This window comes from Urocitellus parryii, chromosome X (assembly GCF_045843805.1).
Source record: "Urocitellus parryii isolate mUroPar1 chromosome X, mUroPar1.hap1, whole genome shotgun sequence".
NCBI classification, from domain to species: Eukaryota; Metazoa; Chordata; class Mammalia; order Rodentia; family Sciuridae; genus Urocitellus; species Urocitellus parryii.
Genome location: NC_135547.1, coordinates 44,993,993 through 45,066,081, shown reverse-complemented (window position 1 = coordinate 45,066,081; position 72,089 = coordinate 44,993,993). Strand labels below are relative to the sequence as shown.

At 37.8% G+C, this 72,089-nt stretch overlaps 1 protein-coding gene and 1 long non-coding RNA gene across 4 annotated transcripts; one reads left to right on the top strand and one right to left on the bottom strand.

Annotated features, from left to right (window-relative positions):
* Window positions 1-27,671: 27,671 nt before the first annotated feature.
* On the bottom strand, window positions 27,672-50,028 carry LOC113192704 (uncharacterized). Its single transcript, XR_003302050.1, has 5 exons — window positions 49,983-50,028; window positions 49,119-49,240; window positions 32,173-32,313; window positions 31,015-31,117; window positions 27,672-27,933 (listed from the first exon to the last, which is right to left on the bottom strand). It is a non-coding gene; the product is annotated as an uncharacterized LOC113192704 (long non-coding RNA).
* Window positions 50,029-68,064: 18,036 nt separating this feature from the next.
* LOC113192692 (uncharacterized) lies at window positions 68,065-70,382 on the top strand. Of its 3 annotated transcripts, none has more exons than XM_026402881.2 (3): window positions 68,065-68,146; window positions 68,708-68,779; window positions 69,146-70,382. In XM_026402881.2, exon 3 carries the CDS (start codon window positions 69,173-69,175, stop codon window positions 69,749-69,751), a length of 579 nt encoding a protein of 192 aa, XP_026258666.1. In that variant the 5' UTR covers window positions 68,065-68,146; window positions 68,708-68,779; window positions 69,146-69,172; the 3' UTR covers window positions 69,752-70,382. The 3 variants fall into 3 exon arrangements, with proteins under 3 accessions (XP_026258666.1, XP_026258664.1, XP_026258663.1); XM_026402879.1 differs by having other exon boundaries at window positions 68,101-68,187; window positions 69,151-70,382; XM_026402878.1 differs by having other exon boundaries at window positions 68,101-68,187.
* The last annotated feature ends 1,707 nt before the right edge of the window (window positions 70,383-72,089 follow it).

Sequence of the window (72,089 nt, the reverse complement as noted above, 5' to 3'; positions counted from 1 at the left end):
TAAGAATTTATACAGAGTATATCATCATTTTGTTGAAGATGTCTTCCTCAGTGTCATTTTAATAGGTGGTCATGTCTTTGCTATGCAGGTTTTGTCATTGCTAATATCTTTTAAAATTTTATTGGTGCAATATAATTGTACATAATGTTGGGACTCATTGTGATATATTGAAACATGCATATAACATAATTTGGTGAATTTCATTTCCCAGGCATAATTTTTTATTTAAAAATTGTTTTTAGTTATAGATGGACACAATATCTTTGTTTTATTTGCTTTTTATGTGGTACTAGAATCGAACCCAGTGCTTTGCATGTGCTAGGTGAGCACTCTACGATTGAGCCACAACCCCAGCCCTCCCAGTCATAAATTTTTTTAATATCTTTATTTATTTATTTTTTATGTGGTGCTGAGGATCGAACCCAGTGCTTCATACCTTCACATGTACGAGGCAGGCGCTTTACCACTGAACTACAGTCCCAGCCCCCAGTTATAATTTTTAAGGCATCAAACATATCAATCTTTGTACTTATTGCTCCTGGATTTGACTCATATTAAGGAACGTTGCCTCCTCTCATCAATTATACAGGAGTTCACTCACATTTTTTCCTAATAATTAAATATATTTTTCAGATTTAATTCAAAACTATTTGGATCTTACCCGACTGTAAAATGAAACAAAAAGGTCTTTTTTATTGTTTTAGCCATATGATTTTCTAGCTAACACATTACCACTTCTTAAATCATCCATTATATCTCTAATGATTTTAAATGCTGCCTTAGTCACATTATAAATTTCTAAATATGTCTATATCTGATTAGTCTATTCTGTTTCATTGATCTTTCTCTCAATTCATGCTCCATTAAAGTAAATGTAATTTTTCCGTCATGTACACCTTTTGCTTGGGCATAGAAAGAGAATGAACTTTCTGTCTGGAAGCCATAGGATTCCCTTTTCCACTCGGGATTTGAAAAATCTGTTAGATTGGCCACAGCCCCATCCTCTCACTTTTCATGTCTGCATGTTCAAGTTGCAGTTCAGCATTCTGCCATGAGGTGTCACCAACATGTCAACATATAGAATGTCTGAAGATGTTTATGTAATGAGCAAAAAATACAGTACCTTCTTTAAGATGCAGTTTATGAACTTAAGTAGAGAATAAGTTTATTTGACAGAAAAACTGGTAGGTGTAAAAGAAAACTGTAAGAATTTAAGCTTTGGAGCATCCATACAGTAAAACAGCAAGGCAGCCTTAGGGCACCTTGGCTGTCAGCAGCAGGCACCAGGCATTCCAGGGCAGGTAGGAACAGGTAACAGAGGATGGGGCACCACATTGGGGTCTGTGAAGATGTTTCCATAGTGTCTAGGAGAGGGGATGACTGAGAGCAGGTGAGAGAAGGTCAGAGAAGCCTGTATGGGATGTGGTAACAGAGGGTTTTCCCCTCTGCTGTCTGAGGGACCCCTCTACTGTATGGACTCCTCAACTAGGGAATGAAGGAAGGAAGGAACAGATAAATCAGTGAACATGATGTAGATTTATGGTCAATAGAAAATGGAACTATTTTAACATACATGTGAATTTTCTGGGCATAACTGCTGTAAGAATAAACAAAGCATCCCAAGACATTTATCATCTCTTGATAAATGCAGGATTTCGCCATTATGTACTAGTAAGTCAAGGATAACCCCATAGTATACTGATCCATCATGTAGAGAAAGGGTAGTGCTTTTTTCTAAGGTTAGTTTTTCTAAGTATGTTTGGACATCAAGATAATTAGAGCCAGGTTCTGTGGCATGCACCGTAATCCGTTTCTTAAGGAGGCTGAGCAAGAAGATCACCAAGTTTGAGGACAACTTGGCAACATAACAAGAGGAGACTCTGTCTCAACATAAAATAAAAATTTTAAAAGGGCTGGGGAAGTAGTTCAGTAGTAAAAGGCTCATGTGCAAGGCCCTAGATTTAATCACCAGTAACACACACACATACACATACACACACACACACACACACACACACACAAACATCAGCTGGAGAGAATTCTGTAGTCACTTTATTAATCTTTTAAAATATTTTTGTTATAGAAGGACACAATACCTTTATTTATTTTTATGTAGTGCTGAGGATCGAACCCAGTGCCTCACATGTGCTAGCACTCTACCACTGAGTTACAACCCCAGTCCTATTAATCTTTTTTTAAAAACACATACAAACTATGAAATTATCTAATTTGTATAACTTTTACTTGTAAGTATTTATAAAAATGGCTCCCAGTCACTGAACTATTACCGTGAACCTAGCATCATTCTATGGGTTCTCATTTATTTTGTCAATTATCAAAGCATTGTTCCATCAGGAACAAGACAATAATGCCTATTTTTGCCACTTCTACTAAACATAGTATTAGAAGTTCATATTCAAAATATAGAAAACAGCAGGGCTCCAACTTCCGGAGTGGGAATAAGGTGACTTGGGTCTGGGATCCCTTCGTTTCCCAACATCCCAGGGAGGCTCAGCCCCCACCATGGAGTACCCACACCCTCCGATAAATTCAAACACCTGGAAGCTGGGCTCTGCTCTCCAACAAGAGCAAGTTGGTCTCCTTGGAATGCTGTCAATGTCACCATAATGAAGTCAGGTTTCTAAGGCAACCACTAGGTCAGCCTGTTACATCAAACTGGAATTGTTTCTTCTTGGCTTTTTGTCTTCTTGCTTTTCACTAAGGGGGAAAAAATGCCTTCACTCTTCAGGCAACCACCTGAGAAAGCACACTAATTAGAGGGACTAGGCTTGGGCTTAGGCAATTTTGAGAACTTTGCCCAATTTGGTGGTACAAATCATGTATCTATTGTCAGGAATTGTGTTTGCTTTAAAAGTGACACTAGGTGAGTGGTACCAGCACACAAGATAACTGGGAATAGCTCTAGGGCTCTTGGAGATGAGCTAGCCCTCTGTAGGTGAGCATGTAAAATATTCCATTCTAAGCAGTTAGCCATCTGGTAGAAAGTAAGAGACAGTCCATAATTACTCAACTATGATCTAGGAACACCTAAAAAAGGTCATTTGGGGAATCTCAAGATATTTCAGGGAGGCAGGACTAGAATGATATAGTTCTTTAGTATGCAGAAACCTAGACAAGTTACCCATACATAGGTTGATCCTGAGGAATTCTTAATCTCCATCCCTGATAGTCTTCAATGTGAAAAACCGCCCACAAAAAAAAAAAAAAAACACATTTGATGCTTCAAACCTGAGATATGTGACCAAAGACTAAGATCATCATATGAACTTTATTCCTATAAAGGTGACATTGGAGAATGTGACTTAGTTTACTTGCACCTGAGCTTCCTACCAATGATCCCCAGAACTGGGTAGATTTATCCAACCAGCAGTGCTATATTGGGGCACTAACAAAGGCCAAGGACTGCAATGCATATTTATCAGTTGTCTATGGAAGGAGTCCTGTCTGTGTGTGCCTAACAAAAGTAACTTGCCAAGGGCTATCCCTGAAGCAGGAGAGTATTTCAGGACAACACTTCTTAAGGTGAATAAATGTCCCTTGTTATTATTGCACATTTATCATACAACCAGAAGATTCAGGACTGTTACGATGCCTATTATCCCCAATCTGTTCTATAGATTCAATATAAACTCAATTAAAAACTCTATCCCTGAATTTGAAACAAATTGATAGACTAATTCTAAAATTCATGTGGAAATTCAAAGGTCATTTGAAAAAAAAAAAAGAGGACAAATGCTCCTGATTTCAAGACTTACTATAAACCAATGGCAATCAAGACAGTATGCTCTTGGCATCAATACAGAAGAGTAGATCAAAAGAAAAGAAAAAGGAATTCAGAAGCCCATCCTCATGTATGTATAAGGACAACTATTTGACAAAGATACAAAGGCATCTCAGTTGATAAAGGATGCTCTTTTCAAAAATAATACTGGAGGGGTGGGGTTGTGGCTCAGCAGTAGAGCGCTCACCTAGCACGTGTAAGGCCCTATGTTTGATCCTCAGCACCACATTAAAATAAATAAATAAAATAAAGGTATTGTTTCCAACTGCAACTAAAAATTTTTTTAAAAAATAATGCTAGAAATTTTGGATATTTGCCTGACAAAAGTTAACTCTAATCCATATATTGCATCACATATAAAGGTAACTCTGGATTACAGATGTAAATATAAAACTAAAACTTTTAGCAGAAGACTCAGGAGAAAATCCTTTTGCTTTTTGTCTAAGATATCATAAATGAGATATCAGAAACACAATCCATAAGTGAACAAATTGATAAACTAAACTTTCTCAAATTAAAAAAATGTTTGCTCTTCCAAAGACACTGTTGAAAAAATGAAAAGAGAAACAACTGACCTGCAGAAAATGTTTTCAATTTGTATATCTTATAAAGATATTTCTAGACCATAGAAAATCTTTCTAAAGTGAATGAAATAGACACTGTAATAAATATATGGGCAAATATTCGAAATGACATTTTCAAAAGAAGATATACATGTGTCAATTAAGCATATAAACAGTAACAATCATTAGTAATTAATGAAATGTTAATGTAAACTACAATGAGATAACACTACTCTATTCTTATAAAGCTAACCTCATGACCCCATCTAAACCTAATTACCTCTTAAAGGTCACACATCCAAATAATATCACACTGGGCAGTAGGGCTTCAACATATCAATTCAGGGATAGGGATAAATTCATTCAGTCTGTGTAGTATCCTATTTTGGGGAAAGTTTAATAACTCTAAATTGGCATATTAATTTTCAAAATATTTATTATAATCTTAAATTTGTAGATGAATCTATTAAGAATTTTTCTTTTAGTGTATATAAAATGGATATTTAGATGTTTCACAAAAGAACTGTTTCCCATACACAAGTTTTCCTCTAGTAGACAGTATGCACTGAATACTCTGGAAAGTAATTCCCAAATCTCCATAAATAATGCTGCTGTTTCATATATTCATGTCTATGATAATTTTGAAAGCTAAAACAAATATGTAAGCTCAATAAAAAAGCCAGATCAAAAAGTGCATGCCATCTGAATCCATTTATATAAATGTATAAGAAATCAAAACTAAACTATTAACAAAAGATAAGTAGTTTCCTGGAGACAGAGCACAGCAAGGAGAGAAGGTTCAGGAAATGTGATGTTGGATGAATATAATCAAAGTAGTACTTAAAAGCATCTGATCATTTGAAAGATGTAACTGGGTATCCCTATTTGCCTATAATAGGGCAAATATACAAGTAATTGTTATCTTACAACTTTTCAATTCTTATAAAAGTGACATTTTATGCTAACTCTTGGAACATTTCTGGCTTAAAAATAACCATTAGACAATAAATAAAACCATAGTTACTCCAGAAGAATTCATATTAAAATTACAAATTGCTAGAAGGGAACAAGTTATACGATATTTAAATTCAACATATTTCCATACCCATGTGAGAGGTATACATAAAAGCAGAGAGCAAATAAAACAGATAACCTGGATCAGAGGGTATAGTATGATTAGATAGAGCACATGCTTAGAATGCATGAGGCCTGGGTTCAATCCATGGCACCAAAAAATAAATAAAATAGATGGCATACAAAAAGACAGTGAAGTTCTATAATGTATTTATGTATGTATAAACAATAGAACAGATTTGAACACAAATGACCAAATATATTGTTTTGTTTTGTTTTGTTTTCAAATATATTGATATATATATATATCCATAAAAATGTAAATGGATATAATTTAATAATTAAAAGTAAACGACTTTCAGATTACCTATTGAAGTAAAATTTAAAAGAATTGCTTTTCAAGACATATACCTAAAACAAAGGCAATTAAATGCCACATTAAGCTGAACACAGTAGCCATCATATGTAATTTCAGGGACATAGGAGACTGAGGCATGGGGGTCACAAATTCAAAGCCAACCTTGTCATTTATAAAGGCAATGGCAGAGGAAATTGGCATGAAGGCATTCACCACATTATAGGGCACCAATTCACCATGTATATGTATGTAAACCAATAAATGAATGAGAGATATCCTGGGGTGTGGGGACAAGTGCATGGAGTACTGCATACATGGCATACGTTAAGGGCGTCTGAGTGACAGGCCGACTCTCCTCTTGCTAGGCGTGTGAGCTTATCCCGTAGGCACAGCCCTGGGTGTGAGGCCATGTGTTGTAGTCCCTGTGCTTGCTCCACAGCCCACTCCTCAATTGGTTGCTGCAAGGACAGTTAGCAGAGATTGCACTGGTGGTTGTCTGTAATCTGCTTATCTACTACTTGAGAATATATACATGGTAACTATGCAATAAAATCAGACCTGCTTCCTGCTTAGACTCTGGAGGTCTTAATTAGCAACTCCACAGCCACACTCTCCTCTACCCTGTTCTGTGGACCTCCTCGCTCGATGAGAGAGACCCCACTTACTGGGGTATGGGGTATACATGTTTCTCATAGTCTAGATAGTAAGGATTTAAATATCACCTCCTAGGATACTTGGTTACTTTGGCTCAATGCGCTTATCTTTCCACTTACAAAACAACACACCACAGAGGGTCCAATCCATTATCTCAGAGCCCTGTCTATTCTCCTGGGAGTCCCCCACTCTCCATTCCAATCAGGCTGGGCTCCCTCCATCCTTTTCCACACACTCCTATAAGACCTGATTATGGCCTGAGACTCAACTACTCACTGAGGAGTATCTAAGACCACCAGTGAGACATTCCCCTCAGCTTTAACAAGGTTGTGCTGCAGAGGTCACCTTAAGTCACAAGGACCTGGACCTAGACCAGTGATTACTGTGACCTCTCCACTTCCTGAGCTATTTGATGGCGATTCCCTATTCTTTCTATCATGCTAGGTCTGTCTCTATTAAAGGCATAAAGGTCACACTATGGAAAGAAGGTTACTATGGCAACTGAAATATGAATATTGGTTTTCCAAACGAGTAATGCCTCTGTTTATTCCCTTATATTCTTGCTTTTCACTAAGAGAAAAAACTTTCACCCTTCAAACTATCAAATGAGAAATCATACTAATTAGAGGAATGAGGGGACAAGTTATAGGATATTTAAATTCAACTGAATATAATTGACAACTACAGAATACGTCATCCAATGACAGCTGAATACACATTCTCAAGCTCACTTGGAGGAGTCACCAAATAAAGACCACACTCTTTGCCATAAAACACTCCTTAACATATTAGATAGTAGCAATGGTTGTACAACACAGTTTATATCCTAAACCCCACATAATTGCACAATTTAAAATGGTTAAAAGGGTGAATTTTATATTATATAAATTTTATCTCCATAAAAACTTGTGAAAAAGAAGGAAGAGGCAATAGTAGGCAGCCAGGCTGGGAAATCTCTGAGCAGAATTTCCCTCCCTGGGATAAGAATGAAAACAAAGTCAAAGAAGACTGGGTAAATCTTGTAGTATTGTGAAGGGTTTAAGCTGAAAAGAGTTATTTGTGATTAGAAAATTATGGCTATGGGATCAAAAATGTAGGTGTTAATGTTTATTAACAGAAGCATGCCTTCATTTAAATGGCTGATAGCGGCCCTGAGGAGGAATATCTAGACTATCAGTCACCCACGTATATGGAGGAAGGCAGGGTCCATCAACTAGTGGTATCTGAACTTGAGCTGTATCTTGAAGATTAGTCTAGAAGTGTCTTCACAGAGCCAGTGGCAACCCACTAATGGGTTATAAAATCAATTTATTAGGTCATTTTCATTATTTTTAAAGTAAACTAAAAATAGGCTAAAGATGAATGGAATAAATATATACTGTAGCACAAGTAGTCAGGAATTGTTCATTGGTTTCAGTTATAAATATGCATGTTTGTATTAAATTAAAATATAAAATATATTTTGTGTGAATTCTAGTAAAAATATTTTGAAAAACACCAGTCTATATAAGTAAAATGTTCTGCTGCACTTTACTAACATTATTTTGGTATAAAACAATCTATTAACATCTTCAGTAAATAGGGAAAAAAGATTATACATTTATTAGCTCATGCATATGCAAGATACTACATCTAAAGACATGTTACCTGCCTGGGGGTGATGGCACATGCATTTCATACCAGCGGCTCAGAAGGCTGAGGCAGGAAGACTGCCTAGTTCAAAGGAAGCCTCAGTAATTTAACAAAGCCCTACACAACTTACAATGATCATCTCAAAATAAAAAGCTAAGGGCTGGGTTGTAGCTCAGTGGTAGAATGCTTGCCTAGCACATGTGAGGCACTGGGTTTGATCCTCAGCACCACATAAAAATAAATAATTAATTAAAATAAAAGTGTAAAAATAAAAAGCAAAAAGGGATGCGGATGTAGCTCAGAAGTTAAGTACCCTTGGAGTCAATTCACAGTACCAAAAAAAAAAAAAATGATACATTACATGAAATGACTATAAAACAAGTTACTGAAATTTAAAATATTCATTTGATTATTACTTTTCAACAAAATCTGTGTTTGGAGTTAAATATGTATGTATGAAACAAAAAGTCTAGGACCTAACCCATCTCTAAGGTTTGGTTTTTTATCATCCTCAAAGCCGAAAAGCTTGCTTTACAAATGGAAAAAAAAATTAATATTTCTACTGTCCCTTGGCTTAGTGGTTACAGCTGTTATAACAGAATACCATACATTGGGTGGGCTTAAACAAAAATAAAGTCTTAAACCTGAAAGTGAATATGTAGTTTTTTCTTCTTTGGAGTATATTAAATGGATATTTGTTGACTCACAAAAGAATTAGTAAACTTCATATTTCCCAAACACAAGTTTGCTTATAGCAGATAATATATATATTAAGTACTTGAGAGTTTCCTAAGTGTTCAGAAATTAGTCATTTGTTCATATATTTATGTCTAAAATGATAATACAAACAATAAAATTAAATTTAAAAATTATGCTGAATGAAACAAGCAAGACCTTCTCCTATCCATCCCAAGAGACAATCTGTATGATTCCATATATAGAAAACTATAGGAAAAAAAAACTAATTTATTGACAGTAGATCAGTGGATGCCTGGGAACAGGCATGGTAAGGGAAGGGTGGGTGGGGAACAAAGAACTAAAAATATGATGTCCTGGGAATGTAGTACTAATAATATTTAACAGTATCTGGTTAATATAAAGGACCTTTTGGATTATCACTAAAAGAAAGCAAATATATAGGTTAATTAACATTTTAACATTTTAAATTCTTGTAAGTGACTTATTGATATAGCACTTGGAAAATTCCTGGTTTTAAAAAAATTTCACTCTATAATAAAACTGTGGTTACAAGGGAAGAATCCATGTTAAAATCTCAAATTGCTAAGGAAGACTCTCTAAGCAACTGCCACTTCAACACTGATCTAAAGAGATACTTGGGAGCCACTGCTTATTATACTCCATGCAGAGAAAATATCTGTATATTTACTACAAGTTCATGAAAGATCAACCTTCTTTAAGCATGACAAATCATTGTTTTCAGACTAAGAGAAACTTTCTAGATGGGCCTCAATGGTTACTACAAAGTGCAGAGGTGATAGAAGGAAAATCCACTTATTAATAATGAGATAAAAGTAGTCTCTCTACTTTCAGACTAAATTATGAACCTCATGTACACTCTTCCACCATGTACTCTGGTCCTGATCTAAGAATTACTTGAGCCAGGCATTATATTTTACCAGCATGGAAGTGTCAGGGGTTTCCTGAGTACTGCTTCAGCAGCCATCATAACCCACATCCAGAGAAACTGTCTTCTTGAGACACTTGATATGAGCTTAGTTACCAGATGAAGAGCTATCCAGAATTCAGGAATTATTATGCTTTATGGTGTAAATATTTGCCAGGCACCACACTAGCACTGGTCAATGACCAATGGCACTGGTACATTTGGGTAGGGATCATAAAAAATAGAAAATGAATTTTTCACCTAGGCTTTTTTCTTCTTCTTTCCTCATTTATCACCTTATAAAAATAAAATTAAAGGCTGGGGTTTTGGCTCAGTGGTAGAGCACTTTCCTAGCATGTGTTGGGCACTGGGTTCAATTCTCAACACCACATATAAGTAAATGAAGTCCCTTGACAACTAAAAAAATATTTAAAAAAAATAAAATTGAAAAGGAATAAAAAGGGCCTAAATTGATACAGACATTTATTATTTTTTTTTAATTTTTTGGTACTGGGTATTGAACTCAGGGGCATTCAATCATTGAGCTGCATCCCCAGGCCTATTTTGTATTTTATTTAGAGAAAGGGTCTACTGAGTTGCTTAGTGCCTCATTTTTGCTGAGGCTGGCTTTGAACTTGACATCTTCCTACCTCAGCCTCCTGAGCCACTGGGATTACAGGCATGCACCACCACACATGGCTGATATAGGCATTTATGATCCCACAAAAAGCACAGAGCTATGGGATTCTCCCATGTATCATCATTGAAGAACCCATTAATTCTGTTGCTGAGCATTCTTGCCCCCATTTTACAGAGAAGCTTGGCTGCAGACGGCAATTCCGTGTCTTATCCACCTGAACCCCTTCACATGGAAAGTAGGTCCAGGACACCCGGAGCAGGACATCACACTGTCTGAGGATAAGAGGGTCCCCCATCTCTCTCCTCTCAAGTCAGCAAAGCTATGAGTCCCAGATCAGGAATGAGACAACTTGCGTCTGGGATCCCTTCATCTCCCCACACCCCAGAGAGGCTCAGCCCTCACCACAAGGGCACCCATACCCTCCATTAAGTCCAAACACCCAGAGGTGGTAGGCTGCTTTCCAATTAGAGCAAGTTGGTTGTGTCTCCTTTGGAATGTTGTCACAGTAGCAACCACAATGCACCAAATGTTCCTATTCTAGGAAAAAGCCTTCCATGCAGACATTCCCTTCTGTCCCCTTGTCTCTCTCTTCAGTTAAAATGCCTTCACCCTTCAGGGAACCCAAAACAATATACTAATGAGAGAATCTAGGCAGGAATACAGGAAATTGTGAGCATTCCTCCCAGGTTATTGGAGCAAAGTATGTATTGTATTGGCTTTAAAAATGACCTCAAAGAAGTATCATCAGGGGCTGGGGCTGGGGCTCAGCGGAAGAGAGCTGGCCTAGCATGTGCAAGGCACTGGGTTTGATCCTTAGCACTATATTCAAATAAAATAAAGGCATTCTGTCCATGTACAACTACAATTTAAAAAAAAAAAGAAGTATCATCAGTACACAGAGACCCAAGGATGGATGTCTCCTAGGGGCTCTTGGAGTTGAGCTAGCTTTCTAAGGGGAACATGAAAAACTCATATACCATGTTATGCAGTTAGTCATCTGAGACAGAAAACTTAGACTTGTATAATGGTACAAAGTCACACTGTAAAATACATTTTGTGAATTCTAACCACCCCTTAAAATCTGAGAAAAGGAGTCTACAGTAGCTAGCAAAAGATTCTCCTGGATGCCATTACCTTGGGATAAAAAATGATCTATTTGTTAAATGCTTCAGCAAGTAGGATAGAAATTTACATTGTTAGTAAATAAGAATGAAGAAATTATATCTGAAGACTAGTGTATATGGAATACCTGTTTTTAATTACTGAAATAAAAATATTCATGTGATTACTATTTACTTATTCACTTTCTTTCTCATTATTGACATTAAATATGTAGGTACAAAAAAAATACCTAGGACCCAAGCCATTACTGTGGTTTGGTTTTTATCATTATCAAAGCCCAAAAGCTTGCTTTACAATAGGGAAAAATATTACTATGTCATCATCCCTTGGTTTAGTCAGGGCTGCTATCACAGAATACCATAACTGGTTGTTTTAAAGAACAAACATTTATTTTAATAGTTCTGGAGGCTGGATAGTTGGAGTTCAAGGTGGACGCAGTATTTTTATCTAGCAAAGGCCCTCTTCCTAGTCTGCATATACTGTCTTCTGTGGCATCCTCACATGGCTGAGTGACAGATATTTCACATCTCTGTTCTTATAAGGCTACCCTCATGACCTCATGTAAACCTAATTATCTCGTAAAAAGTTTATACATACAAATAATATCCAACTCTGCAGTAGGGCTTCAACATATTAATTCAGAGGGTGGAGACAAATTTATTCCCTCCATATAGTATCCTTTTGGGGGGGAAGTTTAATAACTCCAAATTGTTTTATTCATTTGTAAAATATTTATTATTATCTTAAATTTTAATATAAACTTATTAAGTGCTTTTCCTTCAGTGTATATAAAATGGATATTTAGGTGTTTGACAAAAGAACTGGTAATCCCCTGTTTCCCTGTTTCCCATACACAAGTCTTCCTCTAGTGGATAGTACATACTGAATACTCAAGAAATTCTTTCTCACATATTCAGAAATAATGCTTCTGCTGATTCATATATTCATGGCTAAGATAATTTTAAAAAACTAAAACAAATATATAAGCTGAATAAAATAATCCAGATCAAAAAAGTAAAAGCAATCTGATTCCATTCATGTGGAAGTATAAAAATCAAAACTAATCTGTTAACAAAATATTAAGTGGTTGCTGGGGATAGAGCATGGTAAGGAGGGAATGTTCTGAAAATGTGATGTTCTGGGAATATAATTATAGTAGTACTTAAGAGCACCTGATCATTTGAAATGTTACTGGGTTTCACTATGACAGGACAAATACACAAGTAATTATTATTTAAATGTTTTTAAAATTCTTAAAAGTGACATTTTAAGCTAATACTTAGAACATTTCTGACTTAAAAATAATCATTAGACAATAGTTAAAACTGTAGCTACTTGGGAAGCATTCATGTTACAATCTCAAATTGCTAGAAAGAGCTTCCTTGTAATCAATTACATATTTCCACACCCATATGAGAGATATATGAGATTTGTTGATTATAATAGCCAGAAAATATATTTATATGTGTGTTAAACAGCGTGTACCTTAGGGAACTATTCATTACTTTCTGACAGAGAAAAGTATCACTAAGATGGGCCTCAGGGACTACTACAAAGTATCGTACCTGCTGAAGGCAAATTCTACCTGCTAAACCTCTTCAAGGATAAGATCAAAGTAGCTTCTCTACTTTCTGGCCATTCTGTGAACCTCATGTGTGCTAGTCCACCATATACTACTGTTCAAATCTATGAACTAACTTGAGCTAGGCATTATATCTTACCAGGGATGGAAGTGTCTGGGGTCTCCTGAGCACTGCTACCCTTCAGATCTGGAGTAGAAGCTTCAGCAGCCATCATGACCCACAACCTCAGAAACTATCTTCTTCAGACACCTGATATGAGCTCAATCACCAGATGAAGAGCTGTCCAGGAAGATACAGAATCCAGAAATTACTATGCTTTATTGGAATAATTATATCCGTGGAACCATGCTAGGCACAGAAGTGAGCATTAGTGATCCCACAATAACCACAGAGCAATGAGGCTTACATGTGTGTTATCACTAAAGGTCCCAGCAATCCTGTAGCTGAGCATTCTTGCTCCCGATTTACCCAGGGCAAACTGGGCTCAGAGAGCCATTCCCTGTATTATCCTTCTGCACCCCGCCTTTCTAGGTCTAGGGCACAAGTAGCAGGACATCACGCTGCCTGAGGCCAGGAATGTCTCTCATCCCGCTCCCCTCCAGCAGCTGGGGACCAAATCCCAGAGCGCGAACTAGGCAACTGGGGTGTGAGGTACCTTAGTCTTCCCACACCGCCCAGGGAGGGTCAGCCCCCACCGCCAGGAACCTACACCCTCTGCTGACCACTCCTGAAGGCGGGCCAGGTATTTTCTCAAGAAAGCATCTCCGTCTCCTTCAGAATGTCGTCACTGTCGCCACAATGACATCACATTTCTATGGCAACCACAGTGCGCAGAACCTGAGCAGGAAGGTCCTGCGCACCAGAAATCCTTCTGGACAGGCCTCCTCTTTATCCCCTCGCCCTTATCCAAAAGCAAAACACCTTCACTCTTCCGGTCGCCTCCTGAGAAACTGTAATAATTAGAGGAACTAGGCTCAGACTCAGTCTCAGGCAATGGGAAAAACTCTGTCCACTCTTTCAGAGGAGTTCAACTCCTTAAGGAGGTACAGGACACCCTGGTCCACTCTAAGTACAAATTTGAAAAAGGAATAAGAAGTGGCCTAAATTCATACAGACATTTAAGATCCCTCAATTATCACACAGGCCATCATGCTTCCTTTGGCCAAGAGAGTCCCACATCTCTCTCCCTCTCAAGTCAGCAGGGCTCCGAGTCCCAGAGCAGGAACGAGGCGACTTGGGTCTGGGATCCCTTTAAATCCCACACCCCAGGGAGGATCACCCACCACCGCAGGGCACCCACACCCTCCGCTGAGTCCAAACACCTGGAGCCAGGACGCTGCTCTGGAATCAGAGCAGTCTTCCTTCTGTTTCCTTGTCTTCCTTCCAGTCAGTCTTCCTTCTGTTCCCTTGTCCTTCCCTTCACAATTTAGGACTCCTGAGAAAACATAATAATGAGAGAATTTTGGAATTGTACTGGCTTTTAAAATTATCTTAGAAGAGTATCATTAGTACACACAAACAGGGATGGATGTCTCCTAGTGCTCTTGCAATTGAGCTAGCCTTCTGAGAGGAACATGTAAAACTCACATACCATCCTATGTAGTTTGCCATCTGTGGCAGAAACTCAGAGGCTGTCCATAGTCATGGGTCTAAATGAACTAGGGACACCAAAAATGACATTCAAGTTATATCTGGGATGCAGATCTATAATGATATATGCATTTATCGGGCAGAATCCTAGTCAAATCAACTGTTGAGAGCCACAGCCGAAGGGGCCCCAGCAAACTTCCAGCTGCCAGCAAACTTCCAGCTGCCAGCAAGCTGCGGCAATCAACCATACAATAGTTTATTCTGGGGAATTCTTATCCTCCATTCCTGATATTTTCTTCCACGTGGAGGAGCATCCATGACTAAAATACATCTAAACTCTGTACACACCCACTCCTGTTGTATGGCAAGAATGATTCACATGATGGCTGAGACTGTAAAGAGAAACAGGGAGCCCACAGTCCAGGCCATCCCTTTAAGTCTCTTGATGATAGGGACAGACAGATGTGTGTGCTTGGAACATGAGATTAAGAGACTAATTCTATAAAATGGGTCTAATGTGCTGACCCCCACATGCTTTATTTTCGCAGAAGCAATTTACCTGTAGCCCTGCCTGGCTTAAGTGGACAGGATATGTCACATTCCTTAGCAAACTACTTATTATCTGCAGAAGAAATGCAGGTCTGAAATGATGTCCATGAGAAGAATGCAAGCTAACCTGAAGTGGGGGGACTTCTGTGATCTTTATAACACCAGATTCTGGAACTCAGGGAGATAAGGTGAATCCAGTTGGAACCAGGCAGCATGGGCCAAAATGACCTCTTGTTGTCATGGCAGCAGAGACTTGAAAGTCTGATATTATTCCACTGTCAGTCAAAAGTCAAAAGGTGAACCTTGGTGGGACTCTCTGGAAACTTCTTTGGGATCCCTCAATAAAACTGGAGTGCAAGAGAGGCATGATATCCATTTATTAAGAGGACCTGCTCACTCCCTTATCCCCTTTCCCACCTATTCTAATAAACTGATGCCTGTTAATATGAGGGACATGTCTGAAATATTTCTGGCTTTTATGCAAGTATTGGGTTTAGTGGGGGGTCTTTGAACTGCCTTGCTTTCCCAGAGACCCCATCCCTGCAACATGGTTAGTAAGCAGCCCCTTTAAGAGCATGTTTCTGTTCTGCTCTTCAGGGGTGGCAGGCCCACAACTCTTCTCTTTCTGTGTCTGCCGACTCCCTAACTATTCCTATGGTGTTGCTTTTAAAGGCTCAGGTCTTTAAGGGGCCACTAAATACTCTCCTGTGTCAAGTCTGAGCCTTCCACCAACTGCCATGGTTTAACTGTGTCTTCTCATAGGTACGAGTCCTTGAGTTCTTAGGAGAGGATTGCTATAAAGGAGCAAGCCCAGCCCATGCAGCTCTCTCTGCTTCCTTGTTCCAGGTGTAATCTTGCTCCTGCACATGCTCCTGCCACTGCCATCTGCCATGGGACCTTCACCAGTTCTAATCTACTACAAGTGTTGTGCATTCAACTTCCAAAACTGTGAGCTAATTCACCTCTTTCTCCTTATAAGTGGCTTGTTTCTGGTGGCTGGGCTCAACTGGGCATTTTCTGCTACATGTGGTGTCTATCATCTAGTACTGCTGGCATCTGGAGGTTCCACTCATCTGTTACATCCAGAGAGCTCCCTGATGTGGATGATGGCTGGTCCTGGCATCTGCTTTGAATCCATCTAGGGCTACTGGTTGCATGGAGCACATTGGTTAGACAAAGAGCTCTCCCTATGGAGGGTTGCCTGATGAAAAAGAAGAAACACAGTTAAATATGAATTCTGGATAAAGAAGGAATAATTTTAGTGAATGTGGAATGAAATGTGATTTTATCTGAAATTCAAATTCAACTAGATATCTTTTATTTTTATGTGCTAAATCTGGCAACTATAGTGGATAAAGCCTGTGAATATGCAAGTTTATTAACCTTCTGAGAGCACTCTTGCAATCTGGCAGGACAGGGGAAAACAAGCAGATCGGATTGGCACAAAAATAAAAAGCTGGTAGCACTTTTTCTTGGTGGAATAAAGAGACAATGGATACACTATTGGTGGCAAATGGGTATATCAGTTCTCTAAGGCCCATATTGTTATGATGTCATTTATTAAATAGCCTTAAATAAAGAAGTATTAGCTTTACCAACAGGGGAGGATTGGGAAGGGCATGCCAATGTGATTGAGACCTGCCACTTGGTCAAGAGGATTTGCATGACGGGACTCAAGGAGCCATATGAGTTTCTAGCTCTAGAAAGAAAATAAGCTAGAGCTTAGGAGCAGATTTTTAACTGAGCCCAATGCTACACTCTTAGGGTATATAGATGCATTTAATCCTCGTGACAGGTAGCACCCTCTTTAGGGATGTGTGTGAATACAAAGAATATACTCCTAACAACAGAGGTAGATGACAAAGAGGTTGTTCATCTCTGGTAGAGGCCTACTACCCAGATTCAGGGAGAGAACCTGCCAGCCTGGGCACCTTGAGTTGCTGGTGGCAGGTCTGCAGCAAATGTGTCAGGAATCACATTGTAGAAGAGGTTAATCTCTGTTACCCCTGTGTTTGCTTTCCCCGCAGCAGACAACCAAGCATGGTGCCCCTTCCCTTTTCCTCAGTGGAGGTTTATGGCAGGGCTGGAGACAGAAGCTGTCTGAAGGCAATGTTTCTTCCACCCTTGAAAGAAACATGAACTTAAAGGAAATAATGAGCTACTGGTATGTGGTGGAGAGGGGTAGGGCCTCAGAAGACACAGATAAGGGAGAGAAAGGGGAAATTTCTCCCAGACAGGGATGAGTGGGGAGGTCTGAAGGTCTCTTCAGGAGTATGTACCTGAGCACTGCCCCATATCAACACTTGTGGTGATTCTGTGAATGGTCCATCTCAATCATGAGGCAGATTTTCCTGTCTGACTGAAGGGATGGCTGGATGTATTAACTATTTCTCCTTATTTACTGCATACTTAATGATATGGCATCTGAGTCCTTGCTTACAAGAGAAGGAAAGCCCTTCTGAGTTAGCTAATTCCTGGAGCTAGAACATAACTCACCTGGGAGTGTGCCTTTCATATATAAACCAACCCAAACAGGCCTTCCCTCAAGCATATATATGGTATTGAGCTTTTAAACTGCAGGCCAATAATTTCCTGTCCTAATCACCCTAGTGACTAAAACAGAAAAATCATGACAGCTCCCCACCCAACAGCCAAAAGAAATTAAATGTAGCCAGCCCTAAACTTGTATACTTTGATTTCAGTCCCTTCCTGATGAACTTAACATAATAATGTCCTTATCTCCTGTTCCCTCTGCCTCCTGACTTAAACTAGTGCTTCCCTATGTGGACTTGTGTGGCTTGAAGATTCTCTCAACTGTGAGAAGCAAACTCTTCTCCACAGCAGAGGTCTTCTGATCTCCTGGGCTTGCCATACCTAAATAATTATTTTTAAAAAACTACATTATAAAACAATGCCTGAGGTATAGGGGGCTTGAAGACTCTGAGTTAGCTAGGGAAGTGGCCTTCTCTGCCCTTATCAGGATGGAACTGAAAGCAAATGAAAGAGAAAGCAAAAAGGAAAAGAAACAAAGACAGACCTCAATGGACTAGCAATTCTTTATTAAGTAGTGGAGGAGCACATTTTCAAGAGGAAAATGGTGACTGGCTACAACAAGAGTCTGAGTTTTATAGGGTTTATCAGGGCCTCATCATGGGAAGAGTTTGTCAGATATTTTTGGCAGGCTTACTTTTGGCAGACAGGGGAACTTTGTCAGATTAAGGAAGTTGCAAAAGGTCAGAGTCCACAGTTTCCTTTTTCCCCCAAGGGGTTGTAAGTATCCACCTACTTCAGGGATAAGTGAAGACAGGGGACTCTTCCTGCCACATAAGGAAGGTAAATTCCACAGTTGAGATGGCTTAATCAAAGACCATGGAAATTTAACACCATTAATATATACTATTTAATAAGATTGATCAATTTTTATTAGTGTGCATCAGTACAGGTACTGATGAAATAAAATTTGGGGCATGCTATTAAGAAACACTGGTTTATATGAAAATGTTGAAATTATCTTGCAATTTCACATTTTATCATAGAAATGTGCTACTAAAACACACTACTGATCTCCCTGCAATTCATTTGCTGACTTCTATGAGAGTTTTAGTAGTTTTTTCCTCCTTGCATCCACATCTTTATATAAAGTTTGATAACATAGAGATACAGGTACTTATTCACTGTAATATAAGGAATATAAATTAATCATATCTTGAATTCTTTATATTAGTACAAAATTTTATATTTGCCTGTGGTTTGAAAGGATACTTTCAGGAACTATGTATAAAAATGCTTACAAAAGAGCTGGGTACAGTATAACATCCCTGAAATGGGAAAAAATGGTCATAATAAGAGTAAAGGAAGGGGCTGGGGTTGTGGCTCAGCAGTAGAACACTTGCCTAGCATGTGAGAGGCCCTGGATGTGATCCTCAGCACCACATAAAAATAAATAAATAAAGGTATTGTGTCCAACTACAACTAAAAAAATAAATGTAAAAAAGAGTAAAGGCAGGTTACTAAGGTAATAAATGTCCTGGTTCTATTTATTCTTATATAAATCTCTAGCTATTCATGAAAATATCTCAAAGCATAGAACTTTAAATGATCTTTTTGTTCCTCTCACATAGAGCTTTCTATTCAGCACTTTCCATCTGAAGGCTGTCTGTATCCTTGCATCCTGGGAATGTCCCCCTTTCCACATAAACTTCCAGAAAGTTCTGTAGGTAGAGTCTTGGGCCACAGCCTCTCCCTCCCTTCGACCTGCTTAAGGGTGTTCAAGTTGCAGTTCAGGATTCTGTCACCAGGTGGCACCAATGTTCCTCCATCATCAAACCTCTATACAAAGCTGTGGGTGCAAGGAAAAACAAATACAAAAACTTCAATGAAGACAGAATGTAAATCCAAGGGAGATCGGTAGCAGAAAGGGAACAGGGGGATAGTGGAAGGGAGAGAAAGGGAAAATACTGGGGAATGATATTGCCCAAATTATACTATTATATGTGTGCCAGTAAGAGTACATAACAAATTCCACCATCTGAACAACTATAATGCACCAATTAAAAAAAAAAAAAAACTTGGAAAAAATCACCTTATGAATCTATGTACAGACTGATTCTAATTCTGCCACAGAAACCTAGTAGGTGTAAAAGAAGACTGTGAAGGGCTGGGGATGTGGCTCAAGTGGTAGCGCGCTCGCCTGGCATGCGTGCGGCCCGGGTTCGATCCTCAACACACATACAAACAAAGATGTTGTGTCCGCCGAAAACTAAAAAATAAATATTTAAAAATTCATTCTCTCTCTTTCTCTCTCTCTTTAAAAAAAAAAAAGAAGACTGTGAAGACATGCTCAGGGGCATCTATAACTTGAAACACCAGGAAGCAGTGGTGGGGCTATAATAAAGTGGCAGAAAGGATGAACTACCTGCATCACATCTGGGCAGTTGTGTACATAATGTCCTGGAGTGGGGATGATTATGAGAGCATGAAAGAAGAAGGACTGGGAAGCCTATGTAGGGGTGGGGTAATGGAGAGTGAAGGCCCTGTTCTCTGAGAGGGACCCCTCTACAGTGTGAACACCTTAACATACACTGAAAGATCCCTCTTCCAGAGAAATCAGTGAATGACATGTAGATTGGGGTCAACAGCAGATGAAACTATTTTAACATACATATGAACTTTTCAAGAAGAACCCATATCATATTAAACAAATTGTTTTAAGACATGTAATTCTTTGCAAAATATACTCCTTTCATTATAAAAGAAAAGGCAAAATGGAGATATATCCCATTCATGTATATTTTTATGCAAATTATCTGTTGAACTTGCTTGCAAATCTGTGAGTATATTTTACAAACCATGAACACTAACCCAGTATCTGAGGTGTAGTTTACCAGTTTCTCCCAAGTTTTCATATAATGTCTGCTAAGGAAGATATTTTTTATACAATTTCAATAATATTGTGACTTAAAAATGTAACAGACCATACTTTTTAAATATGGTTGAACATCCCAGGAACATGTAATGTCCACCCCCAGGAAGATTAAATCATTCAGAGCCCAGAGGGCATGAAGACCAAATGGGAAGACTTTATGACAATACAGGAGAACCTGCCCAAAGGAAGATCACAAAGGGTTTTCCTAATTTACTTAAACTCTCCTGAAGCCAGTACCCTGATGTGAACAATGATAATAATAACAGGAAACCTCTGTAGCAGTTAAGATTAAAGGAGATGAAATAGAGTATTTGTTTTAAGCAGTTTAGTTTACATACTTTATAGCTTACTGGTCCCAAGGGCAACAGCTGAGCTGCTTCCTGATCCCACTCATGCTTCAGGGATCAACCATCGCATGTGGCCTTACACCCAGGTATCTTGGCAAAAAGGGCAGGATTTCTTCTCCTATCTCCTCCTCATTGGTTGCTGAGTAGGGCTCATGAGGCCACGATAGCAGAACAGTGTAATCTGAGCTTGAGTTGTTTAAGGAGTTCTATGGGCAACAAGAAATGAATATGTGGTCAATTTCAAAGGGCTAAATTATATTTGGAAATTTAAAATATGATCCAAATAGCATTTCAAATCAGTGGCAGTGTGTGCTATGGTGATACCTAGATAGCTATATGGTTAAAAGAAGCAAAAGTAGACCAATTTCTAAGTTTTTTTTTTAAGAGAGAGAGAGAGAGAGAGAGAGAGAGAGAGAGAATTTTTTTAATATTTATTTTTAGTTATCGGTGGACACAACATCTTTGTTTGTATGTGATATTGAGGATCGAACCCAGGCTGCACGCATGTTAGGCGAGCGCGCTACCGCTTGAGCCACATCCCCAGCCTAATTTCTAAGTTTTTAATTAGGATAAATTCCAAATGGTATAGATATAAATATCAAAACTAAAACTCTTACAATTGTTAGAATAATCTGGAAACTAGAAGGGGCAAAGAAGAGATTCTCCCCTAAAGCCTCTATAGAGAGCCCAGCCCTGTTGGCATCTATTAGTTGGAGGTGGGGAGAACTTTCCTAACTATGACTTGAAACCCAAGACTGTAAGTAAAAATATTGATACAATTGACTATATAAAATAAAAATAACAATACTGCATAGCAAAAATATGATAGTCACTAGAAAGACAATGGGGGAAAATTGACAGCTAACACCTCCAAAATGTGTTGATTTCCTATCTATATAAAAGCTGATACAGAGACATTAAAAATCCAAAACTACCATCAACAATATTTAAAAGGTATAAATAGCAAGAAATTTAAATTATCTTTAAAATTACAAAAGGAGGCACAAACTAACTTTCTTTTTTGGGGGGGTGCTGGGGCATCAAACCCAGGGCCTCATGCATGCAAGGCAAACACACTACCTTGGAGCTACATCCCTGGCCCCTCAAACTTTCTTTATTTTTTTTTAATATACATTTATTTTTTTTTAGTTTTCTGCGGACACAACATCTTTGTTTGTATGTGGTGCTGAGGATCGAACCCGGGCCGCACGCACGCCAGGCGAGCACGCTACCGCTTGAGCCACATCCCCAGCCCCTCAAACTTTCTTTAAATAAGAGAGATACAACTAAAACTGCAGTAAGATATGACTTCTCAATATTAAATTGACAAAGATTGAAAAGTCTGTCAATACATTCAGTTGGTGAGGATGTGAAATGAAAAAAGTACTTTCTACACTGCCTATTGAGATCAAAATGATATGATTACCATGAAAGGATTAATAATGGCTCCCATTGCTATCAATTACAATTTGTTGAACCTGTAAGTCTTACCTTACCTGATAAAAGATCTTCAAAATGTGATTAAGCTAAGCATGATGAAATAGGAAGCTCATATGAGATTGTTGGGTGGGTCTTATAAATAGTCACAAGTGTCCTTAAGAGAGAGGAGAGAGGGAGGCTTGACATTCGTAGAAAAGGAGAAGACAGTATGACTATGCAGGCAGAAATTGGTGAGGGGGCAGCAATAGGCCAAGGAATGCTGGCAGATATGAGAAGCTGGAAAAGGCACAGTGCAGATTCTTCCATGGAGCCTCCAGGAGCATGGCTCTGCTGACACCTTGATTTTGGCCAATAAAACAAATTTCTAACTTCTTCTCTTTCCAGATCTCCGAGAAAATTAATTTATCTTGCTTCAAACAACTAAGTTTGTGGTGATTTGTTACAGTAGACACAGGAAACTAATGTAACTGCCATGAAGGGAAATTTGATAATATCTCCCAAAATTGTATATGCTTTTATTCTTTGACTCACTAAACCAATTTCCAGAAATTAAAAAAAAATGTGCATGTATGTGTACTGTCAATAACAGAAAATTGTGGTATAGATACAAATATGAATATATATATGTAATATATATTCATTGTGATGTTATTTTTATTGCAAAAGAATAAAAGAAACCTAAGTATCCAAAGATAAGAAGTACAAGAAAAAGGAAACAACACCCTCATCTTGATCCTAAAATGTGCTAGGAACTATATAGGGCAGACATAATGCTCAGTAATTAACTTTAAGGACACCTTACAATACACATTCCTAGAAGATTCAGCAATATACAAAGTTATATATACACACATACACAAATACATAGACTCAGCCTCCTCATCATCCATGATTCCAAGAATTTTCTGAGGTGAATTTACTGGGGGAAAAAGTTACAACTTCACATTTTTCACAGATTCAAATATAGCACACATAAAGTTGAAAGCTACTAAACTATATTATTTTAGTGGTCAATATTTCAGAAAATGATTTGCAGTATTGTCTCTGGGACATTTTTCTGTCTATTTCAATGTATGGCTAATGATTTCTGAAGATGGTATGGAAATACATGTCCATGCTTATTAAGTATCAAACAGTATCCTACAATAGTATATACTTTCAAACAAAAAGATTCCTCAATATCTATTTTTAAATATTTATTTTGATGGTTCAGTGAACATATAAGAATTATAAGTGCTATTTAAGAAATAAAGCCATTTATAGCAGCACCAAAGTATGAAATATTTATGAATACTCTATCCACATGTGTAAAATATTTGTACACTTACCACTATAAAATATTGCCAAGAAAATTAAGGAAGACTCAAAGAAGTGGAAGACAAATGGTATTCATGGGACTCAGAATTATTAAGATGTCTCTTCTCCTCAAATTAATATACAGATTCAGTACAATCTCAATAAAAGTCCTACAAAAAATTAAAAGAAATTTATAAACTGATGTTAAAATCATGTAGAAATAAAAAGGACCTAAACTATAACAAATGACTTAGAAAAAGAACCAAGTTAGAGGACAAACACTACCTGATTTCAAGATTCCTTATAAACCTACAGTAATCAAACTGTGGTTTTGGCATCAAGGTAGGTAAGTATGATACCAAAGCTTGGTCCTTGTCTCCACTGATGATTTAATAATGAGGACAGGTTTTGAGAAAAAGGAAGAAGTTTTATTGATTTGTTAGCAAAGTAGAAACACTGGGGAAACACTGTTGGTTCCAGAGGCTGATTCTCCCTGCCTGTGGGAACACAGGAATTTTAAGGGAGGAACACAAGAACTGGGATACAAACATTATCAGTAGATTTAAGTAATTAGTGTCCAGTGGATGTCCTTGAGAGAGCTGTTGCTCCAGCTCCCAGGTTTGGAGTTGCTTTATTTTTGTGGGCAGTGATATTGTTCATGGTGTGAAGGACATGATAGCTTAGTGTGGGCTGGGAAAAATGTTGGTCTTGTTTCCCCTGCCATTAGGGATATAGAGAGGATAAAGAAGAAGAAAATGGAAAAATAAGAAAAAAATGCCAGTTTTAAAGTGATCCACCTGTGGTGGTGGGGCAGCAGCAAGGTTTACACTCAAAACATGAAGTGGAATCCTGTTACATCAAAGGAACAGAATAAAGAATCCAGAAATAGACTTACTCCTGGATGGACAACTAATTTTCAACAAAGGAGCAAAAGGAATTGAAGGGAGAAAGGAAGGCCTTTTCAACAAATGGTTCTAGCACAAATGGATAGCCAAAAATGAATTATGGTACATATACTATACCACATAAAAAACTCAACTCAAACTGAATCTGACAATTAAACATAAAACCTAAATGTGTAAGCTGCTGTAAAGAAACACAGGAAAAAATCCTTATAAACATGGGTTAGGTAAAACTTAGATAAGACCAATAGAAGCATCTTAACTTTAAGGAAAGAAAATTATAAATGGTCCTCCTCAAAATTAAACAGTTTTACTCTTCCAAAAACATGACTGAGATAATGAAAAGAGAAACAATGATTGTGAAAAAGCTGGGTACAGTGATGTATGTCTGTAACCCCAGTGATTCGGGAGGCTGAAGCAGGAGGATTGCAAGCTGGAGGCTAACCTAGGCCTCTTATCAAGACCCTGTCTCAAAATGTTAAAAAAAAATTGGCTGGAGATGTAGCTCAATGGTAAAGCATCCATGGGTTCAATACCTAGTACCAAAATTAAATAAAGAAATAAAATGACTTTGAAAAAAAGTGAATGAAAGTAATATGTCTGACTAGTAACATATCCAGAAAATTAGAAATCAATAAAAAGAAAAAAGACACAATAAATAAATAGGAAAACAATGTGAACTTCACCAAAGAATATATATAAATAGCAAGTAATCATATGAAAAGATGTTCAACATCATTGTTTTAGAAATATAAATTAAAACTACAATGAGATACCACTACACTCCCATGAACATGGCTAAAATTAAAAAAGACGGACCATACCAATTGTTGACAAGGTTGTGGAGAATGAACTCTCATATATTGCTCATGAGAATGAAAAATGATACAACCACTTTGGAAAAGATTTTGGCAGTTTCTGACGATAATTATTTTATGTCTATCATAGGCTATCATAGTTATGTACTCTAGACAAAGAAATCATATATATATATATATATATATATATATATATATATATATATATATATATAATGTATACACAATGAAAGCTCATCATCCATAATAAAATGGATAGATAAAACCAAATTGTGGCATATCTATATAATGGAGTAGTGCTCAGCAATTAAAATGGAAGTAGTTAATCATGCAACAATATGGATAAATCTAAAATTAATAGGTTGAATATAAGAAGCCAGACAAAAGTGAATACATATATGAATCTGTTTACATAAAATTATAAGAAATGCAAAATAATCAACAGTGAGGGAACAGTAGTTGCTTGAAAATGGGGAGGGGTGGGAGAGGCAGGGAGGCTGGAAGGAGATATGTGGGTATGAGGATGGCAAAGGGGCAGTAAAACACTTTTGGGGGGGATGGATATATATTTCCTTTGCTGTAGTGTTGGCTTCATTGGTGCATATAGATGTCAATACTTCAGCAAAGACTTTAAATATGCTGAATTACACATGAATCATACATCAATAAAGCATTAGAAATACACTTGTATTCTTCAGAGATTTAGTGAAATACATTTAAATAGAATAATTTCCACTAAGATGATCCTGTCATATTAACAGATAATCACTAGGTCTTTTTGAGTTTTTCATACAACATATGACCAAAATAGAAGCAATCATTTGCAATGAGGTCTATCTAAATATTTAGGGAAAGGTGATGCACATTTCTTTCTGAAGTCTAAAATTGAAATGGTACAACCTGATAAAATAATCATACTGATATTCAGTGTATTTGGTTATTTTAAACAACATAGCTCTGAATTACAATAGGATAAATTCTATTTTAATTAACATTTTTTAAAATAATAAAAATTATTATATTAAACTAATCCTTAGATAATTGTTGGTTTCTACAAAAATTTAAGAATGCATAAAACTTGGCTACCAAGGATGATTCGATTCCATATTACAATTTCACAATGCCTTCTAACCAACTGTATATTTCAATACTCATTTGAAGATTTTGATAGGAATCACAGTTTTTATGCATATAATCCAAAAGTAAATGAAATTTACTGAACATACCTGTTAAATATCAAGTTCCTACCACAAGCTGAAGGATTCATTGCTTTCAGACTAAGAAGCCATCTCTAGGATAAATGAGCCTCAAGGGCTACAACAAAGCATATAAGTTGCCAATGGGACAAAACTCCATTTTCTTCTTCAAATGATGATGTTAAAAGAGCTTGTCTACTTTTATATGATTTTGTGAACCTTGTAGACAATGTTCAACAACATGACTATGTTTAGCTCTATGAACTCACATGAACCAAGACTCATATCACACCAGGGGTCTCCTGAGCACTGCAGCATTTAAATGTGGGGTAGAAGTTCAGCAGCCATCACCACTCAGATCCTCGGAAACTGCCTTCTTCAGACACTTGATATAATAAGCCCAAGAGGAATTTCTCAGGAAAAAAGAGAACCCAAGAATCACTGTGCCTCATAAGAGGAACTGTGTACCTAGTACCGTGCTAGGCACTGGTACAACTGGGTAGTGATTATAACAACCAGAGGTACAATGGACTTTTCACCAGGACCTTTTTATTCTCTGTTACTTATCTCTCATCTGTTAAAAACAAATTTGAAAAGGAATAAGAAGTGGTCTAATTTATACAGGCATCTATGATCCTATAATATCCACACAGTACATCACACTGCCTGGAGCCAGGAGGGTTCCATATTTCTCTCCCTCTTAAGTCAGCAGGGCACCATGACCCAGCGTGGGAACAAGGTGATTTGGGTCTCAGATGCCTTTGTCTCTCCATGCCTCAGTCCCCACTGTGGGGCACCCACACCCTCTGCTGAGTCCAAACACCTGGAGGTGGGACACTGCTCTCCAACCATAGCAAGTGGGTCTCCTTTAAAATGTCATCACAGTCACCATAGTGGCCATAATGACATCTGGTTTCTATGGCAACCACAATACACAGATTTGTCCTCAGCACTAGAAATGCCTCTGTACAGGCCTCCTCTCAGTCCCCTTGTCTTTCTCTGAAATCAAAAACACCTTCACCCTCAGGCCACCTGAAAAAGTGCACTAATTAGAGGAACAAGGTTCAGATTCAGGCAATGGGAAGAACTCTGTTCATACCCTCTATGAGTCCAAATACCTGAAGACAAGGCCCTGCTTTTACTGCCAGGCCATGGAAGTCTCTAGTGAAAAATTGTCATGATCACGATGATGACGTCAGGTTACTATAGCAACCGCCAGCACGGACTGTTCCATCAAACTGGAAATGCTCTTCTTGGCTCTTTGTCTTCTTGCTTTTCACACTAAGGAAAAAAATGCCTCCGCTCTTCAGGACACTACCTGAGAAAATATAATAATTAGAGGGACTAGGCTGGGGCTCAGGCATTTTGGGGAACTCTGCCCAGTTTGGTGGAAAAACACATGCCCCTGTTATCAGGAATTGTGTTTGCTTTGAAAATGGCACTAGGGGACTAGTCCCAGCACACAGAAACCCAGCAATAGCTCCAAGGAGTCTTGGAGATTGCTGAGCCATGTAAAATACACCATTCTAAGCAGTTAGCCATCTGGTAGAAAAGTAAGAGACTATCCTTAATTGGTCAAATCTATGACCTAAGATTACAAAACAAATTTTATTCAGGGAATCTGAGTTATTTTAGGAAGGTAAAACTAGAACCTATGGTCAATATAATATAGACAAACACTGTCACCTATTCCTAAGTTTTTATTTCAAAAGGCTTGTGTTTTTAAGGGGCACCCAAAATAGTCGATTTCCCAAATCTAATCTATAAACCAAACAGAGTAAATTATTAAAATCATCACCCTTCCTGCATTTCCACAGAGTGACAGACTTGGTGCCCCTTCCTTTTGCTCTAGGGGAGGTTTATGGCAAGATGGAAACAGAAGCTGTCTGAAGTCAGGATTTCTTCTTTTATGAAAACTTAAGCTCATGGAAAGAATTGGGCTGCTTGTACATGGCAGAGAGGGGAGAGCAGCCTCTAAGGATACAGAGAAGGGAGAAGAAAGGAGATTTCTCCCACACATGGATGAGGGAGGAGATCTACAGGTCCTTCCAGAAGGAGGGACCTAAGTACTGCCCCATATCAACACTAGTGGTGGTTGTGGATGCTCTATCTCAGCCATGAGGCAAATTTTCCTGCTTGGGTAGATGGAGTAGGTTCAGGGGACCTCAAGGCAACAAGTTAGCTAGCAAAACGCTCAGCTCAGCCCTAAGCAATGTGATGAATAAGAGGGCTCCTCAGCCCACATCAGGAAGAAAAGTCCTGACAATGATCACATTTTGTCAAAGACAATGATCACTTTGCCTTTTTAGTATTTGCTATCTAGTTAAAATTTATTATCTCTTCACTAATGTGTATCCCCAAAACTACATGATGAAAACACCTGTTTCTGTAGATCTGTGCAATAATGTGTTTCCCAATTCAACTCAAAGTGGATCAGAGACTTAGGCACTAGAACAGAGTCCCTGCGCCTAAAAGAAGAAACAACAGGCCCAAATCTTCACTTATGTGCATTTCTAACAACAAAGATAGTATTCCCTCTTTATGCCTCAGAATATATCCTGGAATAATTATAGTATTTGGCAAAACAAACAAACAAAAAACAAAAAAGCCAAAAATAAAAAAAAAACAACAAATAAAAACAAATATGGCCACTAAATTTGTATTCAGACTGTGTCCTGTTTAAATCTAAATTCTGGAGTCATGAGAACTACATATACACCTGGGAAAGGACAAGTTGATATAATTTCTCTGCAGACACTTGCCAACATTTAAGGGAAAATCACCAAGTGAGGCCCTGTTAGTGGTTGGAATACTGGAATACTCAGTGCCTCAGACAAATATGCAAGCAGGTCACCAAGCATAGCTAAAATATCAAAACCCCAAAGCTGCATTATTAGAGAGATCTCAAAAACACTATGTTCAGTGAAGAAAAAAATCAATAAGTAGTATATAAATATAAATATACTACTTATGTAAGGGCTTAAAATAAGTAAAGCAACCATGGGTTTTGTTTAGGGATATAGTCACAGGGGTAAAACGTGAAGCAAAGCAGGAGAATGTCAAAAACAGATTTTGGATAATGGGTCCTTTTGGGGGTGAGGCATCAGAAAAGTCATCCAGGTATATTTACTTTGATGTTTAATTTTACAGTCTTGGTTGTGGACATATCTGGTTATTATGGTATTTATTATACCTTTTCAAATGTCTGAATTCTAATATGTTTACATTAAGAAAACTATTGGGTTTTATTTATCTCTGATTAACAGGTAACCCATCATCCTCTTGGGAAATGTGGAAAATGAATTCAGATACCACTATGAATATATCCATAACCATCAGCTTCACCGTGCACTAGTAAAAGTTATCATGTGTTATATTCTCTCCAAGTATCATCTGCACACATATACACTCTATATGCAATGAGTATGAATCCAGTTTAACTGGAATGGATGAATTTTCTGCAGTTGTGTACCCACATGTGTAGGGACTAACATCTACACCCATTCAATAGATCACAGACCTATAGGTCAGAGGTCTGGCACAGCATGACCTTATTATGTGCTTAGGGAAAAATCCAGGTATTGGTGTAGGTCCCACTGAGGTCTCAACTGAAGCCTCTGGGGAGTAATCTAATTCCAATATCAATCATGCTTGTTGCTACAGAAATAATCTACTTGTGACTATTGGACTGAAGTCCTCATTTTCCTTATGGCTGTCATCTATGAAGGTTCCTTGCTCCTAGGGACTAGTCCAATTTTCTGCTGTATAGTCACCTTCATCTTCCAGCCAGTGATGGTGCATTGAATGCTTCCTGGGTTGTGAATCTCTGATTTCCCCTACTTAGAACAGCCAGAAAAATTACTTTTAAAGAACTTGACTGAGGCCAAGTGCGGTGGCACATGCCTATAATCCCAGTGGCTCAGGAGGCTGACAGGAGGATTGCAAGTTCAAAGCCCGCCTCAGCAAAAGCGAGGCGCTAAGTGAGACCCTGTCTCTAAATAAAATACAAAATAGGCCTGGGGATGTGGATCAGTGGCCAAGTGGCCCTGAGTTCAATACCAGGTACCAAAAAAGAAAAAAAAAGAGCTTAACTGAGTAGGTCAGGCCTACCCAAATAGTCTCTCTTTTGCTACATAACAGAATATAATCATGGACCACATATCATATTCACAGATTCAAATCATGCTCAAAGAGGAGGAGATTACACAAGGGTGAAGGTCATTGGATATCATCTTAGAATTCTGCCTACCACATGGAGATTCAAGACAAATTTTTTAAAAAATCACTCCAACTTCATCAGTGGTATCCAGACTGAAACTGGTTTTTGACCCAGAGCTCAGGCTACTATTATAGGGCATCACTGTGCTAGGGTGAGGCCAGCACAGGGGAAGTGACTCACCCAAGAATCTGCAGTCAGGGAGGTGTCCAGTGTCTTGACTCTCATCTTTGGTCCAGCATCCATGTTGTCTGCTCTACCTCAGAATCAATGGGAAACTGTTCCTCTGGTATCAAACAGTATGGCGAAGTAAGGGGACAGCATGCATATGTAAAAATAGGAAATGGTGCCATAATTTATTCCTCTGTCCCAACCATCAGGTAACAAAAATCACAGCTTCACACTGGCCCAAAGCTTACACATTCTGGGGTCTATTTCAATGCTTGCTGCTCCCTTTGCACAGGCTCTCTATGCATTTACACTTTTGAGCTTTGGCCAATGACATCTCCCCCTGGGAGGGAGGAGGCAGTGGAAACAGGACTCACACTGTATCCCATGGGTACTTTTCAGCATTTCTTATTTACCATCAGATGTCAGTGTGAAGGAATGGTGAGTACCATTTCACATGTGACCAAGCTCAGCCTCACAAAGTCTAAGACTCTCTCCAGAGAAGTGGCAGGATAGAAATGAGGTTCCATTTCTTGCTCTCCCCGCAAAAGAACCAGCAGCTTCCCATTTGGAAAATGGTCATTTTCAACTTTCCCAGTACTATGCTCTATATGTAAGTACTCACTTGACAACCCCCCATGTTAAAGATGGTGCCAGTGATGAAATCTTTGTGCCATGAGGCCTAACTATAGTGTCAAGTGGGTTGGCTGGTCTATGAGTTTAAGTGTACTGAAAAATTGGGAACATGATAGTATCTACAACAAGAGGAAATAGGATGCTGATTTTCTTCTTTTTTCCCAACTTCTCCAGGACAGAGGAGAACAGCAGGTCCTCCAGTGGCTCGCTCGCTCTCTCTCTCTCTCTCTCTCTCTCTCTCTCTCTCTCTCTGTTGTTGCTATTTTTCCTACCCCTTTGTGACAGTAGGCGACATAGAGAGAAAGTAGGCATCTAGGTCACCCCTGGGAAGGGACAGAAAGATGATAAATGCTCAACATGAGAATAGGATCCAAAACAGAGGAACTGGAGCCTATGCCCTGGGTATTGATTCATTCACCAAGCACTTAGTCCCCACCTGTCTATTTTCTTTGTCACCACTCTACCACAGAGCAAAGACGCTCACACACAACAGATACATGTGTTCCCAGGTGAGGATAAGAGAGTGATGAGACTTACCCCCAAGTCAAGAATGTTCCAGAGTTTCTGATTTGGATATAATGCTTGCCCAGGGAGATCTGTCTGTCTTGCTCCAGCATCATTTCCAGAATACACAGCATGAAGATTTGCTCTCTCCCTTCAGGAGCTCAAGGAAATATGCTTTTCTCATGTAAAACAGGGGGATAAAAGGAGGAGACAGGAAAATTTGGGAAACATGAAGAAATGGGGTAGACAGTGACTTCAGATGAATGGTTATGATATAATCAATTCCCTTCTTCCCTACCCCCTTCCCTATTAGGGCACTCATTCCAACACATAGAAATGGCATGGATTCACAGCGAAAAGAGAAACACGTCAGGATTTTCTTTCTTGTCTCTACATGCTCTCTAGGCAAATGGAAAATTGTTACTGTACGCTAGAAGAAACTTAAGAAAACATTGCCTTAACCAAGTGAAAACTATGTCATGTGAGCATCATGTAGTACCAGATATGATGTAGCAAGAAGGGTGCTTCAACTCTGTGGTATTGTTTCTCAAAACTCATAGAATGATCTAACATAGAGAAAAACTGACTAAGCCTCATGATTGTCAGGGCCATGAAAGTATTCTAGCAGTTCCTCAAATAGATAAACATGGAATCACCATACGCCCAGCAATTCCACTCCTAAGTATATACTCAAGAGAAATAAAAACATGTCTTCATCAAAACTTTAATAAGTGTACACAGCATCATCAATCACAATTAATAAAAAGTGAAAATTATGCAAAGATTAATGGATAAACAAAACACAGTATATCCTTAAAACAGAATGTTATTCAGACATAAAAAGAAATGAATTCTACATGCTAGAATATGGATGAACCTTGAAAATATTATCTGAAGTAAACGAAGCCAGATGCAAAAGATCAAATATCATAATTCCATTTACATGAAATGCTAAGAACAGGAAAATCCATAAAGACAAAAAGCATAACTGTAGTTCATGTGGCTGGGGGTGGGTGCAGATTTAACTGCACTGAAACACAATGGGAATTTTTCAGGTAAAGAAACATCCAAAAGTCCATTATGGATATAGTTACACAACTCAATCTATTTACTAAAAATTACCAACTTTAAAATGTGTGATTTTAATTGTCTTTATATTTGCAAGAAAGCTTTTAAAATGTGATTTTTGGCCTAGGGTTTTGTTTTGTTTTGTTTTTGGTATGGGGATTAAGCCCTTGGCTTCACATGTGCCAAGCATTCACCCTACCACTGATCTACACCCCCATCCCCTGGTCTTCTGTTATACCCCAAGAATAATCAAAAATTTCCTGAGGTTGCCCTTGTAGTGAAAATCTGATTTATCTCTGATCTCTTTCACATCTTCCAACTATGATGGTAACTTAAGAATCGGTCCAAAATAGAGTCTAAGGCCCGCCCTCTATGACAGGAAGTCAGCATTATTACTTTCCTCATGCCTCTCCATACTTTTATTTTCCATATGCTTCCATTTTAGGAGACTAAATTAGAACTTCCTTCATGAATGTCAGGATAGCGGTACTTATCAAAGGGCCACATAGGTGCACACCCTTTGCACCAACAATTTCCCTTTTAGAAGTCTATCTTCAGGACCTAGTAAGGGCCATGAATAAGAATCTGGTTATAAACACTGCCATCCTGGGGCTGGGGTTGCAGTTCAGTGGTAGAGAGTTTGCCTAGCACATGTGAGGCACTGAATTTGATACTCATCAATGCATAAAAATAAATAAATAAAATAAGTGTCTTGTGTCTATCTACAACCAAAAAATATATATTAATAAATGGAGGCCAGGTGCAGTGGCACACGCCTGTAATCCCAGCAGCTCTGGAGGGTGAGACAGAAGGATCATGAGTTCAAAGCCAGCCTCAGCAATTTCGCAAGGCCCTGAGAACTCAGTGAGACCCTGTCTCTAAATTAAATACAAAAAGGGCTGGGGATGTGCCACAGTGGTTGAGTGGCCTGAGTTCAATCCCTGCTACAAAAAAAAAAAAAAAAAAAAAAAAGGTGGCAGAAGGAAGGGCTGCAGTTACAGCACAGTGGTTGAACGCTTGCCTAACACATGTGAGGCACTGGGTTTGATCCTCAGCATCACATATAAATAAATAAAGGTACTGTGTCCATCTACACCTAAAAAAAAAAAAAAAAAAAACAAGAAAAAAATAACAAACACTGCCATCCTGAGAACTCCCTTCCTCTACTTCTAGGCCTGAATTTAGAAAGATAGGCTAAATAGGAGGCAAAGCCACAAAGAGGCAGAAGAAAGCAGAGGGAAGCATGATTGTCAGCATGCAGACACATACAAACCAGGTTCTGGTATGACTAGAATTCTCCCACGACAGTTTGCTGGGCTCAAACAGAGCATATTCATCTCATCTTGCAAACAGCCATGTGAACTCTACCTCACACTGTGCCCTTCAAGTGGTGTAATGCCATCCCACAGGGTTGATAATGAGGAATATCAGAACACCCCAATTAACACAGTATTAGGAAAAGTGAATATCGCATCCATAAGATAGAATTCTAGAGGGCAGTAAAAAATAAGTTATAATGAAAACAATAGTGAGAGGTGGTATGTTACCTATCAGATTAGCAATAATTCATATTATTTCCAATGTGTAAAGAAACAGATACTGTCATACCACGTTGTTAAGAATATACATTAGTGGGCTGGGACTGTAAGTGGTAGAGCGCTTGCCTAGTACTTATGAGGTACTGGATTCGATCCTCAGCACCACATAAAAATAAATAAATAAAATAAAGTATTGTGTTCATCTACAACTAAAAATATTTTAAAAGAATATACATCAGGGCTGGGGTTGTGGCTCGGTGGTAGAGTGCTAGCCCAGCATGTGTGAGGCACCAGGTTCGATCCCAGCACCACATAAAAATAAAGATAAATAAATAAATAAAGATAAATAAATAAATAAAGATATTGTGTCAAAATAAAGGTATTGTGTCTGAGGATATTAAACTATAGTCTCTAATACAAATGGTAAAGGAAGTAAATTTTTATCAACAATACAAGTAAAATACTTGGCAGCATCTATATGATGAAATGATCATTTGATGTAAAATCAAAAACAACTAAATTGTAATTTAAAATATTTTCACAGAAATGTATTTACATATAAATATTGTCATAATGAAGGTAAAGGCAGGTTACAAAGATCACAGCGACCTGAATTTATATTTTCTCATATGTCTCTATTTATCCAGAGAATTTTAGCCATAAAAATAAGATATCACTGGGATGCAAGGATGGTTCAATATACGTAAATCAATAAATATTATTCACCACATCAATAGACTTAAAGATAAGAACCATATGATCGTCTCGATAGACGCAGAGAAAGCATTCGACAAAGTACAGCACCCCTTTATGTTCAAAACATTAGAAAAACTAGGGATAACAGGAACTTACCTTGACATTGTTAAAGCTATCTATGCTAAGCCTCAGGCTAGCATCATTCTGAATGGACAAAAGTTAAAGGCATTCCCTCTAAAATCTGGAACAAGACAGGGATGCCCTCTATCACCACTTCTATTCAATATAGTTCTCGAAACACTGGCCAGAGCAATTAGACAGACAAAGGAAATTAAAGGCATAACAATAGGAAAAGAAGAACTTAAATTATCACTATTTGCAGATGACATGATTCTATACCTAGAAGACCCAAAAGGATCTACAAAGAAACTACTAGAACTAATAAATGAATTCAGCAAAGTGACAGGATATAAAATCAACACGCACAAATCAAAGGCATTTCTGTATACCAGCGACAAAACTTCTGAAACGGAAATGAGGAAAAGCACTCCATTCACAATATCCTCAAAAAAAATAAAATACTTGGGAATCAACCTAACAAAAGAGGTGAAAGATTTATACAATGAAAACTACAGAACCCTAAAGAGAGAAGTAGAAGAAGACCTTAGAAGATGGAAAAATATACCCTGTTCATGGATAGGCAGAACTAACATTATCAAAATGGCGATATTACCAAAAGTTCTCTATAGGTTTAATGCAATGCCAATCAAAATCCCAACGGCATTTCTTGAAGAAATAGATAAAGCAATCATGAAATTCATATGGAAAAATAAAAGACCCAGAATAGCAAAAGCAATTCTAAGCAGGAAGTGTGAATCAGGCGGTATAGCGATACCAGATTTCAAACTATATTACAGAGCAATAGTGACCAAAACAGCATGGTACTGGTACCAAAACAGGCGGGTGGACCAATGGTATAGAATAGAGGACACAGAGACTAATCCACAAAGTTACAACTATCTTATATTTGATAAAGGGGCTAAAAGCATGCAATGGAGGAAGGATAGCAGCTTCAACAAATGGTGTTGGGAAAACTGGAAATCCATATGCAACAAAATGAAACTGAATCCCTTTCTCTCGCCATGCACAAAAGTTAACTCAAAATGGATCAAGGAGCTTGATATCAAATCAGAGACTCTTTGCCTGATAGAAGAAAAAGTTGGCTATGATTTACATATTGTGGGGTCGGGCTCCAAATTCCTTAATAGGACACCCATAGCACAAGAGTTAATAACAAGAATCAACAAATGGGACTTACTTAAACTAAAAAGTTTTTTCTCAGCAAGAGAAACAATAAGAGAGGTAAATAGGGAGCCTACATCCTGGGAACAAATTTTTACTCCTCACACTTCAGATAGAGCCCTAATATCCAGAGTATACAAAGAACTCAAAAAATTAGACAATAAGATAGCAAATAACCCAATCAACAAATGGGCCAAGGACCTGAACAGACACTTCTCAGAGGAGGATATACAATCAATCAACAAGTACATGAAAAAATGCTCACCATCTCTAGCAGTCAGAGAAATGCAATTCAAAACCACCCTAAGATACCATCTCACTCCAGTAAGATTGGCAGCCACTATGAAGTCAAACAACAACAAGTGCTGGCGAGGATGTGGAGAAAAGGGTACTCTTGTACATTGCTGGTGGGACTGCAAATTGGTGCGGCCAATTTGGAAAGCAGTTTGGAGATTCCTGGGAAAGCTGGGAATGGAACCACCATTTGACCCTGCTATTGCCCTTCTCGGACTATTCCCTGAAGACCTTAAAAGAGCATGCTACAGGGATGCTGCCACATCGATGTTCATAGCAGCACAATTCACAATAGCTAGACTGTGGAACCAACCCAGATGCCCTTCAATAGATGAATGGATAAAAAAAGTGTGGCATCTATACACAATGGAGTACTATGCAGCAATAAAAAATGACAAAATCATAGAATTTGCAGGGAAATGGATGGCACTAGAGCAGATTATGCTTAGTGAAGCTAGTCAATCCCTAAAAAACAAATACCAAATGTCTTCTTTGATATAATGAGAGCAACTATGAACAGAGCAGGGAGGAAGAGCAGGAAGAAAAGATTAACATTAAACAGAGACATGAGATGGGAGGGAAAGGGAGAGAAAAGGGAAATTGCATGGAAATGAAGGGAGACCCTCATTGCTATACAATATTACATATAAGAGGTTGTGAGGGGAATGGGAAAATTAACAAGGAGAGAAATGAATTACAATAGATGGGATAGAGAGAGAAGATGGGAGGGGAGGGGAGGGGGGATAGTAGGGGATAGGAAAAGTAGCAGAATACAACAATTACTAATTGGGCATTATGTAAAATTGTGGATGTGTAACCGACGTGATTCTGCAATCTGCATTTGGGGTAAAATTGGGAGTTCATAACCCACTTCAATCTAATGTATGAAATATGATATGTCATGAGCTTTGTAATGTTGTGAACAACCAATAAAAAAATATATTTTTATAAAAAAAAAATAAGATATCACTTGTTTCTCTCACATAGAATTTCTCTTCATAATAATGAGAGTCTTCACTTTTTGTCTGGAATCATCAGTATACCCATACACTGGAAGTGCCCCCTTTTTCACCCAGTTTTCCGTAAAGCTCTGCAGAGTGGGTTTGGGCAAGCCACACCCTCCTACTTTCCTGAATAGCAGTTTAAAGCTGCAGTTTAGAATTCTGTCACGAGGTGGCAATAGCGTACCACCATTATCAAAAATCTCCACAAAGCAGTTTACACAATGAGCAGAAAAAATGATACCGCCATTGAAACCAGCTTGTACAGAATGATTCTTTTTCTTTCCCAAAACTGGTAAGTGTAAAAGAATACTGTAAAAACATACAATGAAATTCCAAATAGCTCTAGCATACCTTGGCATTCACCAGTGAGCATAGGGCAGCACAGACCTAACAAGAAGTGACCAAAAGAGGATGACTGAGAGTGGGTGTCAGAAGGTCTGGGAAGCATGTTCAGGGGTGGGGTAATGGATGGTGAGGATTCTGGTCACTGGGGGACCCTCTATAGTGTTGACACTTCAATCTACACTGAGGGGAAAGAGATAAATCAGTTAATGCCATGTACATTGGGGGTCAACAGCAAATGGAACTGCTTTGATATACATGTGAATTTTCCAAACAGAACTAGAATCATTTTTTTCATGAAAAGGTATATGTTGCAGGGTAACAAATATGAGTTTATCATATTTGTTACCCTGCAAAACATATACCTTTTCATGAAAAAAAGAAAAGATTAAACTAAAGACTGGGAGTGGTGGCACATGCCTGTAATTCTAGAACTCAAAAGGCTGAGGCAGGAAGATGGCAACTTCAAAGTCAGCCTCAGCAACTTAGTGAGGCCCTCAGCAACTTGCCCTTAGCAAGATCCTATCTCAAAATAAAAAACAAAAATAAAAGGACTGGGAATGTAGCTCAGTCCTTTTGCTTTTGTTTGAGCTTGCCAAGAATGTGCTAGGCCCTGGGTTCAATTATCAGTATTTCGAAAAAGAGAAGGAAAAGAAAGATGGGTATCATCTGATAGCATGAGGGAGATTGTAACTTTGAGTGACTCAAAAAGGGGAAGGAAGTGATGCATGTTGGGAGCTTGGTCCTAATTCCAGTGTTTTCTGGAATTATTTAACTAACAGAAGGAATCATCCTGCATCCATCATTATCTAGGATATCTAAAACTGAGATTGGCTCCAGCCTCCCATCCGATCTGAGAGAAAAATTCAGCTTTGATGCTCAGAGTCCTCTAGGGAGGGTGAGAGAGAGAACCTCCTGCCAGTCCTTACATTTTACCTAAAGAAGTGATTTAGGCTTTGTGAGCCTAAGCTTGGCTTGGTAATCTGTGAAATGGGCCTGACCATTCCATCCTTACTATAAATACTGTAAAAATATACAATGTATGTTTTTACAGTTGACCTGAGGAAAACCTGCCCAGAGAACATGACATAGAACAGGACTTTAAAGTTGAGACACAAAACAGGAGCTGGCTGAGCCTCAGGACTAAGGTAGGTATTGTGAAACCATTCCTCATCTTTCCCCTACTGAGAACACCGGCAGCTAGATAAGAATGCAAATCTCGCTCTGATATGCCTTGAGTTCAAAGTTTTAGAGACAGAGCTTATCTACCTTCTTGGGTATTTCATAATGTGATAAGAGCTGTTTCACAACACAACTCTGAGCAAACCCAAATCTAGTTCATCACACTGGGAAAATAGAAGTATCTGTGACCTAATATGGTGAGCTCAGTGACAGATCACAGTGGGAAGAAAGGTGTGGTGTTTGCCTAATGGTTGTTACTGAACTGCTCAGTTCGTGTATTTATAGGAAACTTCTAGACCCATCCTGCAACTCATCAGTGTAAGGTCCTCAGATGATGCATTATCCAACCACATGACACCAAGATTTCAGCCATTTCTGGAAAGATAGAAATCTAAGACTCACTAGCAATTCTCTCACACATTTGTCCATTCTTTCATTTGCTAATAACTAAATACGTATTGTACTCATAACCTATACTATTCCATTAGAGGTATCTCATTAACTCCTTAGTGGAAATGAAAGTGTGAGAAGAGAAATAAATATATGGGCAACTTTAAGGTCAAAATCTGAGATGGTTTAAATCTGAGATGAGGTAATTCTTCAACGTTAACTTATAAACTTGCTCAAGTAAGTTTCAAAAAATTAAAGCTATCCAATAATCCCTCCTGGGCATCTCATTACCCATTCAGTGACAGGTTCAATATCTAACTTCCTTTCTCTCCCCACTCCTTCAAATCAAAGGTCCAAAAAGGATTTCTACATTCCCTGTTTATAAATTTCAATTTCCATTCATTCCTTATCCCATTGTATTTGGCTTCCATTCCCATAACTGCAATGAACATTTTTCCAAGGTCACAAACCACCTTCTTGTTACTAGATACAATTGTTCCTATAAATATATTAACACAGTGACTATTATTTTTAATGATGTCCTAAAATACACATGTTTGAATCAACTGCTTCTCTCTCTTAACAATGAATTTTTCTAATATTTTTTAGATGTTGATGAACCTTTATTTTGTTCATTTATTTATATGGGGTGCAGAGAATTAAACCCAGTGCCTCACACATGCTAGGCAAATGCTCTACCACTGAGCCACAACCCCAGCCCTCTTAACAATAAACTTTTGACAACTTACCAGGCTCTCGAGCATGACTACTGAGTACAAATGCAAACTGTCCCACTTCCCAACTGTGCAGTCTTGGGCAAGTTCTTATTGTCTCTATCCCTCAGTTTGTCATCTATATAACGAGGATTAACAATAGTACCCATCTTGTAAGTGTGCTCTAAGCACTGAATGCCTCAATACATAAAGAGGATATGATACATAAGAAATTTTAGGCAATTTTAAAATTTGTTTTTACAAATCGTTATTGATCTTACTTTCTTTACAGTCATGATAAAATAGGGTACAGATTGGTATTTATTCATAATGACATTTGTAACACGTTGTTACTGCAGGGCATGGTGGCACATGTCTGTAATCCTGGCTACTCAAGAGCTGAGGCAGGAGGATCAAAAGTTCAAAACCGGCCTCGGCAATTTAGCAAGGCCCTAAGTAACTTAGTGAGACCCTGTTTTGAAATAAAAAAATAAAAAGGGTTAGGGATGTGGTTCTATTGTTAAGAACTCCTGGGTTCAACTCCCAGTACCAAAAACATGGAGATAAATTGTTAATGAGCATATTCATCTCCTAGGGCTGCCATAACAAATTACCATAAACTTCATGGCAAAAAAAAAGAAATTTATTCTTGTACAGTTCTGAAAACTGGAAGTTTAAAATCAGTGTGTTGACAGGGTCTCACCCTCTCTGAAGACTTAAAAGAGGAAGATCCTTCTTTACCTCTTCCAGCTTGTGGTGGCTTCCATTTCCCTGGGTTTGTGGCAGCAGAACTCTAATGTCTGTCTCAATCACATGACCTCCTGCCTGGGAAGGTGTCAAAGTTCTCTGTCATTTCTTTTACAAAAACAGAGGTCAGGGGCTGGGGTTGTGGCTCAGTGGTAGAGTGCTTGTCTACCATGTGTGAAGCACTGGGTTTGATCTTCAGTACCACATAAAAATAAATAAAATAAAGTTATTATGTTCAACTACAATTAAAAATATTTTTTTTAAAAAAGGTCATTGGATTTAGAGCTCACCCTAAATTCAGGATGATCTCATCTCAAGATCCTAAATTACATGTGCACAAACCCTATTCCCCAATAAGGCTGCTTTCACAAGTACTGGGAGCTAAGTCTGGGACAAATCTTGTTGGGAGATGTAATTCATTCAACCCACTACAATAATACAAGCAGGTTAAAAAACTAAAATGAGTTCCTATATTATGTAAACAAATACCAAAAGTCAGCCATACATGTATAAATAAACACATGCATAAGAAAACTTGTGAAATAATATAATTAGATGAAAGCATTAGCAGGATTTACCTTGGGTTTTATGTTTGGGGAATGTTATTTTATATTACTTCCTATATTTTCTACTTTTACCTATAATACATATCTATTTCTCTTGTAAATATACAAAATAATAAAATAATTAGGAAATAAGCATTTGCTGTCCCACCTACAGGAAAGTCACTCGGTGCAAAAGGGGAACATCCCTAAAACATAGGAAGGGAGACAGGAGCCAAGCAGCACTGTTTGTAGTATAACAGGACACATTTCCCCAAATTCCAAACCACAAAGATTTTTTTTATATATTTTAAATCTCTGCCTAGTCAACTGAGAAAAAACAAGTTATCTCCGCTTCATTCATTTTGATGTGCCCGATTAACAATAAATCTGGTCTTATCTGATGAGAGGCAGTAGCGCATACTGGTTAGGTATCTTTGCTTGGATGCTACATGGCCTACTTTCAAATCTAAGCCTCTCCACTAAACATCCCTGCCCTAACTGTGCAGTGGAACATCAATAGGCCCTCCTCCTCAGTTGTAGTGAAGGTTAAATGAACAATGACAGGCTTAACACTGATAATAGTGTCTGGAACTATAGGAAGTCAACAATGAATATTAACCATTTTAATCACTGTTTTTATATCTAATTTGACTACTAGTGTCTCAGTGGCCTTTTTTATTGACATGTGTATTCAGAGTGATGGACATGGATTGCCCTTCGATGTCTGTCACAAAAAAGCAGTTAACAAGGGTATAAGTAGTATGTTATCAAATTCCTGTTCTTAAATATAGTTACATTTGCACAGAAAAACTTGTGAAAAAAGTTTGAATACATATATTCAAAAAGTTCATTTGAGATACAAACTCTTTTGAATATACATATATTCAAAATTTAACCATGTTTATTCATGAGTAATTGAATTTTAAGGTTTTTTTAAATGATGTTTTTTCCTTTCATGTAATTCCGTTTTTATCCATAACAAAAATGTCTTGGTTTTGGAAGTGAGAAAAAAATAAACACCTCCAGTTCTTCCCCTAGGAAAATGGCTGTTTCCAAATGGAGAACATCCCTAAATCAAGGGAATTAGCTAATAGGGTCATCACAGAACTAACATATAAATCTACCTACACTGACAGCCACAGTTGGGTACAGTTGGGAAATTATAGATGTACAGGGAAAGGGCAAGAGCACGTCTCCACTTCCCAGGATTTTAGTGAAGGTCATGAGATGAAAGTTGTTTCACAACATATTCTCACTTTACTCTGCCACTGTTGAAATGAAAATGTCCATTTGTTCTCCTCATGTTACCTCCTCTCTGGTTTTCTATGAGGTAGTAGGGGATCTACAGACAAAACCATGAAACAAAACAATATTTCATTTAAGGAGAAACAATAAAAAAGGTCTAAAGAATAAAAAGCCTACCAAGATAGCAGATTAAGAGATACCACCCTTCATCTCCCAATAAAAGTATATAGACAGCCATTCACAAACCAAAACATCCCAGAGAGGGCTCAGAAGTCCATTAAAGAATCTGCAGTCAGTAACAAAGTGGAGCAAAAAAAGGAAAAAAAAAAGAATATTCACATCAAAAAGGGTCTCTGGCAAGACCAGCATACCTCAGATGCCTGAAGATAGCTAAGAGCAAAGAAGAAAGTCAGAGGTTATCACTGTCAGAGGCCAGATCCACTGAGGACTCCAGAATCTTGCTCACCACTAAGGTATCAATCATTCTTTTTAAGAGAAATCCTGAGATAAGACACAGATACATGCCCCTCCTTGCCACACAAGAAGCATCCACTGTTGAGCTATATTGAGAAAAGAACCATTACCTTTCTCAACCCCAAGCAGTCCCAGACCCAAGGCCATAGTCATTCGATGACTGCTAATAATCTAGACCCAGGCTCTGTGGCTGCATTGTGTCCACCCATAACTCAGATACCAGAGCCATTGCCACAGTGATTAAGTCCATAATCTGGGCCCCATAGTCAAGCCTTTGCAATGCATTACTATGTTCCAGGTATGAGCTCAGCCACCACAGAGGGCAAGGCCCTGCCCTGATAATAGAGCCACTCACTTTGTTCACACTGTGCTTCCATTCTTTGCTCCCTGATTATTTCACAAATATCTGCACATTCTGTACTTCCACCAGTGCAGCAGTAGGGGTGCTTGTGCAGCAGGTGTCAGGTCCATTACCACCCTGGATCTCAGAGATATAGCCCCTCTGTGTATGCTTGTACTTTAGGCCTCAGCTTCATGGAAGCTCCACCGACCCTAGTCATCAGACACCAATCACAAGCCAAACCCAGTGTGAAGAGGAATCCATCTAATAGCAGCAGAATAAACACTCTTCTCAAGCACATATAGAACATTCTCCAGGAGGGATCACATGTTAGGCTTCAAGACAAGTCCCCCAAAATTATAAAGATTGAATTATATCAAGTATCCTTCCTGACCACACTGTTATAAAAGTAGAAATTAATAACAGGAGAAATTTCAGAAAATTCACAAATAGATGAAAATTAAACATGCTCAAATACCAATGAGTCAAAGAAGAAATTAAAAGAAAAAAATTTAAATATATTGAGACAAAGAAAAGTGGAAATATAATATACCAAAATTTATAGGATGCAGAAGTATTTCTAAGAAGAAAATGTATAGGAGTCAATGCCTACATCAAAAAAGATCCATCCGGGCATGGTGGCATGTGCCCGTAATCCCAGCTTTCTCAATTAAGTATTTAAAACATAATGTTTCATAATTTTATCCCTGTTTGATATTACATTTCTAAGTATTCTCTCAAGTAAACATATTATGTTAAAGTTAGAGGTACTGCAATGACAGAACGAAGCAAATTTGAACTAGAGAACTAACACTTGTTGAAGACCTACTAGATACCACATGGAGTAACTTGTTATTTCCAGACTTGCATTATTCAAATCTTTAAAGTGATTCTATGAAGTAGGCAGACATTAATTCCTCTCTACAGATAAGGAGATGGTCAGGCTCAGAGAACAAAGCACATGCTCAACGACTTCCAGAGAGGCATCAAATGGACACTGAGATTGAAGGCATATCCACTAGCAAACACTGGGACAACCTGAACATCAAAATATGTAACTATGGGCTGGGGATGTGGCTCAAGAGGCAGAGTGCTCGCCTGGCGGGCGCGGGGCGCTGGGTTCGATCCTCAGCACCACATAAAAATAAAATGGAGATGTTGTGTCCACCGAAAACTAAAAAATAAATATTAAAAAATTCTCTCTCTCTCTTTAAAAAAATATGTAACTATAATAATAAATGCAAACTCTGATAAAAATAGCAATCTATGAGTCATTAATAAAATACAATTCTAATATCCAAAAGTCAATTAATAAATCCAGAAGGAATGACAGAATTATAAAACCAATGCTTCACAACTATCAAAGTAAGAAATGATTCAAGAAAGAATCAAAAATGGATGCTCAGTTTGCACCAAATCCCACAGCAGTCAGTGAATCACCATGGTAACCATGCTGGCCAAGCAGAAAAATCAGAAAACCAAAATCTTCTATTTGTTTTCTAATATGTGCTAGGAATTGAATGTGACTGACATAACATGCAATAATTAACCTCAAAAATTTCTCACAATAAATACACCTCACAGCTTCAGCAATATACACAAAATATATATTTTATGCATATATACATGTCTACATACATACATACATACATGTTCCTTCCCTTTTTTTCCTTACCACCCAAGAATCCAGGAATTCATCAAGGCAGATTTGTTTAAGGATAAAAAAGGAAAAGTCCACAATGTAATTCTAAATATTGATAGCTACTAAAGTATTTTATTTTAGTGATTGATTTCTCTGGAGATGACTTGTAGAATTGTGTCAAGGATATTTTCTTCTTAATTTCAGTATATTACCAATGATGTCTAAAAGTTGATAACAAAAAATCAGGCAAATGGATGTCATGATGGTTGATTATATGTCTCAACTGGCTAAGCCACAGTGCCCAGATATTCAGTCAAGCATTCTTCTAGATGTTTCTATGACAGTGTTTTTGGATGAGATTTACATTAAATTAGTGGACTCAGTAAAGCAGACTGCCTTCCACAACGTGAGTGGGCCTCAACCTTCATCTGGTAGCCTCAACAGAACAAAAAACTGATATTCCTGGAGGAAGAAGGAATTCTGTTGGCTTACTTTTCAGATTTCATCTGCAATATAGGATCTTCCTAGTCTAGTAAGTAGGAGACTACCTTTGAACTCAAACTTCAACTCCTTCCAGAGTCTGAAGTCTATTGGTCTCAGAAATTTAGACTTGCCAACACAAGAAGCTGTGAAGATCATGAATTTGAGGCCAGTCTGGGTAACTTAGTGAGACCCTGACTCAAAACAAAATAAAAAGGGCTGAGGATGCAGTTCAGTAGTAGAGAACCACTAGGTTTAACCCCCAATACTAGAAAAAGAGAGAGAGAGAAAGAAGAAAAGAGGGGGAAAAAAGATATGCTTAAAATAATTAGGAAATGTAAATTAAAACAACAATAAGATACCACTATATCCCTCTAAAAATGGCTGGTGCTCTCTAGGTAATGGACAAAGGAACTCTCACACAGTGTTGGTGTGGGGAAAATGGTATAACTGCTTTGGAAAACAATTTGACAGATTTTTTACAATGATAAGCTTACATTTACCAAGTTTTCTAGTCATTGATTGTATTCCAAAATATTTTCCCTAGAGAAAGAAATCATTGCTCATGAAAAAACATTTTAAAAAGCGTTCCCATCAGCTTTCATTAAAAAAAAAAAAAAAAAAAGACTCAAGGGCTGGTGATGAAGCTCAGTAATAGAGTGTTTGGCCTAGCATGTGCGAAGCCCTGATACTGATTCTCAGCACTACAGAAATAAATAAATAAAACAAAATTCTTAATTAATTAAAAAGACTCAAAATAGGAAAAAGTCAATTATAATACAAAATGTAGTATATCCAGGTCATGGAATTTTACCCAATAATAAAAAATAAGAACTATTCATACATGCAACAATAAGGATAAATTTTAAAGTAATTAGGTCAAATGAAAGAAGGCAGACAAAAAAGAAAATAAGGAATGTATGATTCCATTTATACAAAATGAAAACTAATTTACAGTGACAAAAGATCACTGTTTGCCTAAGAATGGGGCAAAGTGATATAGAGAGGGAATCTAGGGTCAGGTAGGTGGAGCGAATTATAAAGGGGTATAAGGAAGATTTCTGAGGTGATGAGTATTTTTATTATCTTGACTTTAATAGAATTTATCAGTACACATGTATGTTAAAACTTACTAAAGCATATATTTTAAGTATGTACAGTAATCTTTGATGTAATTAAATAAATCAGCCTGATGGTTCCTTCTATTATTATTCTCTTGTTATATTAATGGATCTGCACTATGATCAAATTGGTCCATGCTACATATAACCACAATAGAAATGATCATTTGTTATCATATGATAATAAAGTTAATGCCCATTTCCTTCTGAAGTATAAGAATAAAAATATTGCATCCTAGGAATATAATCATGATACTTCAGAGTAACTGGTTATCTTAGGGAATGTGACCTAGTGTCATTATAATACAGCACACTCAGAGTAATTTTTATTTTTGCAAATATTAGTTTCTAGTAACATTTTAACTAACATTTAGAATACTTCTTGCTTTAAAAACTTCATTAAAAAGTAGAAAAAATATGCAGTCACCAGGAATGAAGTATTATAATCTAAGATTGCTAGAAAGACCTAAAATTGCATATTTCCACACCCACTAGAACAATACACGATCTGTGCAGATGAATTTCCTCCCAAACTTTTACTCAACAATAGACTTCTCAACCAGGAATGCAGAGTTGTTTTTTTAAAAAAAATGAATATTTATTTATTTATTTGTTTATATGTGGTGCTGAGAATCGAACCCAGTGCTTCACACATGCTAGGCAAGTGCTCTACCACTGAAACCACAACTTCAGCCTGAGTTTTTTTTTTAATCCCACCCACCAAGCAAGCAACGCTGCAGTTGTTGATACTAGATGGGTATTCTCTAATTTACTTCAATTCTTACACACAGTTCAGTTCTTAGCCCAAAGGATGAGGGTTTAATCTTGAAGACCATACCTCCCACACTTTAGATGCCAATCACAAACCCAGGTTGTTTTGCCTGTGCTTCTGACTGGCCAGCTACTAACCAGGGTTTGCATGATCCCCATCTTAGGTTTGATTAACTTGCTTGAGCAGCTCATAAAACTGAGGGAAACACATTTACCATTTTATTATTAAGGATATTACAAAGGACACAAATGTAGAAATATGTAGGACAAGTATGGGGGAAGAGACCTGGAGCTTCCATCCCCTCACCAGGTGCCACACTCCAGGAATCTCCCTCTGTTCAGCTATCCAGAAGCTCTCTGAACCCAGCCCCTTTGGGTTGTTTATAGAGGCTTTATAATATAAGCACAATCAAAGCATGAACAACTGAACAAAAGAATATGATCTCATGCTACTAGACTGGGTGGGGAAACCTAGCAAGGTCTGTTGAGATTTTTCTTGGCCTCTCTTTAAAGCATTCCTTTCTCAATGATATGGGGCAGGGCTCATACTGGCATGAGGGTCAAAATACCTATTATCAGACAAGATAAGTCAAAGAATTTCTTTATGGCCAGCTGAAAACGGCAGGCAGGCATGGTGGTGCATGCCCGTAATCCCAGCTATTAGGGAGGCTGATGCAAGATGATCAAGGCCAGCCTCAGCAACTTAATGAGATGCTATTTCAAAATAAATAAGGGCAGGAGATGTAGCTCAGTGGCAGAGTGCTTTCCTAGCATGTGTAAGGCCTTGGGTTCAATCCCCAGAACCTCAAAAAAATTGTTTTGCAAATGCATATTAACCATCATTTTCCCCCAACTGAACTATTCATTGCTTTGTGACAAAGAAGGCATTCCTAACATGGGCCCTAAGGACTACTACAAACCACATACTACTGAAAGAATGAAATCCCACCAGCTAAACCTCTTCAAGGATGAGATCAAAGTAGCTTCTCTACTTTCAGACTATTTTGTGAACCTTGTGTATGCTATTCTGCCATATACTCTTATTCAGATCTATGAACTCACTTGAGCCAGGCATTATATCTTACCAGGGATGGAAGTGTTGGGAGTGTCCCGAGCACTGCTGCCCTTCAGATCTTCAGCAGCAATCATGACCCACATCCTCAGAAAACTGTCTTCTTTAGACACCTGATATGAGCCATATGAGGAGCTTCCAGGAAAGAAACAGAATAAAAAAATGACCTTGTCTTACAAGAGTAACTATGCCTGGCACCATGTTAGGCACTGGATCATTGAACAGTGACATTGATACAATTCGGTAGTGATCATAACAACCAGAGGGTACAATGGGATTCTCACCACGCCTTTTCCTTCTCCTTTCCTCCTCTATTCCCTAACAATAAATTTAAAAAATAGTTGTAGATGGACAATACCTTTATTTATCTTTATGTGGTGCTGAGGGTCGAACCCAGTGCCTCACACATGCTAGGGAGTGCTCTACCACTGAGCCACAATCCCAGGCCCCCTAACAACAAATTTGAAAAGGAATAAGTGGCCTGAATTCATACAGGCATTCGTGATTCCACAAAATCCACAGGGCTATGTGCTTGCAGGGTGGGCCTGTGAGAGAGCATTCCTAACCCCATTTTACAGAGGAGTAGCTAGGCTACAGAGGGCCATTCCCCGTGTTACCCTCCCGCGCCCCGCTTTTATATGAGAGGTAGGTCCAGGACACCTTGGAGAGAACATCATGCTGCCTGGTGCCAGGAGGGTCCCACGTCTCTCTCCCTCTCCATTAAGCGGGGCACCAAGTCCTAGAGCGGGAATGAGGCGACTTGGGTCTGAGATCCCTTCATATCCCCATCCCAGCGGAGTTCAATTCCCCCCCGCAGGGCACCCACACCCTCAGCTGAGTCCAAACACCTGGAGGCGGGGCCGTGCTCTTCTCTCACCAGATCACCTTCTAGTCTTAAAAAGTCGTCTTGGTCGCCTTGGTCGCCATGATGACGTCAGGTTACTGTGGTAACGGCGATACGCAAGCTGTTTCCCCACACCGGAAATGCCTACACAAAGTCCTTCCCTCACCTTCTCTGAAAACAAACAAACAAAAAAAATCCTTCCTCCTGCAGGCCACCATCTAAGAGACTGCCAATTAGACAAACTAGTCTGGGATGCGGGAAGTTGGTGGAATTCTGGTCCGGTTGTGCGACTCGGAGGATTGCAAGTTCGAGGCTGACCTCAACAACTTAGCGAGGCCCTACGCAACTTAGTAAGACCTTCTCTCAAAAAAAAAAAAAAAAAATTAAAAAGGGCTGGGGATGTTGCTCAGTGGTTAAGTACCCCTGAGTTCAATTCCTGGTATTATAATAATAATGATGATGATGATGATGATAAACAAATAAGCCAATATATCTATTGCATGCATGTGCATTTCCACATGCATAGAAAAATTGTATGCCAAGTACAGACCAAAAACTCAAGTATGGACCAAATGTTAGCAGGGATTACCTCCAGGGAATAGAATGGAGGAATGGTGGTCAGGAAAAGAGTTTTGATTTTTACTAGCTGTGAGGCATTAAAGACACATAAATTTATAAATTTATAACCATTTCAAAAAATCATGTGTGGAAGATATTCTAACAAGCAGTAGGGTACAGAGGAGAATAAAATTTATATTCAATATCCACTCAAAACACATTTATCTAATTCTTTGTTCTATTAAAACTGATATAGAAATGTTAATTAGCTCCATATGGTTTATGATGTAAAAATGCAAAAAATAAAATCATGGTTAGTGGGATACAGCTTAAAAATTTAAATAAATGTGATCTATGTTCCTTCCGAACTATAGCTCATCAAGGGAAAACATTATGCTCTGGTGAATAATAATATATCTTGAATAACATGCAAATGGTCAGGAACCATGGATTGATGGGTATGATTGTAAGAGGGAAAATGGCATGGGGAAATATGGAGTTTTTGTCACAAAGAGAACCAGGATTTCTAAATATTTTAGCTTGTTTCAGAACCATACAAGGATACTGGGGCCATATGTCTCAGTGACTTTTGCCCTCCTTTAGTGGGACTGATTGCTTAACTGGAACACCAGGAAGGATAACTAATCCCTCATCCCTCTTCACCTCAGGCAATACATTCACTTGGGAGAATAATTAAGAGAGTCCCATCATCCAGCCCCAAGTCCTGTCGTGTGTCCTCATCACCACTGTCACCAGGCCCATATTAAGTTTCTATAATGAAAATCTAATGTTCTGTTACTTCAGGCCACTTCACATGGATGCTCCACTCCGTTCCACTCTGGGTATAGCATTTTTACCATCAGAGTCCAAAATTTTTTTAGGTTGCCAAAAACAAGCAGGATCACATCTGTTTACAAACTCTCCAGTGCCTTGCTAGAGGTCAGAAGGTAAAATGCAAACTATGGACCTTAACCTGCTGGGCCCTGTGTGCTCTGGACCCTGCTTTCCTTACTACTCTCATCTGGAGCCATTCTTCTCGCATTCACTCTGCTCCAGTGGCCTTCTTCCATCCCAAATGGGCCAAGCTACATCAAACCACAGAAATTCTGAACATGCTCTCACCGATGCCTGCATTGCTTTCTCCTCTTGCCATTAAAATGTAATTTCTCAAAGGGGATTTCTGGGCCCTCCTCCAATCTATATCTCCAAATGTTGTTCTCTAGGATGCTTGACTCCACTCCATATAATCCATTTGAACAAAAGTGCTTGACAAAAAAGGAGAAATCAAGTAAAGAAAATGGCAGAGTAGCAGAGTAAATATTCAGTCTAGATACCATGCTCCCATTAACCTGGCTCCCTGGTGTAATCCACCTTAGTAGGTGAGGAAAGGAAAGAGGAAATGATTCATTCGAGATGCTGTCAACAGTGAGGGCTCAGGCACTAAGATTTGGTCAGAGTTTCTGAATCTTCTTTCAGTGTCCCTTCCCAAAGACCCACAGTCATCAAGTGCCTCATTTTTCTGGAGCTCCAAGAAGATACTGACTCTTAGGTTATGGACCCACCTGAATTACTGAACTCAAGAAAGCGACAAAGAAGATACAAGCATTCAATAGGAAAGACTAATCTTTTTTCTCTTTCTCCTCTCCATCATAAAACTCATTCTAAAGCATTCTTTTTTAAGTTCTGTTTTATTTTTACTTGGCAGATAATAATTGTGGAATATAATGTAATATTTCCATACAAGTATACAATGTGTCTTGATCAGATCAGAATAATTGTCATATTCACCAACTCAATTTTATCATTTCCTTGTGAGAACATTCAAAATCCTCTCTTCTTGCTATTTATAGATATGCAATATATTACACAACAGAACTCCAGAACATTGAACTAATTGGTCACTTTCCACAGCATTCTTTATCACAGAAATGACCTTGAACCTGTCATATAATATGTATTATTGTATTTATTTTCCTGATTCTTTCAACTTTCCCAAAATGCTAAGACACAGTGATGATCTTGAGGTTAAAATAATATTTCTCAGGCTGGGGTTGTAGCTCAGTGGTGGAGCGCCTGCCTCACACATGTGAGGCACTAAGTTTGATCCTCTGCATCACATAAAAATTTAAAAATATCAAATAAAGGTATTGTGTCCATCTATGACTTAAAACATTTATAAAAAATAAAAAAATAGGGCTGGGGATGTGGCTCAAGCGGTAGCGCGCTCGCCTGGCATGTGTGTGGCCCGGGTTCCATCCTCAGCACCACATACAAACAAAGATGTTGTGTCTGCCGAAATCTAAAAAATAAATATTAAAAAATTCTCTCTCCCTCTCTCTCTCTCTTTTAAAAAAATAAAAATAAATAATATTTCTCTTAGAAAGAATAAAGAGAAAACAAACATATACTGCCTATGTGTTCTAGATATTCTATTTAGTTAGTATCATATTTTGCAGATTATAAGAACAAGGCACTAAGAGGCTAATTATGGGTTTCAAAATCACACAGTTACTAAAAGAAACAGCTGCTATCATAATTGCCATGTGTTTGACTCAAAGACCTGTGTATGGAACCAAGCACAGAGCCTCCTGTTTCAATATAAAAAGTGGAACAATAGGACCTCCTATACACAAATGATTGAATATGATCTGGTACATCAACTTTGCAAAGAATTTTGGTTATGTTTATCTGGTAACGCCTCAAATGGATCCACAGTTATATATCCAGAACAGATGTGCACAAGATCTGTATAAGAAAGACCTCTGCACCACCTTTTTTAAACATCACAAATTTGAAGACAACTGAAATACCCACAAACAGATCATTCTGGATAAATAAATCATACTCCAATCATGCAGTTGAATACAATATATCAGTAAAAATGAATAAACTAAAGCTGCAGCTATTAAAATATAGATGAATCTTAGAAACAAAATCTACATCTAAAAAACAAATATTTTAAAAAACTACAAGTTACACAGTATCATCTATTTAAATAGGTTTACATATACTTGTAGACTTTTTTATGAAGTGTTATTAATACATAGATATTTAGAATCTATTCCAGACTTACATAATCTTTTCACTTGATATTCTCTTGCTATATATTATTACTGAATGTTAAATATACTCATGGTAAGTTATGTTCCTGAATTATTATATCTCAAGATATTTCCTTTATAAAATGTTAATCTATTTTTTTGTAAAACTACATAACATTCACTGTTACCAAAATTAGGCATAATAATTATCATTTATACACATTTTGTCTTAAATTTTGTGGATTGGTTTTATTGCATTTATTGCTGCAGAAACAAATTTCCTGTCATTTGCTTTATTCTTCTTATAAAATCATCAGTAATTTTAATTTAGAAAATTACTATCAATAAATTAACCACAGTCATTTTTAACTCTCTGTCACCTTACAAATAGTTTTTGCTTTACTCTAATGCTTGCCTGAAGACTCCACAATCAGCAACAGGCAAATTTGTGCCTTCAATAAGCTAGGACTGTCTTAGAGCCCTGTGGAAATGGATGTCACACAAATAGCAGGTTGACAGATTTGGCCAGTAAAGAAACAATGGGTTTCTTTTGGATTCAGAGAGTGTTTTACTTTTATAGACAATAGCTCTGTGGTAAGATGCTTCATTAGCATATGCAAGGTCCCTGGGTTTAATCCTCAGTAGTGCCATAAAAATACAGAATAAAAATAAAAGGATAAGTAGCCAAAGGTAATACCCTTTGGCTCAAATGCCAAATACTCTTGTCCTTTGCATTGGGCAAAACAAAAGAGGCCAAATAACCGCAACATGGATGATAGGATATTCTGTTTCTGACTAGTCAAGTTTGTCCCTCACCTAGAGTTTTATAACCTGCAGCTGTACCCCAAATGAATGAGGCAGAAAAAATCACACCTCATCAGAACTCAAGAGGCAATTAGAAACTCTCATGACTGAATCAAGTGAGAAATGGTGTGGTGATAGCTGCACAGAAAAATGCCATGCTCTCGTGCTCTAGGAGGACCAAGAGGCACTCTTCCAAGATTTGAATGAGCAGTGGTTCAAGCCTTGGCTGGATGGCCTATGCTGATACATGCAAAGTTATTAGAGTGCTGAAAAGGAGTTATTTCCCCCCAAAGGAACTATGCTACTCATGTCAGCTCACAGACACTTGAAAGGACAAATTCATGGGTATTGGCTTCTGAAGTCACTAATGGACCACAGACTTGCAGAATTCTTTTTAGTTGAGAAGCAGATGCACTTGGGAAATTGCTAACCCAAAATCCAGCAGAGCAAGAATTAACTCCACAGGATTGAACAACCTGATGAAGAATTATTGTATGGTGGTTTGGGGAATATTGTTGATGTTTTAATCTTCTATATTCTGGATGTAAAATGCAGCTCTGTCTTTCTTATACTATATTGAACCCATAAGACTTTAGTAAACTTGGCATCTGTAAACTGAAATGAAAAATTTGAAAATTAGATTTGTTCTCATTGCCTTTCCTCCCTCTGTAAAATTAAAAAAAAATTGAATTGGGTATTTTTATTTTTCATGGAAATATAATTATCTGTACAGATTCCATAATAATCTGTCCTCCATTCTACCAGGATTAATTGGCAAACTTGTTTATGCAACTAAGATCTTCCCCACAATGTCATATTTGAGAATGATACTCATTAAAACAGGCATAGTCAGCTACAGTTAGAGAATTAAAGTTGACATTAGAGGACCCACTGAGGAAAACTGGCTTGGTACTAGGTTTACATGGTCCCCACATATAAGCAAGAAAGTATGGTCATTGTTGACAGGATAGGAACACTGAGATAGTTTGGAAACCTTAAGAAGAAACAATTGACCAAATTACATATATTGTAGTGAATTATGGTGGGACAGTTTCTTGGCTTTCCTTTGTAGTCCTGAGATAAGCAAATAATAAGAGGCTTTCAAACATCCAATGTGAAAAACCTACAGCTAACATAATAATCAATGGAGAAAGCCTGGTTTTTTTTCCCTTTAAGATCAGAAAGAAGACATTTGCATTCAAATTTGTATTGGAAATTACATCCAGAACAATTAGAGAAGAGACAGAAATTAAAATGCGTCCAAATTGGAAATGAAGATGTAAAATTATCTCTGTTTTCAGGAAAAATGATCTAATCTAATAATGAGAAAAATCTAAGGATTCCATTAAAATGGGGCTGGGAGTGTAGCTCTGTGGCAAGACAGAAGCTTAGCATGCATGAGGCCCCTGAGTCTTGTCTCTAGTGCGTGCACGCATGGGAGGTGGGGGTGGGGGTGGGCGCACACACACACACACATACACACACACACACACAGAAAATATCCCATAAAAGAAATGCTGGATGGGTGTGGTGGAGCACACCCAAACTATTTGGGAGGCTGAACCAGCAGGATGGCCAGGTTTGAGACCAGTGTAAGCAATTTTACCAAGACTCCATTTCAAAATAAAAAAATAAAATGGACTTGGAATGTGGATCAGTAGTACAGTGTCCTTGGGTTCAATCTGCAATATCTCCCCCCAAAAAACATTGGGACTAATAAATTAAAGAAATTAAAGATACAAAATAAACACATAAACATGAGTCGTATTTATATACACTAACAATATAAAATTTGAAAAGGATATTAAGATAACATTTCCACTTACAATAGCATCAGAAAGAATAAAATAGTTAGGAATACACTTAACCAAGGTGACAATATACATCTACACTAAAAACTACAAAATGTTTTGGAAGAAACTATTTCACATTTATTTTAAATGTTCTTGGAAGAAATGTTTTGGAAGAAACAGAAAGAAATTGAAGACATCCCATAATTACAGATTGAAAGATAATATAAAGATATAAGTACTAACCAACAGGATACATAGATTCAATGCAATTCCTATCAAAATCTCAAAGACATTTTTCATAAAAAGAAAAATTCATCCTAAAATTCATATGGAATCTCAAGGGATCCTCAGAAACCAAAATAATCTTGAGAAAAAAATTAGAGGTCTCATTCTTCCTGGTTTCAAAACTTTTTACAAATCTAGTTATCAAAATAGTGTGGTACTGGCATAAAAAACAGAAATACAGATAAGTGGAATAGAATAGACCATCCAGAAATAAGCTTTCACACATATGATCAATTTATTTTTGATGAGGATGCCAAGATTATTCAATGGATTAAGGACAGTATTTTTAACAAATGTGTTTGGAAAACTGGATATCCACAGGCTGAAGAATAAAGTTAGACCTTTCCCTTACAGGATATGCAAAAATGAATTCAAAATAGATCAAAGACCAAAATGTAAAAGCTAAGACTATAAAACTCTTAGAAGAAAACCTAGGAGAAGGGGGGATAGGAAGGGCAGCAGAATAGAATAGACATTATGATTGCTGTGTGTATAAGGTGACTCTATGATCAGTGTGATTCTGCAATCTGTACAATTAGAAAAATGAGAAATTATACCCCAATGAATTAAATGTATGAATTGCCAAGATCATTGTAATGTCATGTGTAGCTAATAAAAAATTAAATTAAATTATATAAAAAAAGAAAACCTAGGAGAGAAGATTCATGACATTGAATTTGGCAATGAATTCTTGGGTATGATACCAAAAACATAGGCAATGAAAGGTAAAATAGATAAATTGGACTTCATCTAAATGAAAAGCTTTTATTCATCAAAGGACACTATTAGCTGAGTGAAAAAACAACTCATTCTTGGAACAATGATGCATGCTTCTAATCCAAGTTATCAGGAGGCTGAGGAGGGAGGATCACAAGTCAAGGTTAGCCTCAGCAACTTAGCAAGACCCTGTCTCAAAATAAAATTTTCAAAAAAGTGGTGGGGATGTAGCTTAGTGTTCCTGGGTTCAATCACCTGTACAACACACACACACACACACACACACACACACACACACACACACAGGTAAAAAACATGAATGGCTATTTCTCTGAAGAATATATAATTATAGCCAATAAGCACATGTAAAGATGTTCAACATCAATAATCATTAGGGAAATGCAAATCAAAACCACAATGAGATACCAGATCATACCCATTAGAATGGCTAATATAAAAAAAAACAGAAAATTATATATGTTGGAAGGATGTGGCAAAATTAGAACCCTAGCACATTATTGATGGGAATGTAAAATGGTGCAACAACTATAGAAAACCACATGAAAATTTCAAAGAAAAATAAACATATAAATAGTATAGGATCCACCAAGTCTACTTCTAAATACATACATTAAAGTATTAAAAGCAGGGGCTTGAATAGATATTGTATGCCAATATTCACAGCAGCATTATTCTCAACAACCAAACTGTGGAAATAACCCACGTGCATATAAAGGGATAAAATGGATAAACAAAACGTAGTATATACATATAATGGAGTATTATTCAGCTTTTTAAAAGGGAATAAAATTCTGATACATGCTACAACTTGGATGAAATTTAATAATACTATGCTAAATAAAATAAACCAGACACAAAAGGATAAGTACTCTATTGTTCACATCAATAGACTTAAAGATAAGAATCAAATGATCATCTCAATAGACACAGAAAAAGCATTTGACAAAATACAACACCCCTTCATGTTCAAAATGCTAGAAAAAAATAGGAATAACAGGAACATGTCTCAAAATCAATAAGGCTATCTATGCTAAGCCCCAGGCCAACATCATTCTAAATGGAGAAAAACTGAATGCATTCTTTCTAAAAACTGGAACAAGACAGGGAGGCCCTCTTTCACCACTTCTATTTAACATAGTTCTTGAAACACTGGCCAAAGCAATTAGACAGACAAAAGAAATTAAAGGGATACACATAGGAAAAGAAGAACTCAAATTGTCACTATTTGCTGATGATATGGTTCTATACCTAGAAGACCCTAAAAGTTCCACTAGAAAACTTCTAGAACTAGTAAATGAATTCAGCAAAGTAGCAGGATATAAAATCAACACCCACAAATCAAATGCATTTCTGTATATCAGTGACAAATCCTCAGAAAGGAAAATGAGGAAAACTACTCCATTTACAATAGCCTCAAAACAATAAAATAAAATACTTGGGAATCAATGAAAAAGGTGAAAGATCTATATGATGAAAATTACAGAACCCGAGAAGGGCAATAGCTGGGTCAAATGGTGGTTCCATTCCCAGCTTTCCCAGAAAGAAATCAAAGAAGACCTTAGAAGATGGAAAGATCTACCTTGCTCTTGGATAGGAAGAATTAATATTATCAAAATGACCATACTACCAAAAATACTATAGAGATATTATGCAGTTGCAATTAAAATCTCAATGACATTCCTCATAGAAATAGAAAAAGCAGTCATGTTTGACTCCATTTATATGAGATATGTAGAGTAGTCAAATTAATGAAGTATAACTGTGGTTATCAGGAGCTGGAGAGAGGGAGTTTGGGAAGTTATTGTTTAATGGATAGAGTTTCAGTTTGGGAAGATTAAAAATCTGGAGATAGGTGTTGGTAATGTTTGCACAACAGTGCTAATATATTTAATGTCACTATACTGTACACCAAAAATTGGCTTACATGGCCAATTTTAAATCATGTATATTTTATCACAATAAGAAGTATGATTGTAATGAAAACTCTCTGCAAAGAAAATTAAGAAGAGCTACATAGTAAATTAGCATTTCCAATTCATTTATGTAAATAATCAATGCAAATCTAATGGGTTCAACCTTATTTTGTGGTCAGGAATAACTGTTCTTTGAAATTAATGTTTATCAGAAATGGAGAGGGATGGGGTTGTAGCTCAGTGATGGAGTGCTTGCCTAGCATGTATAAGGCACTAGGCTTGATCCTCAGCACCACATATAAAAATAAAGGTATTGTGTCCATCTACAATTAAAAATATTTTTTAAAGAAATGGAGACTAGGGACTGGGGTTGTGGCTCAGTGGTAGAGTGCTCATCTTGCATGGAGGAGGCACTGGGTTTGATTCTCAACATTACATAAAAATAAATAAAATAAAGGTATTGTGTCCATCTACAACTAAAAAAATACTTTTTAAAACTTTTTTTAAATGGAGAGACTGGGGCTGGGGTTATGGCTCAGTGGTAGAGCACTTGTCAAGCATGCATGAGGCACTGGGTTCAATCCCTGGCACCACATAAAAATAAACAAATAAAATAAAGGTATGTGTCTATCTACAACTAAATTTTTTTTAAATGGAGAGACTAAGCCAGGCACTATGGTGCATGCCTGTAATCCCAGTGACAAGGTAGGGTGAGGCAGGAGGATCCCAGCCTCAGCAACTTAGTGAGACTCTCAGAAACTTAGTAAGACTGCATCTCAAAATAAAAACTAAAAAGAGTTGGGGATATAGCTCAGTGGTACAGCACTCATGGGTTCAATCCCCAGTACTTAAAAAAAAGGAGACTATAGATTAAAAGTGTTTTTCAATGGAAAATTATGTGTTATTTATAGAACACCCTCCTAGATGTAGGATTATGATTCTATGAGGACTATCTTATAACTCTGTAAGAGGTAAATTAGAGAATTGGAAATAACCCTTGTCTATAAAAATGCAAATAAATATTGTTTGTCAACAGGAGAAAGGGATGCCCCTCCCTTCTGCTGGGGAAAAACAACTCTAAGAAAGGGGCTAATTATTTTCAGTTTAAAAACAAGGGAGTTTTAAATTTTCATGTGGTCTTATCTGCCAATGTTTACTATACTAGATATCAAAACTGAGAAATTTTGATATATTTATTATTTTAATTCATTTAAAGCCTACAACACAATATTCATTTCATCACATAAAACTGTATTGCACATTCACATGAAAAATATATTTTCAAAAACAGTCATGATTTTTTTTAAATTGAAAATATATTTCATATCTATCTTAATAGAAGTTTGTTGGATTCTTATATCAGTTCGTGCACTTAATCTGTTGCCATACCATACATAATATGTGTCTGGCAAATGTCACCATACAGCTGTGAATTAATTAGAGTAGAAAAGGTAAATTTGACATTGTCTTACAGATCCCATGAAAGTTCACCAAGAAAAATAACCAAAAGAAATTACTCTTTAGTAAAGTAGTATAATGTAACATTATCAAGCAAAACCTAATTTTTAAGCAAATGGGTTTATAGCTCTACTAAATTTGATATTATTTAGTTTGTTATACAAATATTTTAAAATTATCAGTAGACCACAATTCAATAACTAAATTGCGTCAATTTTACTGGAATAATTTTTTTTTTCAGAAAAACTATGTGGCTCGGAAAAGAGTCATTGGTTTGGACACAGCATGCTCTCCCTGGGCAGCAGGATCTCCAGAGATACAGGCTGTCTGTATTTCTGGAGATGATGGTTGAGCACTTGGTCTGGTGGGTCAGGTGGCTACCCTTGTTGGTGATGCACTGAAGATGCCAATAAGAAAATAGTTCATGATATACATAACATCTAATGAAATGCAAAATGAGGGTGAACCTGCATCAGAAACTTTTAGATATAGATGGAGTAACTTGTCTTGGCAGCATCTTTTCACATCCTCCCCTTCCTTTTTTTTTTTTTAATGTCTAATTGTCTAATGCCTTTCTTAATCTCCCCCTTTTTGATACTGGATATTTAATCCAGGGGTGCTTAACCACAAAGCAACATCCCCAGCCATTTTTTATTTTTATTTTTTTTTTAGTTTTGAGACAATGTCTCGCTATGTTGCTTAGGGCATTTCTAGGTTGCTGAAGGTGGCTTTGAACTGTTGATCCTCTTGCCTCAGTCTCCTGAGCCACTGGGATTACAGGCATGTGCCACTGTGCCCAGCTCTTAAAGCATTTCTTTTTCTTTAAATATTTATTTTTTAGTTGTAGTTGGACACAATACCTTTATTTTATTTATTTATTTTTATGTGGTACTGAGGATCAAACCTAGGGCCTTGCGCGTGCTAGGCAAGAGCTCTACTGCTGAACCACAGCCCCAGCCCTTAAAGCACTTCTTGATAAAGACAGATTTAGAAGAATGGTCAGCCATGATGGACATATTTTTCAGTAGCTTGGAATTAAAGGGGATGCTGATTGGTGAAAGAGTGTTGCTCATTTATAGGCCCTGTAGTCAATCAAAGTCTTGCATACAATGTCTGATTGCATGAAATGCAATGAAGCCATTATCCAATTAGAAGGCTTGGAGTATTCAAGCATACTGAAAGCTTCCTGTAGGCTCTATCATGAGCACTTTGAAAATGCCATCTACAGTACTTAAATTGCAGAAATTTTAGCTGCAACTCCTTGAGAGAATCTGACCTCCTTAACCATGGTCCATGATGCCCAGAGAAATGACACTGGCACCATTTGGTTATTTGTCGAACAACACAGACTCTAATGTCATCCAGGGTTAAGCCACTCTGGCTTAAGCAGGAACTCTCTGATATGGAGGAGGAACTCCTGGAAAACAAGAGGCTTGGCTGACCGGCCACTGCTTCCAATTCTGATAAAAAACCTCAGTCATCAGAAAAAGGGGAAAATGGTGAAATCAGTCTCTGAACACAGAACACAAACAAAATAGGTTTATTAAAATGTAAAATATCCTTAAACATTAAAAGAGTTTAAAATTGTTTCCTTCACAACAATCTTAGGTCCTAGGGAATAGAAAACCCTAAACCATATAATTTGTGAACAAATGTTAGAGTATAAGAGCTCTTGGCTAAAAACAAATATTAAATGACACATCTAAGTAGTCTCCTTAGGGAGAAAAAGGGGACAACATGGGAAATATTCAATGTAACAATGATCTGTTTCAAATGTCTATGATAGTATGTCTGAAAATATTGATTAAAATATATGAATATGTGGGGAAAATTAACCAGAGAAATTAAACTCACCTTCTCCCCTAAAAAGGGACTTAAAGACAAAGAAAATGGGAAAAATTGAGGTAATCATTGAGTTACTATCTTAAATGGCCAGGCTTCTAAAAGTACTACATGTCATATCATTAAAGAAGAGGTGTTTTTTTTTCCTGTTAATTAGATGATGTCAGATTATGAGGGAAAAAATCTCACTTTTATTTGAAGAAAATAAAATGTGAAGAAAGCATGCAAGAAGAATCCTGAGCACTCACATTTATAAATAAAGATATTAAAGTCCTATTTAAAATATTAACAATTATGTCTGGAGTCACAATAAAAGATTAACCAAAAAGGACAAATCAAGATCCATCAAAGAATACAAACATGTATTAGTAAAATACAAATAGAATTCATCTGATGAATGTTAAAGGACAACGGAAAGTCTTCAGTTACTCTCAGTACACACTTTAAATTCCTTTGTTAATATGATGAAATGGATAATGTTTGTTTCATGGTGAAATTGTAGCATTTCCATCAACGGAATCAGAACTAAGTGATAATGAGCCCTATCATCAGGATTATTATTTATCATTAACTGGTATATTAGTTTTTTTAATAAAAGGCCTTGAAAAGGATTTATTGCAAAGAAGAACTAAAGAAAACTATCACAAAATCATTTGCAAGTAAATCCCCTAAGGGAGTATCACATGACTGACTCACACATTTGTAATAAAATTTTGTGAAACCAAAGGCTTTTTTCAGAGCCTTGTACGTATCTAGATAAAGAGCTGCCACATGCTTGGAGGAAACAATAATCCATTAAGTCATTTAATTTATATCATACTAATTATTGGTGCTTCAAAGTGCCAATGTGTCAGTATGCTAACACAAATATTTTACTAAAGTTATTCTAACATATTGGTCTTATACAGATTATATTATGTGAAAAGGTATTTTAATATATCAAATCCATTAGGATAGTCATAGTGTTTTGGCCATTTTGGGCCATTAGCAAAAGAAATTAAAAATGCACCATAATTTGGCTGAAAGTGCAGGGGTAATTAAGACAGATGAATCTTTTAAGTAGAGAAAAACATAAGGTTTGATGCTAAAAGACCAAAAGGGCCAATTGATACATCTGATTATTAACCTGGTAGGAAAATGAGGATCAAAGAGACTAAGCGAGCAGTCATGCTTTAATTTTCTGTTTTATGAAAAACATTAAGAGAAACAGCTTTAATGGATGCAAGTAATATATTGAAAACAGAAGCCTGGCAAAAATAGTGTTTTGGAATAAAAAGACCATAAACTTTTTTATATATATAAATATATATTTACTATATAATGGAAACAAACAAATAGTACAGAAACATAAATTTTAAAATGTCAAGAAAAAAATTACCAAGCTCCCTTGACTTTGAAATTACTATTCTATTTCATTCAGATTTATTAAATTCTATTCTTTTCCAGTCTATAATAGATCAATTCTAAAAACACAAATCTTACAATTTTTGGCTGGGCACAGTAGCACATACCTGTAAACCCAGTGACTGGGGAGGCTGAAGCAGGAGGATCACAAGTTTGAAGCCAGCCTCAGCAATTTAGCAAGTCCCTAAGCAACTTAGCAAGACCCTGTCTCAAAATAAATAAAAATAGAGAGGGCTGGGGATGTAGCTCAGTGATAAAGCACCCCCAGGTTCAATCCCCAATGTGCACATGCGCACACATGCACACACAAATCTTTATGACGTGCAACTTGAAATTTTGCATGATTGAACAAGGAGAGAAGCCAATTACAGTAGTTCATGTTCCACTTCCCTCTGGTTCAGTCAATGAAGGACTTGCAGCCCCTGAGCCACAGACATTGCCCAAAGTGTGAGGAGGTGACCCAGGATGATCCAATAAGAGCTTTCATGGGAATGCTCAACCTTTGGTAGAGAAAATTGGTGTGTCATTACCTGTCATTAGATTATTGCTTAATTGTGAAAATCTTTGCTTCCAATAATGGTAATTTAAGCATATGAATCCAGGGCAAATGTGCAACGTAGTAGACATCTCTTGTCTCTTACATCTTAATTAAGAGAATTGGATGTCTTAGTCCATTCATGCTGTTATAGCAAAATACTTAACACTGGGTGATTTTTAAAGAACAAAAATTAATTCTTACAGTTACGAAGGCTGGAAGTGCATGATCATGGTGCCGGCAGTTTTTTGTGTCTGGTGAGATCCCAGTCTTTGCTGTATCCTCACTTGACAGAGGGCAAAAAGGACCTAGTTCTTTTATAATGTTATTCACAACATTCATGAAGCCAGAGCCCTTGTGGACTAATCACCTCCTAGAAGCTCCTTAACATGACTGCATTGGGGACTGTCTAAACATGAATTTTTGAGAAGATACAATTAAAACTGTAGCACATAATAACCAACTAAGAACAAGAAGAAGGCTGGGTATGAAACTCATTGGTAGAGCATTTGCCTGGTGTGCTTTGGGGCCCTAGGTTTGATCCCCAGCACAAGAGCAGTGGGGGTGGACCAGGTGACTTATCCTCCCCTGCATTCAAGCTATTTGGATTTGGATTTTTTTTTCATTTTTGAGCATTTTTGTCTAAAAATAAAACTTACCATGTTATTTTGGCAAGATGAAATGCCAGACACCAGTTTAGTGGTCAATAAAGTAGGGTTATTCCAGATTGATTGTGGTCAGTTATTCCTGGATATGAGAAGAATGAGGATGGTGTCCAGAAGGAGTGTGGTATAGGGAGGAGGAAGCATGAAAAATGCCATTCACCCACATACACTTCATTCCTTCATGTGTGTGTGTGTGTGTGTGTGTGTGTGTGTGTGTGTGTGTCCAGGTCTTGCTATATTACTGAGGTTTCCAATTCCTGCAGTTAAGCAGTCCTCCCACTTCAGCCTCCAAGTACCTGAGACTACAGGTACACGCCACTGTATGTGGCTTACCCTTTTTTTCTTGTTAGGAAGGAATTTAAATATAAATCTCAAATCACTCTCAATTTCTGACCAACCCCTGAGGAGGACATTAATGGAGCATGAAAACATGAAGACTCCTGCTTATTGGGTCATCAATCCTGCCCTTGCATCCAAATAAGGGTTGAAACAGACAAGTTTTGTCCATCATGGCCTCTACTGTTACCATGAAATTCTTTTTCAAAATATTTTTTTTAGTTGTAGTTGGACACAATATCTTTATTTTATTTATTTATTTTTATGTGGTGCTGAGGATCAAACCCAGCATCTCACACATGCTAGGTGAGTGCTCTACCGCTAAGCCACAACCCCAGCCCCCCAAATCAGAATTTAACTGCCTTTGATTCCAAGATTTTCCCATGCAGAGGTGAGTATGTATAACAGTGTCTCCCAGTAAATGAAATTAAGCAGAGAACATATGATTTGGGGTATGAGACAGATAAGTTAGTTCTAAGTCTTCCAAGGTTGACAAACATACCATAAAATTGGGAGTTTAAAAGTAGACCTGTCTTGGGGCTGGGGCTGTAGAGTGCCTGCTTTGCATGTGTGAGGCACTGGGTTCGAGCCTGAGTACCATATGAAAATAAATAAAGACATTGTGTCCAACTACAGCTAAATTTTTTTTAATAAAGTAGACTTGTCTTTAATGCTATAAAATTAAGACAACACACCAGGAGATAGGAGGATGGGAAGTCAGTTCAGCCTTCAAAGACTATGTGATCGTAATAGATTTCAGGAAGACAAAACCAAGAAAAACAAGATCATTAAAATGAAACACACTGAGGCAGGAAAATGATCTGCCCTCCTCTAAGATCCAATTAGAAACTTTCCCAGGTAAGGGCCAAATTTATGTAGGGATAAATCCATACATAAATTACTCATTAGACTAACCTACATTTACCCTTATTTTCTTAGCCTAGTAAAAATCACATGCTGAAGTAGAGACTTAAAGTGGTAGTAAGACACACACTGATTGAGGAAGCATGTTAAAGAAAACCCCAGGCACAGCTAAAACTCTTATTTATATGTATAATGACATTAAGAGACTGGGTCTCTGCCTATCCTGCAGATCCCATAAAAGCTGTAAACCTTCATTTTGTTGTTGGAGTCAGCCTGGGATGACTGTCCCCCATGTGCCACCTCCCTTATGCTCAAGCATAAAAATAAAAAGCCTTGTGTCTGTGCCAATGTGCCTTTTTACCTGATTCATCTGATAGAGAACACCAGAACCCTCAGAGTTGGTAACAGGCAGACCTGATACCTGACCAGGTATTTTGTCACATACCACTGGGAATTTTGTCTTAAAAACAAATAAGATACATAATTATTGTGCTTGTTGAAATAGTTGGCCTGGCATAATGAATTCTATTCCTTCTAGGAACTGAAAGTCCTTTCACAGATGGAATCCTCTCAGAAAAGTGAAGGGACTTACCCAATGTTATATCACTACTGGGCTAGATTGAACACTAAGACCCAGGTTGATCTGAATCTCACTTCAGTGTCTGATCCATCAGACACAGCATTAGCTTTTAGGTGTTTGAACCTGTTAGATGATCATAGAAACTGTGTTTTTCTGCATTAACCTGCTTGATAAGAAATAAGTTAAAATAAATTCAAATGTACTATTCATTTGCATAAATTACCTTAATCTCTACTTGAGTGATTAATTCAAGTGATAATATATAAGTACATTTTTGTTCTCCTAACAAACTCCAATAGCTAGAGGTGTCAGCCATGAGGTTGAGTTTTGAGGGCTGCTTCTGCTTTTCTCTCTGCCTGAATTCTTTCTTGTGTTGTCAAACCAATCTAATTTTGACTCTGCGGGTATATGGTTTTGATGGGCAGGGGGGAGGTAGATGGATTACAATGAAAGTATTAAGTGTTATATTTATCTCATTGTTTGTAGCAGTAATTTATTCATTTATCTTTTAATGCATTAGAAATAAAAACAAAACAACAAAGAAGGAAGACTTCAGGAATGATCTGACCTGAGTTTGTTTCATGGGGAAGCAAGAGGAAGGCCAATTACAAGTGGGGCATCCTGTGTTAACGGTACACATTTGTTATTTTTCTTGTTCGTCAGTGACAAGGAATGGGAAGTCTGGAAGTTCATCAGTATTTAAATCCTGAAGATTGCTACAGAGGCTGTGATTTGGCTGTCTGGACTGCTTGCTGCAAAGGTTGTGGGTTAAAGTTCTATTGTCATATGGTCTGCCCATTATCCCTTATACATTCAGTTTCTCAGGAAGATAAATTAATTATTCTTTTATTCAGCTTCAAATATAGTTTCATTTTTTTATTCATGAGAAAATATTTCTGTGTGTCAGAAAAAGGAGAAGTTTCCATTATTTGGGGAAAATGTCCTAATTTTTTTCTAAAATGCTGTAGTCAACCCTCCATACAATATTTAAGCATTCATTCCATTCAGTTGGCTGGGTTTACATTCTTGCAACGGTATTTAAAAGCAACATTGTCAAGTCTCCTCCCTCAGACCGCCCAAACCCCCCCCCCACACACACACAAAATAAACCCTTGTGGTTTTCATTAAAATTCTTTTTTGACCAACTTCTCAACAAGAGGAAAATGACAAAGGGGTTCAGAGAGGTGAGGGGATACCTGCTCAAGAAAAGTGGGTGGTGAGCAGACGTCAGTTAGTAGGCGGGGTGTGTCGAGCTCCAACTCTGGGGCTGGGAAGTTCACGTGACCTGCCAGTTGTGGTGCCCGCCCTTCTTCCCTTCGGTGTTGCCCGGGAGCCATCCGCTCCTCTCTGGTCTCCTAATTGTTGCTTCAGCTTCTTTCAGGTCAGAGTGAGGGCGTTGCACCCTGCTAACGGGACCCCAGGGTGGGTACCGACGAGGGGAAGGGTGGAGGTGGGGTTTGGGTGACGGGAAATTGGCCCGAGTGTAGATAGAGATGGCAGTGGGAAAACGTTGGCTGAGGGGGAGCTTGCAGCCTGTGGGCAGAGGGTAGAAAAGAGGAATACCCCAAGTATTCTTGCCGGATTTCTAGGCACCTCCTCTGCCCTCCGTCCATTTTGGAGTCTGAGATGGTGGGCCGGTGAAGCGCCCCAGCAGTGAGATAGTGGAAATAACCCCCCTCTACCATTCCGTACGTAGAGGAGAATATTGATCGCGAAGGTGGGAATGCAAGTTGTGTCCAAGGCAGAAGGACACGCAGACCCAAATGTAGTTTGGAAAACATCGTAGTCTGGCGCCCGAGGCTTGAAAAGAAATGGCGGCTGGGGTGCGGGAGCGGGTAGTAGAGGGGAAGGTTGGGTGAGGAGGGCCTAGATTCAGGATAGGGACCCGAGTCCCTGTCAATTCACTGAGACCGCCTTCTCCGCCTCCGCGTCTCCTCTGCAGGTCTGTGCGTCTGTTGTTCCCAGCGCTCGGTGTGGCCTGAAGAGAGGAGCAACCCGCCTAGGATCCTTGCAGGTGATTGCTGGGGTGGAGGGGGGGGGGCAGCACGGACTTGGACCCAGAAGGGGTGAGAGTGCAGAGGACATGGCCTCAGGCAGAGTGTGGAGCCTCACCGCCGGCCCCCACCACATGGAAAACACGCACCTTGATGCATGGAGAAGGTGGCAGGGCTTGCCAGGGAGTGTTGGCTCGCTGTGGGGGTGGAATCTAGGGTAAGCGGTCTTCACAGGCACACTTGGAGGGCCGGGACAGTTTAGGGGAACCCTCAGAAGGGCAAGATGCAATGCCCTATGGACCTGCATCGTCGTCCCACCCCCATCCCCATCCTTCAGTCTCCCAAGTATCCTCTTTGTCTTCTCTTCTCTCTACCTCCACTCCCAGGACAGGAGAGGGAGAGGAAATCGTGTCATGGAAGAACTTTACAGTGAAAATGAAGGAACACCTTCCAACAAAGGAAAGAGGGAAGATGAAGAGCCACAGGATGAGGAAAAGCCAGAAGAAGCCTGTACTCTGAAAGACAAGGAAATGTTAGAAAACGAGGAAAAGACTGCAGATGAGGAAATGCTGAATGACAAGGAAAAGCCAGAGAGTGAGAGAACAGCAAAAGAGGAAGGAAAGCCAGAAAGCAAGAGAAAACCACAAGAGGAGAGAAAGCCAGAGAGTGAAACAAGGGCTGCAGGAAAGCGCCCCGCTGAGGATGACATACCCAGGAAAGCCAAAAGAAAAACCAACAAGGGGCTGGCTCATTACCTTAAAGAGTATAAAGAGTCCATACATGATATGAATTTCAGCAATGAGGATATGATAAGAGAATTTGACAGTATGGCTAAGGTGGAGGATGACATGAGAAAAAGCAGACAGAAATTAGGGAGGCTTTTGTGGATGCAAAGAAATTTAGAGGACCCCTTCTACCCAAGGGGCCCAAGGGAATTCAGGGGTGGCTGCAGGGCCCCACGGAGGGACCTTGAAGACATTCCTTATGTGTAGCATTCCCTAGCAAACATTTTCCAGGTCCTGTGCTTTAATCTTTTACTAATACTTTCCTTTAGGCATCCCTCCTGTTACCAGCAGCCCTTTGACCCACCTGCAACATTCTATGTGTCAGTAGCAGATTTTCATTCACTGCATGGAAAAATGTTTATAGTTCCTTTGTAAATCTAAAAAAAAAAAACTTGCAGAACCCTATATATATGGAATCAACCCACTTATGTAAATCTACAAAAATATTTACATAGTAAACTACGTGGAGAAAACAACTTTAAAGTTGTATTCACTGAACAATTAACTGGTTATTTGTGGTGATTTTCTGTTTTTTTGTTTGTTCATCTGTCCACTGTCTCCTAAAAGAGATTAATGTTGTCATAAAATTAATAAAAGATAAAATCAGGGAAATAATACATAACTAATCAAAAAAACTGTCCAGTAAACTTATAAAGGCAGTGGCGACATTAAAATTCTGTTATCAGGATGTAAAATAATAGACAAAAATTGTGTTACCTCTGGGACTCCATTCTGGAGCAATCTAATGGTTACTACATGTCCATTGTTGTAAAGGACTGTATTGTCATCTATGAAATGGGAATAAAACTTGTCTTCCAGGCTTGTGTACAAAATTAAATAAGGTATTGAGTATGTTGGGCTGGCTCCTACCTTTTCTGCTGCACTAACAGAACCAATACTAACAGATACTTGGTGGAGAACTGAGGGAGGTCTCACAGGTCTCATCCATGTCCAGAATAAATCCAGACAACTGAAAGGTGAGTACCAGTGTCCCCTGGGTAGTGTCATGTCTCCTGGGTTTGTACCTCTTCTCATGGAAACTTAAACCTCCCTAAAGTCCCTTCTGCTGGTGGTGGGCTGGAAATGATTAACTAAAGCAACACGGTGTCCCAACAACAGGGTGGAGAATTCTTCTTTACCTACAACAGAGTCACCTTAACCCAGATGGGTACCCAATTGTCATTTGGGTCTTGATACTTTATAAAGTTCATATAAAACACTCCTTTCCATACTTTTTGTTGATTTGGTTGTCTCCTCAGGATTTAGATACTGGAGATTGAGCCAGGAAAACAAATCTGAGAGAGCAGATGCTGTGCTATTCTCACCTGGTAATCTCCTATCTGCTGACATTATTTTTCCCTTAGGAATTGTCTCCCAGGAAATTCCTGTTAAGCCCTACATTCCGATTTCAACAGACTGTTCTGCCTATGTAATTTTTTGCCCCCTGGATTTTCGTTAGCCTTTTATTTGCTTACAGTGTTTTTCAAATAACCTTTATTTTAAGACAGTTACAGATTTAGATAATTATTGCAGTGATAATATAGAGCTTCTATATATTCCATACCCAGTATCCCTATTCTTAACATCCTACATTAGTGTTTTGCATTTGTCATAATGAACCAATATTGACAAATTATTATTAACTGAAGTGTATTCTTCATTCAGATTTCCCCTGATGTCTTTTTTCTATCCTAGAATCCCATTCAGGTTACCACATTATATTTAGTCATCATCTCTCCCATAGGCTCCTCTTGGCTGTGAGAATTTCTTAGACTTTACTTGTTTTTGATGACCTTCACACTTTTGAGAACAATGATCTTGTATTTAATGTCCCACAGGTTGGATTTACTAAATTTTCTTCTTGTGGTTATACAGGTGTTACATGTTTTGGGAAAAAAATCACAAAGGTAAAAATGTCATTCTCATTCCATCATATAAAGGGTACAAACTACTCAATATTATTTACCACTGTTGATGTTAAACTTGTTCACCTGGCTGAGGTAGTACTTGTCAGTTTTCTTCTTGGAAAAGTTGCTATATCATTTCTCCCTTTCCAAACTACTCTTTGGAATAGTCACTATTGGCATCACACACTTATGCTCCACCTCCTTAATAATAGTAGCTACAAAAATCATGACTAATTCTAACACATAGGATATTTTACACTCCTTTATTTATCTATTCATTTTATTTATATCAGTATAGATGCATAAATATTTATTATATCATTTGAATTATGATGCAGTACTATTTCACATTTTGTTGCTCAAATAGTTCCTGCTTTGACAATTGGGAGCTTTATCAGTTGGCTCCTGTATTAATTTGACATATTTCCATCATTGTATTGTGTGGGGTTTTTGTTTTTAGTACTTTCTGGCACTAAAAGATGTTCCAGCCTTATCTTGCATATTTTATGCCCTGTTCCTGGAATCAGCCATTTCTTCAAGAAGCCCTGGTAACTTTTGTTAGAAAATGGTATTTTAAAAGCAAGATCTAAACTAGGCACCATGATGCATGCTTGTAATCCCAGCTACTCAGAAGACTG

Coding starts and splice junctions, on each gene's coding strand:
- LOC113192692 (XM_026402881.2), top strand. CDS start 69,173: ATGGAAGAACTTTACAGTGAAAATGAAGGAACACCTTCCAACAAAGGA.